The following is a 72089-nucleotide window of genomic DNA, read 5'->3' as shown; positions in this document are numbered from 1 at the left end:
CTGGAGATGGGGTATTTTCAAACAAATAACCAGCAGGCATGGGAAGGGTTAAGCAACCACCCACATATTCCCCCTATAGGAGAATCATCATGCCTGTTATCTAACTAGGGTAAAAGATACCTTTTAAATGGTAGTTCTCTTATACTGCACTTTGCATGAGAAGAACAAGTGTCCCAAGAGCAACAACTCCATATTTTCCCCTGGCTGTCTTCCGAAAATCGTTTTTTAAGATTGTGAAAACTTTTGTAACAAGAAACCATTTTCTCATTTATTTTGCTACGTAAACTCCTTTGTAAAGTTTGTTGTTGTTGTTGATGACGACGATGAAAAGCAGTATATAAATATTAACAATTATAATAAAAATTATCTTGACAAACGTGGGCTTGGAATCACACCATTGCCAAAACAACATCTAGTTGTTTGCATGGAACAAAACCAAACAAAAATTAATGGATTAGCAAATGTTTTATTACTCTAATTTGTTTGGCTTTTTAGCTACAACAAACAATCTTTTCGGCTATTTCTCCTGCTTCTATTTTACCTTGTTTATTCTGTGTAGGCATATAAACATCTGTTAAACAACAGCTTGTGGCAATATCTTACATGGGGTCTGGACATCCACATTTTCTGGAGTGACAAGAAAGACAAACAACTCATGCCTTCTATTTTTGCAATGTAAGATCCAAAATGGAATTTCGCTCCATAGTGTCTTGACTCTTCCCCCCAAGGCATAATATGCAGAAGGCTGACGCCCAACAGACTGAGGCAAAGAGGCAAAGAAGGAAGGCCCGTAGCCAGGGAGACACACCAGGGACAGACTACACTTGCTCCCAGTGTGGAAGGGATTGTCACTCCCGAATAGGCCTTTTCAGCCACACTAGACGCTGTTCCAGAACCACTTTTCATAGCGTGATACCATAGTCTTCCGAGACTGAAGGATGCCAATGATGATGCCGTAAGTCCCTTAGGGAACACAGTAATAGCCCAATTCTGAGCTGCCCGGAGCATGGGGCTGCCATGGTATCCTGAACGCACTGGGCAGTCGGCAGTGGCTCCTCGGAGGAAGGGGACATTTGTCCTTTTCCCCTGAGTAAGTTAAGTAGCCCCTCAATGGGGTTACTTGACTCTGCATCAGCTATTTAGCAGGCGCAGAGTAAGGACGCCTCGTGTTGGGCTGCAAGGCCTGACATGGGGCTCTGAATCCAGTGCAGCTGAGCTCCACCAGTCCCACCCCCTCCCTCCCCCGCCACACCTTCTCTCACCCTCCACCCACCCCGGAATACCTCCTCCCCATCTTCCCCCCCCCCACTTACCTCTCCACCACCCAGTGATCTGAGCGAGCGGTGGACTGCTGGCCTCTGACCAGCACTGTCCCAGCATGGGTTCACACCAGGCCAGCATCGGCACTGGGCTGGCACTAATGCCCGCAAATGTGCCTTACAGTACATTTGAGACAGTGCGCACCAGCAGTGAGCTGGTGTGCACTGCTCTGGATTGGGCCCTAAGTCAAAAGTAAAGTTGTGAAGGACCAGAGTCTCCCTGAGAGTGAAAGCATGGCTCACTCCTCTGCTTCCCTCCAATGACCTTCAGCATCTCTATTATTAACTAATTTTTGAAATCTCCTATCCTTAGTGCAATGTTATTTGAAAAGTCCCTTCCTTTCAGTCCAAAGAACACTCTCCATGGGTCTCTCAAAAATCAGTTCAATCTACATAAAGCACCCATCATTAAAAGTGATGAAATATAAGTAATATATGAATACAAATAAAGAACCAGGGCAGCACCAGGATGAGCCCAAAGGGCAACACTCACTCAGCTCATTTTACATATAATAATTGCTCCAAGAATCGCATGATCTTACCAGTCAGGGATGCTCCTGTAAGGAAGGAATGTCAACATTACATACCATTTCAGTAATGACACCTGGAAAATCACCACTCCCATTGCTGTCGTGGAGCAGAGCTTGTGACATCAGAAGTTGGGCATGGACGGAGATTCCAAGTGCATCAGACAGCCCACCTGACAGGCTCCCCTGGAACCCTCAGTGCGAGTAGCAGTAAGAATACGGCATGGGGGGGCAAGAGGTGTCCAGGACTCCCAGCGACTTGGTGCCAGCACTGATTCAGAGACATCTCTTCACCAAACCATGTCCATACGTTTTAGGCTTGGCAGGGATGTGTATGTGTGATTTATCCCTGCAGCACTGAGGCTGGAATTGCAATGCTATGGTACCACAAAGTCAGATGCAATGCACAAGGGGCAACTCTAGAAGAAAGCATTGCAGGTTTGCCGTCTGGCTTTCCAAATTGCTTCGTTCAGCTCCAAGCTGCTTCACTGAGGAGCAATCTTCAGGCAAACCTCTCAGGGGCCTATAAGAAGGAGGTAAGAGACAATACAACTCCCTTCACCTACTGTATGTTCCCCACCTACACTCTTCTGTTTGTACTTTGCAGCTGAACAAGCAATTACTGTAATGCATGAGAAACATTAATGCCTGTGCCACTTGGGACATATCCACAATGCCCAGCTAAACGGGCTTAAAAGTAATTTCCTCTTCCCAAGGAACCCTGGGAATTGTAGTTCTGTGAGGAGGTCTAGCAAACAAATTTCAGCGCTTCACCATATTGGGTTGTGTGTTTTTTTTGGACGAAGCCACAATATATCAAAGCTACATAAAATCAATACCGAGATTTGTAGAGTAGAGCCTAGGACTGTGGGGCATGAAATACTATTTTCACTAGCCACAGTCAGTACACAGCAAAGAATTGTACAGAGAAGTCAACTTACTTTCATTGTTTCCAGTGGCTGACTGTACAGCTTATAATAAATACAATTCTTTAAATACAGTTGTGGAGAGTGTAATGACATATATGTGCATCACAGATTATGCTGTTCTTCATAGTCAACAGAATTCATATTCATGAACTCCCCCTTTCCCCCTCCCCCTGAAAGTCAACAAACGACATAAGAGAGTTTCCTTAATCCCGGCTAGCTTTATAAACTGCCAAGGTGCGACATCCATTGTTTCTTGAGAGTGACTCCGATTTAATTTCAAAAAGCCAATAACTATGATGTAAGAAATCTTTCTGGATTTAATAGTCTCATCCAGCACCACTTTTAAATTCTCTTTCTCATGCTTGGTTTGACATACACTCCTTTTTCTACAGCTCTTCCGTGCTTTCCAAATTGATTACATCAGTATGAATGATGGCAAAGGAGCCAAGTGCAAGACACTGGCATTAGTTATGCCGGGTAAAATACACCCAAGGAAGACTCGGTGACAAACGAGATGCTTCCAGCATGCGATGCATAGTAAATCGTGGTGTCAGTTAAAGTTTTAATGTTGTACTTCTCAAAATTACATTCCAAACACCCATTTTCTGATTGCCTAGAGAAGCTAGGTGCACTCGAAAGCAATTAACGTTGCAAAAGATACAAGTGGCTTTAAGAGAAAAAATGTCCCCAGTGGCATTTCCGTGTAAAATTCCCACCGATTACAGCATATGTACAATCTGGGGGCCATGCTCTGAGGCGGGCTGTGCTGAAAAATTGCTGCATTTTGTGTTTGCAGAGAGCTATGCTGGCAGCCATAATTGTCACTGCAAGCTCAGTTACAACTATGGAGAAGCAACTGAAGTTTTATTAGACACTTACTCTTGTTCTCCAAGTAATAAAATTCAAACGCCTGAGAATTATCATTGGACTATTCTCTAATCCAAACTGATTATGAAAGCGAAGTGCTAGCTACCGCCTCTTGATGGCACCATTCAGAATAGCAAGAAATTGCAGAGAGATGGAGCCAGTGACTACTTGCTTTTGTGGGGTACTCCGGAGGTCCAAGAAAGCCTGAAAATGACCAGATTTTAAGCAGGGAAACACCAGTGTCATTGACTTGCACATTCAGTTCCCTCACTATTTTGCCTGAGCAGAATAAATAGTTTCACCTGATACCACAAGGAAAAGGACCAGGTAAGCTCTGTTGGGGAGGTTGTTCCAAAGTCAGGGGGCCATGATCAGGAAGGCCCTGTTCTCTGCCACCAAATCCCTCTTCTGTAGCAGTGGGGGACACAAAAAAAACTGCCCCTGAGGAGGATCCCCATATCCAGGCAGGTTCGTGCTTCCACTTGACTCTGCTTGTATATTTGTAAATTAAGCAAAAGACACCACAGGTCTCCACTGATTTCTCTTCCAAAGCAAACCATATAGCATGTCCCTCAACTTTTTTCACCACTGGTGAAAATGAAGGGTCCAGATTGGATGCTGCCTTAAATCATGCAATTGGGTCTTGTGTGTTTGTGTGCATTTAAGTAAACAACACAACAGGGGGCCTGATCTGGGCAAGGAGCGTGGTGTGAATCTAATTTGGCCTTTGAAGTTTACCTTTGGCTAGACCAGTGGTTCTCAAACTTTGAGGGGGAGGGAGTGAGGGCAGAGATGCGATCCCCAGGATCGTGTCGCTAACGGGGTAGAAGGGAGGTGCTATTACTTACAGGATGTTTCAGGAGGTGCAAGGAGCCCCACATAGTCCTCCGCAGAGCTCCCCGATACTTAGAACGTTAAAAAGGGGGGTACAAAGCACTTCCTAATTGTGAACGCAAAGAAGTGCTTTGCGCCCACTTTTTTTCAACGTTCTAAACATCGGGGAGCCCTGCAGAAGGCTGTGTGGGGCTTCCCACACCTCCTGCAACATCCTGCAGCCACCTGTAAGTAAAAGCAACCCCCTTCCACCTCTGTTAGTCTCCTCCCCTTGCCTTTACATAAACTGGTGGGTTTAAGAACCACTGGGCCAGACTTGGTCCAGTCTTGGACCTGAGAACCCTACCCTACAGGTAAAATTGAAGTTCAGCCATGGGTTCACTAAATGACCTTTGGCAAATCTTCACTTCATTTCTCATCATGCATAAAATGAAACTATAGCAACATACCTTATTAGGATATTGACCTAATAAAAGAAATAGGAAAATATTATCTGACTTGCGTTTTAGGCACAGAAAAGATGACTGGTGTATTTCATATGAAAAGTCAATAGAGTTCAGCCCAGTTGTGGAGACCTTTAAGAGTAGTCTTCTAACCTAGACTGTGATGACAGCATATATGGAACACACCCTCACACACATGCCCCACAGCCTGCAGCTGATGAGATCGTGGCTGCAATTTAGGAAATGCTGCAAAAGAAATACCTTCACTAGGGACAAAAAGTAGTTGAATTCAGTGCTATCTGGATTATCCTGTCTGAGTAAACTACAGAACAGAACATATATTTCAAATGGCAGACAAGCTGAAATTTCACACTTCCTTGACCTATCCTTGAGCGAAAGCTCAGAGCTTTCACCAAGAGAGTGCACTGTTCTTCACATTGGTAAAAGAGATGGTAATATTTTCCCTGTAGTCCAGTGTTTCTCAAACGGTGGGTCAGGACCCACTAGGTGGGTCACAAGCTGATTTCAAGTGGGTTCCCATTCATTTCAATATTTTATTTTTAATATGGTTGATGCTACCATGGCATGTGACTGCACTGGGGAAATGTTACAGATCTGTAGTTTTAACAGGCTACTCTGTATATGCTTTTAACAATAATAGTCAATGGGACTTTCTTCTGGATAAGTGTGGGTAGGATTGCAACCTAGGATTGTTAAAAAAAATTCTGCTTGATGTCACTTCTGGTCATGACATTACTTCCAGTGTGTTCTGACAGATTTTCATTCTAAAAAGCAGGTACTGATGCTATAAGTTTGAGAACCACTGCCCTAGTCTATAAGGCAAAGACATTTCCTCTGCATTTTTAGAAGTCCTGTGATCCTATTTACAAAAATCTTGAGAATTCTGATGTATTGCATGAGAGATTACTCTGGTTCTAAGATATTGAACTAATGTCTTTTATATCATGGAATATTATGCCCACTTTGATCACACAGGGTTAGGAAATTGTGATGCAACATGTTGTTATGTTACCAACTGAAGCAAGAACAGCATGGTCAGCATAGTGTGGGAATGCAGAATACATAATTCAGGAACTGAGGTCAGTAATGGACTGGATAAAGGCCGGTACACTAACGTTCAAGCCTGGCAAGCTGCTGTTGTTGGGCAATTTGTCTGTTCAGGAAGGTGGTGTTCAGGATTACACCCTCCCCAAAGAATCTAGTTCAAACTCTGGAGGTACTTGGAGGCCCAACTTGTCTCTAGAGGCCCAAGTGATGCAGAATGAGCTCCTTTCATCAGATGAGGCCAGAGGCTGATGCACCAGCTGTGGTCACTCCTGGACAGAGAGAGTCGGTCATACTTACCTATGAACTCATAATCTCCAGATTAGATTACAACAATGCATCATATGTGCAACCGCCTTTGAAAACTGTTTGGAAACTGAGGTTAGTTTAAAACATACTGCTGGATATTAACTTGTACTGATAATTGGGAGTATATTACTGGTACCTAAGCAGCTGCACTGGCTCCCTGTCCATTTCTGAGCACAACTCAGGAGGCATGTGCTTATTTTATGTGATTTAGGAGGACCAAGTTACCTGAAGATATGTCCATTCCCATGTCCCACATGCCTGTGCACTGTGAATATCTTCTGAGGTTTTCTGTGGGTGTGCCCTGCAGATAAGGGAAGATGAATGGTGAGCAGAGAAAGGAATTTCTCAGCTGTGCTGCTTATAGAATTGTCTCCTAGGAAGGCTCTCCAGGCACTCGGATATCCTTTAGATGCCAGGAAGAGATTTTTGCCATTTTCCCAGGCCTTTTACCTTTGGAGAAGAATGTTTTTTATGCTACTAGTTTTTATATGCTTAAAATTCTGTTTTAAGGTGTTGTTTTTATTATCATTGTTATGGTCTGGAAATATTTTACTGAAGAGCAGTATATTAAAGTATGAAATTCTAACTACTTAATGAAGTGATTATCTTTGGCACAGAGGAGGAAGCAGGAGGATGTAAATGGTTTGATACACCATTTATATCTAGCCAGCCAGCAAACAGGACCAGCCCAAGACTTCCAGGTGCATGAGGAAGAATGCCAAATGACACCCTCCCCTTACCCACCAGTGTGCCTATTTATTTATTTATGTTTCACATTTTTATACCGACCTTCCTCCAAAGAGCTCAGGGTACACAGCTGCTCCCCTCCTTTTGTCCTCACAACAACCCTGAGAGCTAGGTGAGGCTGAGAGAAAGTGACTGGCCCGAGGTCACCCAGGAAGCTTCACGGCTGAAGGCGGATTTGAACCTGGATCTTCCCGGTCTAAGTGCACCTCCCAAACCACTACACCACCCTGACTCTCCCAGGGTCTATTGACAGCAGTGTCACTGCTCCCCCTCCTCTCACTCCCTTAATTTAAAAAGGAAGAGGGGAGTGGTGTGGAGATGTTCTAGTTTTCCTTCCTCATGACCTCTGCCTGCAAATTCTGAAATACCATTGCAGTCTTCTTTGCTTGCTTGTTTGCTTTTATTCTGCCAGTGCTTGTGTGTACAAGAATGTGCACAAGGCTCTTAACTAATCATTCTCAAGACAATTTGCAAAATCCTCACTCTTAGGAAAGCTTTTTTTTTTAAAAAAAAAAACCTCTCCGTGAATCAATATCAATTCTCTCCTCCTTAGAGGAGTGCAGCAATCAGTATTATGTTCGCCCATTCATTCATCCATCCATTCATAGTAAGCTTGGCTTGGCGAGAGATTGGGTTGGGGAATGCCAAGTTTGCAATAGGCTGGGTTTGCTTTGCGTGGTTTCTTGTCTACTTTATATTTTTATGGGTTAAGAAAACACTGACTGTCTAGACTGGCACACTTACATGAATACGCCTGGTTTGCCCTTTTCTGAACTACAGTCGGAAGAAAGACGCAGCTCTGGCCAGCATCCTAAGGGAGTACTTAATGGAGTCTGTAGCAGGCTTGACCATGCAGTATTGTCATGTCTGGATCCATATGAGATCATGTTTTGGCTCAACAGATTCACTAATTTGCGCAAACAGATGATTCTTTTGTGGCAGATGATTCTTGTTAAAAACACTGGAGATTAAGGCTGTTAAAGGTCTCGAGACGTCTGGTCAGACTGCTGGCATTGGTCAGCATAGAAGAGAAAACATCAGTCAAACAGCAACTATGGTAAATATGGGCGGCTTTTAATGGGGACAGGCAGTGTAGAAGTGAATGAGGGAGAATAAAGTTTTGAACTGGAACACTGCTACTGCAAATTGAGAACTTCCGCCTGGTAGGAGGCGCAAAGGGCAATCCCTGGACTTCTTCAGCTCTCATAAACAACAAACCATTTTATGGGTTGGAGAAAAGCCAGGAAATAGATCACTTAGGCTTGAGCGCCATCTAATGGCATCTTTTGTCACTGACTTGAAAACAGCCATTCTGCTAGCATGGTTGGAGAGGTTGCTGTGGCTGAGTTTGTTTTTAACCTATTTCTGCCCACCCCACAGGTGTACACATTTGATCCCTGTTGCATATATGCAACATTGGGCAGAAATGGTTTTTAACGTAGGAGGCATTTCTAGAAGAACAGCATGCTTAATATTCCTGTGGCCCAAGAGCTGGTCTGTGCATTTGGCATCTTAGACAAGATATTAAAACTACAGGTTATAACTGAATGAAAAATTCCCCCCAACTACATTAGTAACTTTGTGGCATTAAACTGTCATGTCAACTACCCTGTATCTGATAAAGTGAACCATCATCCATGAAAGCTTCTGCTGAAATAAAAAGGTCAATAAAAATTTCTTGCTAAGGATCCTGAAGGAAGGAGGCAGATTGTGTCTTGTGTATAAAATAACTTAGACCAGTGGTTCCCCGACTTTTTAGCACTGGGACCCACTTTTTAAAATGATACTCTATCAGGACCCACCTAGTTTTATGAGACTAAAAAAATGTTTCCCTCAAGCCTCTGTTTATACCACGGGTGCCCAAACCCCGGCCCTGGGGCCACTTGCGGCCCTCGAAGACTCTCAATGCGGCCTCTTTTATAGGCCTTGAGATATTGCAAGATCTTCATTCATTCATAGAAGTTCATCTTTAATATATTCATTTATGTAAACTTATGTAAATTTATTCAAATTTTAAATGTAAATTAATTATTTTTCTGCTGCCCCCCCCCCCACACAGTATCAGAGAGATGATGTGGCCCTCCTGCCAAAACTTTGGACACCCCTGGTTTATACCATGGAGGGGGGCACTTTCTGGAGCGTTTGTTGAGCTCCACATTCATCAGATCAGGACCATTCTGGTGGCCTAGTGCTCCCCTTTGCCTGGCCTTCCATAAGAGCCAAGTCACGGTCACCTACTCCCAAGTGTTGTGTGCATGTGGCTCAGTTTACCTTCTTGTAGTGCTCAATACATTTTCCTTGTCAGCTCTCAGCTGAGCTGGTTGGTCCTGACTTTTGAAAACAGTGACTTAAAAGGTTAGAGACAAACGCTTCTGCTCCAGAGAATGAAACCCTTGGTATTTTCTTTTTGCAATCTTTTTGATTGTAGAGTGTTGATAAACTACAATACTATTTACAGTCATACATAATAATAAACCAAAATGGCTTCAGAACACATAAATGAATTCAAGACCCATTTAGTGGAAGACATATGTAATGGAAATGCGCAAGATCCCTCCAGGAGATAGGATGTGGTGTCAGCAGTGGCCTCTTTAAGGGTTAAGGCCTTGGATTTCAGCAGAGGGTGTGCTGCACAGCTGCAGCCACTAGGGGCAATGAGGTTTCTAAGGAGCACCTGAGGAAGGGTTTGTAGGTAGTAGAAAAGAGAGAGATGCAAACAAAAGGATAGATGGGTGAATGGACTTTGGGGACTGGTGTGTGGCTGCTATGCCTAAGACCTGCTGAGGACCAAGGTGCTGCTGTAGTGGTGGGAGGAGCTGCTGGCAGGAGAGGGGAGGAAGGAGGACCTCTGCAGGTTGAACAGGTGAGTTACCCTGGTGGTGGGGTCCAGCAGTGCTGCAGGGCAGAACTAGGGCCATTGTTGGGGAACACAGGAGAGCTAATTTGCTGAAAGTAGGCATAGATTCTGTAGGTGGAGCTTGGCCTCAGAATCTGGCAAAGCAGCATATGGGTCTTGATTTCAGGTGGGCACTGAAGGTCAAAAGCATAGTCATTTCACCCTGAAAGGCAAGCTCCCTGCAAGCATTGGATACATACTGAAAAGCCAAGCTTTGAGAAGTGTTCTTTCCCTCGTTGGAGTCATCCAGAAACTATATCTGACGTAAAGGAGACTGGAGTTAGCAAGATGAGACAAAGGAAAGCAGCACTGGTCCAGCAGAAGTTATTTTTTAAGTTCAAGAAGATGCTTTTTAAAATTCATCCATAACAAATTATTCTGGTCAAAGCAATTGAGAGGATGTGAGGCTAGAAATCTTCTTGAACATACAGATGAAATAAAGATAAGAAAAGAATTAAATAGTCATCCAGAGAAGGTGGATGAAGCAGGCAATCTAAACTGCCTTCCATCCATTTAAAAGGTTTGGGACTAGACCCAGCTCATCAATGGGTAAAATTGCATCATGGGTGTTGTGTTTTTTTTTCTGGACACCAGATGTGGAAACTGTTCCTCAGCAGCACAATAATAATATTTCTCCATTATGAAACATGAAAAATTGGATCTGGTTGTGGAAAGGAGTGCAGCAGTTAAATAGCAAAGCTTTTAACTGTGAAATGGTGTGGCTGCATCAAAGACGCATCAGGAAATAAGGATTAGGATATTTCCAGAAATGACCAAAATATAATTTGGTGACTCAGAATTCTTTTTTAATGGCTGATGAATCACTTTTACTGTGTTAGCGGCTGCCCGGCTAGAAACATACATGATGAAACAGTCTCTTTCATTTAGGGATCCTGGTAATCAGAGCCTGGTCCACAAATTCCATTTAGTGTGTCCTGCACTTCCTAGCTTGGCAGTGACCAAACCAACATCTGCCATCACTGACCTGGATCCACAACTGCGGAGGAACATAAGAAGAGCCTTGCTGAATCAGGCCAAAGGCCCATCTAGTCCTGCTTCCTGTATCTCACAGTTACCTCCAGATGCCTCGGGGAGCACACAAGACAACAAGAGACCTGCATCCCAGTGCCATCCCTTGCATCTGGCATTCTGAGGGAACCCACTTCTGAAATTGAGAGGTTGCACATATACATCATGGCTTGTAACCTGTGATGGACTTTTCCTCCAAAAATTTGTCCAATCCCCTTTTAAAGGCATCCAGGCCAGATGCCATCACCACATCCTGTGGCAAGAAGTCCCACAGACTAATTACATGAATCAGAGCAGGAACTGGAAGTGCTGTGAAGATGCTGAGTGCATGTTGTTCCTGGATTCCATTCATGGAGAGCCACAAGAGCAGTGGAAAACTGTGTGTTCACTGCTGCCCTCTGGAGTATACATATCTAGACTGAGTCCTGGTACACTTACGCAGCAGCATGAGGTGGGAGAAGCCTGTGGAGGTGGAATGGAACATGCCACTTCAGACTATGTGTGGGGGGGATCACAGTCCTGAATGTTCCTTTATGTAGCAAAATGCCCCACAAGTAAAAAACTCACACAACAGAGAGCAGACTGGGATAGAACTTCACTATCTGATGGTACTAGTTCATTATTTGCAGGGAGTTTGGGAAGTACTAATATATATAATCTCTGCCAATACAGTATTAGCTGGCTCCTTGTCAACTAAGGATTGTAAGTACTTACAAACAGGAACTTCTTTACATGACCTCGTAAGAATCAGAGCTGAAGTAAGACTATGGAGGGAGGACCAGCAATGTAGTTAAAAGTGGGGGGGGGGGGGTGTGAGGTGGAGTGGAATGCCAAGACTTGCCCTAAAGCAGAAGGGATGATATCATTAGCAGAAGCTGCAAATCAGAACTTTCTGGGTTTAAATTCTGCCTCTTTCAAGAATTCATGAAGGGCCTAATCCTGTCCAACTTTCCAGCACAGATGCAGCTGTGCCAACAGGGCATGTGGGCATTCTGGCGGTGTGGGACCAGTCATGGAGGCTTCCTCAAGGTCAGGGAATGTTTGTTCCCTTGCCTTGTGGCTGCATTGCAGCTGCATCAGTGCTGGAAAGTTGGTAGGATTGGGGCCTAAGTTGTCTTAGGCAGGCTTCTTTCACTAAATAGTCTGAGGCAGGTGTGCATCTCTCTCTCTCAGCTCCCTAGCTGCAATAGGAGCAGGGGCAGCCCATCCAAGAGGCCGGGTGATACAGGATTGGGAGGGTGAGAGGATGGTGGATTCAGAGTGCCTTTCATCCTGTCTGCTACCACCTCCCTCCAGTGTCACAGATGCAAGAGGAAAGCACATCATCCATCTGCTTACCATGCTCCTCATGCTGTTTCTTCAAATATGGAAGGACTTCCTGTTTGATTACAGGGTCCGCAAGCATAAGGAGCACCATCTTTTGTGCAGTCCCTTTAACTAAAACAGGAAGTCCCACACTTCTGCATTTAGAGAAACAGCCTGAGAAGCATGGCAGGAGGCTTCCTTTTGTATAGTGCAGAGGCAGGTGGCAGCTGACCCCAGATGGCATCGGGTGGCATTCTGGGTCACACTGGGCCTGAATAAGGGGGACACTAACACTCACCTTACAGCATTGTTGAAGGGAGAGCATCACGCTTGTATGCACAAAGTGCGGTGGCAGTGAAGAAGGCCAATTCTATGCTTGGGATCATTAGGAAGGGTATTGAGAACAAAACGGCTGGTATTATAATGCCGTTGTACAAATCTATGGTAAGGCCACACCTGGAGTATTGTGTCCAGTTCTGGTCGCCGCATCTCAAAAAAGACATAGTGGAAATGGAAAAGGTGCAAAAGAGAGCGACTAAGATGATTACGGGGCTGGGGCACCTTCCTTATGAGGAAAGGCTACGGCGTTTGGGCCTCTTCAGCCTAGAAAAGAGACGCTTGAGGGGGGACATGATTGAGACATACAAAATTATGCAGGGGATGGACAGAGTGGATAGGGAGATGCTCTTTACACTCTCACATAATACCAGAACCAGGGGACATCCACTAAAATTGAGTGTTGGGCGGGTTAGGACAGACAAAAGAAAATATTTCTTTACTCAGCGTGTGGTCGGTCTGTGGAACTCCTTGCCACAGGATGTGGTGCTGGCGTCTAGCCTAGACGCCTTTAAAAGGGGATTGGACGAGTTTCTGGAGGAAAAATCCATTATGGGGTACAAGCCATGATGTGTATGCGCAACCTCCTGATTTTAGGAATGGGTTAAGTCAGAATGCCAGATGTAGGGGAGAGCACCAGGATGAGGTCTCTTGTTATCTGGTGTGCTCCCTGGGGCATTTGGTGGGCCGCTGTGAGATACAGGAAGCTGGACTAGATGGGCCTATGGCCTGATCCAGTGGGGCTGTTCTTATGTTCTTATGTTCTTATGCTTTGCACACTTATCTCACTATTAAAATATAAACCCATAAAACATAGCAAACATTTTAAGAGTTGCTCCCAAGTGAACACTAGCCCAGTGCAGATGCAACATGGACGCTCCTCTCCAACAACCTCCCCAATCTTTGTTGCTTACCGATCTTCAGGAGCAGCCTGTTCTGTACTCTATTCATCACAAAGCCGTTTCCTAGTCAACACAAAAGAACTCCTTGGAATGTTTCTAAAACATTGTGGCAGGTAATATTGGGAGGCTAGAGTACTCAAGGTGACTGGCAGGCGGAGTGAGGAGGAGCAGCTCGCCAAGGACAAGCTGTTATAGAACCACTACGTGATATAAAGACAAATTCTAATCAGCTAAGGGAAGGAACCTTGAAACATTCAGGCGAGAGTGTATGGGAATGAAATGGCTACATTGTACATGGGAAGCTCTTCAGTAAATTATATAAGTTATTGTGGAAAGCAGAAAGTCTGAACTGAACTCAGATGCCCCCAGCTAGTGAGCATGTTTTATGTAGGATTCTACTTGCATGTTTCTAGCACTGCCTGTGCTGAAGCCAGCTGCATGATGGGAAAAAGGAACCTGGACATGCAGACCTACATGTGTTGTTATGATGGACTTATTAGACATGCAAGCACGCAGGCACACACAACCTGTTGCAAGCGCTGTGAATCCCAAACCACCTAGCACACTACCCCATCTTTCACTGTGTCTCTGGTTAGTGCTTGGATGGGAGACTGCTTGGGAATACCAGGTGCTGTAGGCTTATATCATAGTCTTTTGAGACTGAAGGTTGCCTACCAACCAACCAACTTTTTTCAAATTGAAATGGAATATAATTAAATTGGCGTTAATATGTATTAGCTGCTTTACCATTTACCTATGACAGAGATTAATCTTACTATGTGCCCTCATTTGGCCTTCTATTTGTGTGCACTGCATATTATTTATAACTTCAAGGCAGAAAGAAAATGTCCTGATGGAGGTGGTCCATACAGAAATACTTGCAAATCAGTGCATGAGGCCAGTGGGGTGGGGTGGCCTCCTTAGTGTTTGTGACAGTTCTCACAAAGCTATGGGGTGTGTGATTTTGCTAAGACGGGAAGCAGAGGTTGCTGGGGCTTGTGGGTTTCTTTAAGGGGCCCTTGTCTTTCTGCCAACAATTTGATGACTATCCAATAAGCTGGGAAGGCTACTGGGAGAACAGCAGCACTTGGGGAATGGAAGTCAACAGGAGGACAGGTAACCATAATATGAAATGCTTTACAGTACCATTCTATGGATGTCTCCTCAGAAGTGAGTCCCATTCAGTGACACTTACTCCTGGGTAAATGTGTATTAGGATTGCAGCCTTGATCTTTATTACTTTCATTTATGGTCAGGTCCAGGGGCTCCAGCAATCACCCAGGGTTTGTATCTGTAATCAGAAAACTCTCCTGCTGGCACATACTTTGGTCGGGATCCAAACGAGATGCAAGATCAGTCCTGCATGCTCAAAGGTCTTTCAGTTATTGTTTCTCAACTAGCGGCTCCCTCCCTTCATGCCACACAACAAGGGGATTTTCTTGTGGGTCTGATATGGAAAGAAAAAAGGTTTTGAAATCTCATGAGGATTGCCCAACTCCTTAGAGAAGCTTAATGTAGGATGCCTGCACTTAAAAATGGAGAGTATGCAGTTTGGTGAGTGATTTTTCCTTATGCTAGAACTGATGGCAAATCATCCCTCCAGACTGCTGAATTCTGCTCGCCTTTCCAAGCTGCATTTCTCAGCTGCACCTCTCTGCTTATTATGGCACCCAATTCCTAATACACTTCAAAGTGACTGATTTTGGGCACGATCCTAACCAGGTCTACTCAGAAGAAAGTCCTGTTTTGTTCAATGGAGCTTACTCTCAGGAAAGTGTGGTTAGGATTGCAGCCTTCAGCTACTGAGGAAGAGCCAGTGTGGTGAGGATGAAAGAGATTTGAGTTCAAGTCTCTCAGCCTAAGTTGCCTTTCGAGGTAGTTGAGGGTATAAGATCAGAGAAGCCATATGTGATTCCTGAGCTCCTTAGGGAAAGACAGCATCCAAATGAGATGCATATATTAAAATTGACTTCCAAGCAAATACATTTAGGATCAGAACAATTCCTGTGAAGAGTAGTGCTGGGATGCAAAGCACAATTTCTACCTGTGAGTCACAATTTATGGTTTCCCCCCCCCCATTACATTTGACTCTTCCTCCCAGAGGTGTAGAGCATCACAGCAACCCTCTGAGAAAGGTGAGACTGAGCAGGGACTTGGCCATGGTCATTATGAGGTGAGTTTATTAGGCAAGCGGGCATTTGAGTCTCCCTTTACCACATTCAAGCCAACCATATTCGCCACTGCACATGTCAGGAAGCCTTCCCACTTTTCCCCATATGTGTATGGAAGCAAGACAGATCAAACGACTTTCTGGTTCTGAAGTGATGTGTCTCATGCTGTTACCTGGTGATGTGCCAGTCACTGCTTCCTCCACTGCCAGGACTGGAAAAGAAAGGGTGTGGAGTGGAAGAGGAAGTGTGAAGGAGAGTGCTGGGTCATGTAGCTTTGGAGATACTCTAGCCCACCACCCTCTTCCACACTTCCTCTTTCATCCTGTTTTCCAACCTTGGGAGTGGGACAAGTAGTGGGAGTGAGTGGAGGTGACTCACCCTCCCCCCATCAATATGCTGCCTGAGGTAATGGTTTCAGTCAGTTTCATGGATGGGCTGGTCATGTGTGGAACTTTCTGAGTCTCCTCAGGGATGAGGAAAAAGCACTTTGCATATGTGCAGAGATATGCTTATTATTTCACATGTCATCAACTTTTCCAGCCTTATTACTAGAAATGGGTTCTGGAGCCAAACACTGTACCATTTAAGCCCTTCTATATGGAGTGTAGCTTTAAGGATCATAGTTCAGTGATAAGTGTTCAAGGTTCTTTATGCTGAGCACTCTGCCTGTAGCATCTCCAGGTAAGGCTAGGAAAGTTCCCTTTCTGGAGCCCTGCAGAGTCATTGCCTGTCAGTGCTGACAACACTGAGCCAGGTGGACCAATAGAGTCTGCATAAGGAATATATTCATATATACACTCTCAGTTAAATGAAAAGAGCACATTCAAGGGCTACCAAATAAAAGATCTGCTAGAAACAACCTTTTTCTCTTAGGAGAAAAAAACAGGAACTAAAATTCAGAAACCGTGGTTTCCAAGTAACCAGTGTGGCTGGAGCAAGATGTTCAAAGACACATCCTCCCACAAGAACATGTTGCTATTCAGCAGAACAGCCTTGATACCCCCATTGATATTATGCTTGCTTAACCTCCCCTGGAATGCACTTCAACAGGCACTTCTGTGTCTTCCAGACATGGGCAACCTGTCGCTTGCATGTCACCTTTCCACGTGATGCTCTAGGACAGGGGTCTCTAAACTTTTTGGCCAAAGGGCCACATCAAATATCTGGCAGTGTCGAGCGCTGGAAAAAAATTAAATATAAAATTTAAATAAATAGATTGGAGGTGGAACTTGGATGAATGAATAAATGAATGAACTGACACAAATTCCCAGGATTTCTCCAAGCACCAACACAGCCCAAGCACACACCTAAATGGATCCCCATTACCCCACCTCACAAGCACAACTCCAGTTGTGTTTGGTCAGCTGGGCCAGAAGCTCTCAGGGGATCAGAGGCTGGCAGCAGGCCAGATAGAGACCACGGGCTGCATCTGGCCCCCGGGCCTGCTCTAGGATCCACTGAGCAGGAACACTGACACCAGTCATTTGTATCTTACTGAGAAAGGGGGCAAGTGGCCTCCTGGTCTTGCACTTTACTTATCTGTCACCACCAAGGCTGGTGTTGCTGTGGTCCCAGTTGGGAGCATCCTACAAGTGCTAGCTTACACAACAAGCAGAACATCACCTTACAGGGCCCCCGGCCTTCCTTTCTTGTTTCACCCTGCCTTTGGTAACTGTTTTAGAAGGCTGCAGGACATACAGACATGTGTACAGAGTAGAAATGATGTGGCTAAAATTGAAGGGAGTTGGAACAGGGCTTGTGGATTTCTTTAAAGGCCCCTCTCCTTCCCCCATAATTCAAGGACAACAGTAAATAACAATCTGGTAGGACACACTGTCCAGCTTTGGCCCTCTTCTATGAGCTACTGTCACAGCAACATATAGGATAGGCTTGAACAGCACAATAACGGATATTGACTCAGAAGCAAGGCTCACTGTGGTCAGTGGGGCTTATTCCCAGGAAAGTGGGTGCATGATTGCAGCCTCAGGGCTAAGCTTGATGTTGGTGGGAATGTTTTGTTAAGAGGCATGCTCTCAATATGAAGCAGCTTTTTTTTTTCACCCAAACAGCCATGGGGCCCAATTTCTGCAACAAAAGTGGTTGCCTCAGGCAGCAGACTGGTGGTGGTGCCCATCTCTGTCTGCCTACTTGCCTGCACTGCTCCTCCTCTTCCTTCTACTTCCTGAATGGGAAAAAGAAAAGAGGAACAGAGAGAAAGAGGAAATATGGAAGGGAGGAAAGCGCTGAGTTAAATAGAACATTGGCGAGTGGGAGGGGCAGAGGCTGGCACTTCATTGGGTAAGGGGAGCAGTAATTGGCATGCTGCCTCAGGAGTCAAGAGGGCCCAACACTGATTAGCCCTGCTGAAGACAGGGTGAATAGTGCAAGCCTGTCCTTGTCTATTCAGAGGTCAGTTGTATTGAGTTTCCTGGGTGACTCCCAAGAAAATGTGTATAAGGCTGTGGTTGCAATCCTATCCACACTTACCAGGGAGTATGCCCCATTGACTATAATGGGACTTACCTCTGAGTAGACATGCATTGGACTGGGCTCTGCAGCCTTAAACTTTGCCCTCTTGCCATTACCTGCCAAAAATCCTCTTCCCCACCCCCAGCGTGAAATTTGCCCCCCTACTTCCAGTTTGACTCATGTCCCTAAATGGCTCTTTCCTGTAAATGTCTCATTGGCTGTACGAGTTCCAAACATCAATACAGTACATTGGTTCTAGGATCTAACAGACCCTTCTCCTCCCATCACTATAGAAGCCACTAAGTGGCAAGCAAAGGTAGTAGTCTGTGGTCTGTTTGGGCAGCCTGGATTGTGACTCTTTGACAGATTTCCAGCTCTGTATTTGCCAAAGTGAAGCTTCTTTCTTGCTCCGTAAGATAGCAGAATTGTTCTCAGTTTCATTCTTTGCATGTGAGTGTGCATGCAAGAAAAACAGATCTCTGTAATACAGGGCTTCCCAAACTTTTTAGTGCTGGAACTCACTTTTTAAAGTGACAGTCTATTGTGACTCACATTGCTTTACTAGACAAAAAGTTATCTAGAAATAAATGTTGTTGTTGTTGTTGATCGGGATCCAAAGGTTGATCAGAATCCTAGAGACTTTACATATAGTTTTTGTAGCCATTTGCTAGACTCTCCCTAGAAACTGAGTTCAAGGACTGTTCCCCTACCTTTACTATCATTCCAGGGTACTGAGAAGGTTGAACTGGAGAGCAAGATGTGCAGTTAGGGGCTTCCAGGTCAGACAAAGGCTGAAAAGTGCTCCACAGCATGCCTACTAGAGAAAATTGGAAAATGTGGCGTTTTAATTTGGAGGTATGACAATTACTTCACACAACGGGTTAGCATTCCAGCCGCAAGAGCAGTCTCTCCATCCAGACTGCCCACTGCTGCAATTTTCTTCTGCAAACTAGGCAATAGTGCTTGCAAAGTTGTTTTTTTTTAAAAAAATACTTCAGAAACTTTTTGCAACCCACCAAAAATCAGCTCATGACCCACGGTGGGTCCCAACCCAGTTTGGGAAACACTGCTGCAAAAGTCATGAATTTAACTTTATATGAACATGCTCTTCAGTACTGCAACCACTAGAGGGCATGCAAGTGTCATAGGTCCCCGTCTATCTGCATTATTGGATCTTTTCATAGAGGATGCCTGTCTCTCAGGGTACTCAGGATTCTAGGAGCCTGGGAATTGGCTGGATAGCCATTTGATATCCTACCAGGGCTCCAGTTGTGGGCTGACAGAAGGGAACGCCAATAGGAGCAAGCGGGTTTAAAGGGGACAACCCACTTACCACTATACGTAGTATCCCCAATTCTTGTTTTTGATTTGACCTTGGTTTTTTAACCTGATAAACCTTGATTTAATTATGGAATTTGGCTGGGGAAAGCCTCAGTAAAAACTTTGGACACTATATAGTCACACAGAATAAACCTGTGAACACTTTGTCCCCAGTGAAAAGGGGAATGTGCATTTACTGCTTCTTGCAAACAAGATTACCTCTGTATGCTGGAATACTTTCTTCCAAAGACCTCACATCCAAACTATGGTTCCCCAGTGATGCACGTGTGTGTGTGTGTGTGAGAGAGAGAGAGAGAGAGAGAAAGAGGAACATGAACTCCTCATTCTTGCTATTGATCCAGGAAGAGCCTGCGCAGATCTGCCACCTGACTTGGGCAGATCTGCTCCCCCCCCCCCCAGTATACAGCCTTCCAGACAAGTTACATGGCATTCAATCTTACAGTCACATTAAAGTATGATACCACCATGGTTAGTGTGTGCCCCACCACTGTCGATGCCCTTCTCGCCACCCAGCACCTTAGGCAAGCAGCTGGGTGGGTAAAGAGGGGAGGGTCAGGTGATCCTCCCCCTGACGTGACCTTCAGCTCCTGTGCTACCCCCTTCCTCCATGAGGTCCTGCTTGAACGGCTCCAGCACCAAAGCTGAAGCCCAGGGGATGGGGGGCAGGCTCCACGTGGCCACATTCGGCCTCTCTTTGCCTACCAAAGGGAGGAGGGTGGGGAGGGGCTGGCGGTGCCCTCTCTGACGGTGCTGGGAGAGGAGCAGGGCTGCTGCCTGCGCCCGATCTCCTCCCGCTCCGTTTCCACGCACTCCCGCAGTCTGGTTTGCACGAGGAAGCGCCGGCGAAGCGAGAGACCCGCGGCCACGCCCCCGCACCTCGCCACTTGGGTCTCTGCCCCGCAGCTGCTCTTCAGCCTCCGCATTCATGGCTGGGGACCAGCAGGCTGTCATTGTGCTGGACTCCGACAGCGACGCAGAGGAGATCTCCAGCCCGCCGGAGGCAGCAGGAGGTGGGTGAGAGGGACCCAAGCCAGTAGGTGCCCAGAAGGAGCGAGGAAGCCACCCACGGCCCCTCGGATCTGGTGCCACTCGGGCACCGGCACCATCCAGACCCCAGAATGACAGTATCGCTGCCAGGGCTCCACCAGTGAACACTTCTTATCAGTGGCACTTCTTATCTACAGGCACCCTTGGCGCAAAGCCTGTTGAAGGCAATGGGACTGCTTCTTAGTCAAGCTGCATGGAGCACATGGGGGGGACGGGACACTGATTTGAGAAATTCAACTACCCTTGACCACCAGAGCAGTTCTAGAACTGTGCCACAATTGGGCCGGTTCTGTAGGGTGCCATAAGTTTGGTCTGCACTGCACATCACCTTCTCCGTGCAGGAGGCTCCTCGCCAGCTGCAGGTGTGCATCAAGGGGCTGTTCGCTAGCAAGGAACATCTCAGGAGGATCAGGAGGTTCTTCCCAGATGTTACAGGCCAACCAGGGACTGAGGGCCCAGTCCTAGCCAACTTTCCAGCACCGATGGAGCCACAATGCAGCCCCAAGATAAGGGAACACACATTCCCTTACCTTGAGGAGGCCTCTGTGACTGCCCCCCCCCCCAATTGCAGGATGCAGTGCACGCCCCATTGGCACAGCTGCATCAGCACTGGAAAATTGGTTAGGATTGGGCCCACTTATGATCAGTTCTCCAAGCAAATACAGTAATGAGGCTTATAAGACCTCCTCTTAAAAGCAGAGTCCTCCACCACCTTTTCTGGACCATGGCAAGTTTCAGCATGCAGCCTGAATTGCCCAAAAGTAGCTATGGTGCTTTGCTCCTATTTGTGTATGTGTATGGAAAACAGGGCCTTTTGATGTGGAAAGCCCCAGTGTGACGCTACCTTCACTCCTTGTTGCCGAGTCAGCCTCCCTCAAAAGCTTCTGTCTTGTGAAGAGACATTGCTAGTGTGATGGAAACACCCAGTGGCATAGCTAAGGGTGCCACACCTTGAAGGGGTGCCAGCCCACACCCTGACAGCAGGTCCAGAGCAGATCCAGTCTTTTTACTGAGTTTCAACAGTGCATCACTCTGGTCATGTCTATCTCTATGCTTTTATGTCACTATCATCCCCCCCCCCCAGCTCTACCTAAACAACAGGAAGTTGCAGGCAGCTGCTTTGCTTCTTATGCAAAGAAAAGAGTGGTCCAGAGTAGATATGGAGGAAAGGCTGTTACCCATGCAGCAAATCCCCCCTCTCCACATTGCTGAAATGGTCCAGTGGAAAGACAGAGGCCAATACGGTTGGTTCCAGCGGCGTCACAGGAGTTGCCAGAACGTGACTGGGTTCAGCCACGAACTGCCTCGGGGACTTCAGTTCCGGATTTTGCCTCGAGGTTGACTCCTGAAGCCTTTTCCATAACTGGATGTAGCCACAAGGCAGTGGAGGTTTGGGATCAGAGTTTTCCTTCTCTCAGATGAGCTGCCTTCCAGGCCTATTCCTATCCCCAGCCCCCAGGGGACATTCCTTCACATAATGTCCTGATATATGTGCATTTGCCATTTTCTCAGGTCTGTCCTTCAGAGGTCGAAATTCTTCTGATATCATATCTATCAGGACTACTGAAGGAGCCCCTTCTACAACTTCCCTAAGACTAAACACAGGTAATAGTGTTTTCCTAGAAAAATGTAAACATTATGTTGGCAACTGCATCATAGCTTGGATCAAGTGACCTCTGTGAGCTCTTTGGCAGAGAGTATCTGGAACAGAATAAGTCTTCTTGGACTCCTTCCACCCCAGCATTCCAAGCTGCGGGCCTGTGCCGAGACATAGCTGCTTGTTGCAATTTTGCCATACAACAAATTATACAGGGCCAGCCTAGCCATGAAGCTGACGGAAGTGCTGACTTGGAGCAGTGAGTCGAAGGGGAGCAGTGAACTGGGATATCTGCCTGCCACCCCTCCCTGGCCACTGCTTATTACTGAGCCACTTTAATTGGCTCTCCAATCCACTCCCTGCTAGCTGGGTGTGAGTGGGAGAAGACTGTGTGGCAGCAGCCCATCTCCTCTTCCGGCACTGCCAGAGGAGAAAAAAAAGGCGAAGAAGCTGCCAATGCCATCCCCTCTCCAACGTCTTCCTCCTCCTCCCCCTCACTTAGGAAAGCACCCTGGTGGGCAAAGAGGGGAAGGATGTGGCCCTGTGAGACCTGCCTCATCCCCTTTTCTTCAGCTTTGGTGCTGTCAGTGCTGAAGTGTTTCAAGCAGGACCTCCTGGGAAAAGGAGGCAGCACAGGAGCTGAAGGTCAAGTCAGGGGAAGGATCACTTGACCCCCCACCTTCTCTTTGCCTGCCCAGCTGCTTTCCTAAGAGGCTGGGTGGAAGAAGGGAGACACAGCAACCATGGTGGGGTACACACTATGATGGTGGTGGGGAATTCATACTTTAATGTGAGTGCAAGGTTGGATTTCATGTAATTTATTTGGGAGGGTGAATACTAGCAAGGACAGCAGATTTGCCCCAGTTCAGATGGCAGGTCTATTCCTGGATCTATAGCAAAAATGAAGGGTTCATGTTCTTATTTCTCATTCTCTTTTTTCTTTCTTTCTTTGTCTCTTTCTCCACTCACTCATATACATGCCCAGGTGCATCAGTGGGGAACCATAGTCTGGATGTGATCTCTGTGAGCTCTTTGGAAGAAAGTATTCCATCAAACAGAGGTAATCTTATTTTTAGGAGGAATTAAATGTACCTTCTCCTTTTGACTGGCGGCAATATATCCAAAGATTTGTTCTGTTTGACTATAGATTGTGATTGCTACAGGCAGTAACCATTGACTTTTTTACACACACACACACACACACTCCTCTTTTAGCAAGAGATGCTGGAGTGTATAACCTTCCCCAGGCTCATCCTGGCCTTCTGCCACTTATAGAACTAGAGCCAGAAACTCACCCCCAGACTCCACTACCTGTGGAGCCTGCATGTCGAAGGATTATGTGAACCAGTCCTGAGATAACATTTATGGATTTTGTTTTGTTAAGTACTGCAGTTTCACTGAAACAGGTTTCTTGAGTAGCTTTATATAAAGAAATAAATAACAATAATTTTAGCACACATATTACAAAAATATTTGTGAATATCCTTGGTCTTTGGGAAGGAAGTGATATTTAACAGATTTCAACTGTTACCCTGCACATGCCCGATCTCGTCTGATCTCGTCAGCTAAGCAGTGTCAGGCCTGGTTAGTACTTGGATGGGAGACTGCCTGGGAATACCGGGTGCTGTAGGCTTATACCATAGACTTTTGAAACTGAAGGTTGCCAACCAAATTCAGCCCCCAGTGTCTGGTGAGCTGTACATAAGAACTGCAATAATAAATTCCAAGGAAGTACTTAAGTGTCTGTAAGGCAGGTATTATTCCCATCCCTCCTCAGATAAGGATGTATCATACTTGGAGAGACTGTTTCTACCCAGCCTTGGGCCCCTTCTTCTGCCTGCTCCTCATATGCTCCTAGGGTATGTGTGCAATTAGTATGCACACTCCATCTATTTCTTGGCACTCGTCTGATCAGAGTCAGGCCTGGTTAGTACTTGGATGGGAGACTGCTTGGGAATACCAGGTGCTGTAGGCTTATACCATAGTCTTTCGAGACTGAAGGTTGCCAACCACCACCACCATAGGCCTTTTCACTTAATCGTGGATGGAACCAAAAGTGAGGGAAGGCTGCATGCTAACAGAGCATGCATAGTGCAAATACACAAAATAGGGTCGATTTGGTTAGTATCATCTGAACTAGCCCACTGAAAAGAACTCTTGAACCCAACTGGTGCTATGTGTGAATAATGTCAGCATTAGCAGAATATTATAAAAGAAATTGAACATTAGCCGTCAATATATTGGGTTTATGGACTTGTTTAGATCTTGCATCTGAAAAACGTCCGGATTCTTTTTTTTTTCGAGCAAACATCACAGATGAAGTAATCCATAAAGAAAGGAATATTGAAGGTGAGATATGAGTATTTCTTGCTCCAGTTACGAGTTTTGCTTTCACTACTACAGCAACCTGTTATTAAGACTGTCACTTTTAGAGTTAGATGAATTTACTAAAACTTTTGAATTGATCAAAAAGGTGCCCCAACTAGCTGGGCAGCAGATTTTGAAAAATAATCAACAGAAACTTACATCAAAAGGTGTCATTTCCCCTCTCCTGGGTTAGAATGGAGTTATCGTTGCATCAATTATCTTTGCATCATCTAAAAGCAATTGTCTTATTTTGTTCAGAATTATGATTTTATAGATTTGTAAATATGTGCAGATTATAATCTGCTGAACGCTTAAAAGTGATACGATTAATCATCCGGCAGTGCAGTCCTCACTTGCGTTGGAACAGGCAGGCCAGCAGGTCTGCACTGTATTCAGCGCAAGTTTGGGGCTGACTTCAGGCCAGCTCGGGGCAAGGGGAAATATTTCCCCTTATCCTGGGTAACACTGCAGCAGCCCCAATGGAGCTACTCGGATCCATGCCACCTAAATTGGTGGCACAAATCCAAGCAGCCCGGGGCTGGTTCAGGCTGCCCAGGAATGGGGCTAGGATCTGGCATAAGTGCCGGATCCTGGCCCTGCCTCCCGCTCCTTGTCCCACTACAAGCCTGGCCCCCACCCCAAAATGCCTCCTCCCTGCCCTCTCCACGGCTCCCCAGACCCCCGCATTGGACTTACCCTGCGCCGCACCTGTGGCAAAGGTCCATGATGCCCCCTGTGTGGTGCTGCCCCCCCATACTTACCCAGCGCACAGAGCCTCACATGACTCTAGGACCAACTAGGAAAGTGTTCTAAGGCTTTCCCAGAAGTACTGTTTCCAATCACGTAGGAAGCCTCCGAATGCTTCCCTCATGATCCTGGAGTTGCACAGGCTCAGCACCAAGGGGCATTTGCCCCATTGGCCCAGCACTAGGTCCAGTGCCGCTGTGCATACAGTTCTCTGCCCTGGGGCATCATTGTATCAAGTTTACTGTGAAGAAGCACTTCTTAGAATTCTTCTTAATGACTAAACTCTAAAATTCTTCTTTCTATCATCAAAACTTTAAATACAATTAATTTTTTTAAAAAAAGCTATTTTATAAACCTGACATAGCACTTTCTTCCAATGCTTAAGGCAATCAGTGTGGAGAAAAGTTAGCTTCATGAAAAGAGAACATTCCCTGGATCTACATTAAATGCTTTTTTATACATCTGATGTATTCTTAATAGTACACATTTTATTGTTTAATGTCTGAGACATTAATAAAAGAGAAAATGTTAAAACTACAGGAATCTTTGGGACACCGTGCTGTACATTAAATTAGATATTGTGTAAGGTCCTGCATTTGATGAAATGCTTTTGTGTTGTGGCAGAAATCTGCATATGCTGTGGAAGCCTGGAGGTCCACACTCAGCACCCTTTGTTTCACGGAGGAATGTGTGCCCCTTGCACAGTGAGCATCTAACAGGCTAAATCACGTTGATTATTTATTTGTTTTAACAATGTATAGGCCTCTTCTCTACCTTGAGGTCACCAAGGTGGCTTGTAATTTCAATAAAAACATTTTAAACAACCAAAGAAAACAGCATAGCAAACACAACAAAGAAGCCATATAAAATATAACAAATAGAAGTGGGCAAGTGGCACGAATGAAATAAAACCAAAAAAAGCAGAGTAATCAAACGAAAGCCAGACAAAATTAAAACACCTAAGGTGTCAGCTGGGCCTCACTGCAGAGGGAATTCCATAGCTAGGGAGCCACCACCAAAAGAGCCCTGCCCTGCATTTTTCCCTCAGTCAGTGGTGGAAACAGATGCAGTGTATGGGGCAGGCTCATGTGAAAGAATGCAGTCCTTTAGGAGCAGGCCAAAGTGTAGCTGGTCAGTTTCACACTCCGAGCAGCTTCTCTGCCTCTTCAGGCTGAATAAACTGGAAGGTATACATCAAGATAGGTCAACAAGATCACCTAGAAACATCATGGACTACTCTCGAAGTGGAGTCTAAACTGGACCAGATACAAGCAATTTTATCAGCAAAGTGTCTTGCAAATTGGCCACATTAAGCCACTGATGGTTCCTTATCACCATTATGGGGGCCTAGGTGCAGCAAGTTCTTCATTGTTCAGGAAAGCCCTGCTAATAACTCTGTGCTGACACTGGTGGAAGGAAAGTAAGGCTTTTGGCAGTTAACTTCCTGTTAGTGTAAATTAGGTTTTGTTTTGTTTTGTTTTTTCAAGCATTCAGGCTGCCAGGAGCCTGTCTAAGCATTGCTAGAAGCTTGAATGTTTACATTTTCAATCCAGTAAGCCTATCAACAACATTGCTTGACTTGACCTTGTGGATGGGCTGTCCCTAATCCCATTTAATCAAGTATTGTTGCTCCTCTCTGAGTTGCTACAGCAAGTGGTTAAGAGTGTGCACCTGGAAGTCCCTGGATCAAATCTAACCTCAAGTGTGATTTCACTAGAAATGACTTTAGTCTGCTTTCAGTCTCAGTCCCCCATCTGTAATATGAGGTTAATAAAAATAGCCTACTTTAAAAGATAGTTGTAAGAATAACTTAGAAACTGTTATATGCTTTGAACACTTGAAACATTAACTGTTAACTATTGTAAATGACTATTAACTATTGTTAATAATAAAATGTTAACTATTAACTATTATTTTTAGATTTTATATAAAAATGTTATATAACAGAAGTATTTATATAAAATATATAATATAAAAATATACAGTTTTTATATAAAAATTTTATATAAAAAGAAAAATATTAAAATAATGCTTAGCATTTTAAATAACTAGTATTTTAAAATTATTATTTAAATATAATCAAATTTAATATGAAAATATTAAATAGCATTAAGTATTATTAGTAAAGAACTACCATTTTCTGTTTTTTGAAAGGAAAAGTTTTTGGAGAGATTCTTCCTGTGTGACAGAGATGGTGCACAGGCTGACTGTGCAATCTGCTGCTGGGGTGAATCTCTTGTGATGTGTGATGAGCCAACATGCCATAGGTAACCGGTATCAAACTCCAATGCTTCAAGTGTGAATTCTAGATATTAGCAAGGTTGAGGCTGGGCGCGAAGAAATATTGCTGTACGAGGCTCAGAATCCATTCTACACTGCAATATGGCCCAGCTGAAAAGCAGAAGTAAAATGTGTCTATTGACAGCTCTATCAACCTCCTGCACTTGAATTGGTGGTGCATATGGCAAGATCTTCTGCATTAGGAACACAATTTTCTAGTTCACTTTGTGATTACTGCCACCCGGTTAATGCCTCTGGGGACCCAGACAATCTTACACAGACAATCTTGTACAACTGCCTCAGGGGGTGCTAGGAAGCAAGTTTTTGATACTGATATTTTCAAATTATTATTATTATTATTATTATTATTATTATTATTATTATTATTATTATTATTATTATTAACAGTATTTATATACCGCTTTTCAACTAAAAGTTCACAAAGCGGTTTACGGAGAAAAATCAAATAACTAAATGGCTCCCTGTCCCAAAAGGGCTCACAATCTAAAAAGATGCAAATGAATACCAGCAGACAGCCACTAGAACAGACACTGCTGGGGTGACTGCAGTGCTGGGGTGACTGTAGGAAGTTGCCTTCCTACAAGGATGCACTCAAAGCAGCTCCTAGTGGAATCAAAGAAAAATATAATGCAATAAATCAAAATACTGCTGATGCCCCAGGTCTAGGTGAACCAAGGCTGATAGGATCATTCAGCAATTCACAGGCTCATTGCTGTTCTTACTGCACACTAAGATTTGGATTCAAACTTTTAATCTCCCTCAGTTTTGCTTGACTGGGACTACAGTCTTATACAAGATTTCCTGGGAGTAAGCCTTGTTGAGTACAACGGGACTTACTTCTGAGTAGAAATGCCTAAGGGAGTCCTTCCCAAGGGAATATATAGATATTTCAGAGATGTAATAGGAAAGGAAGCACAAAGGGTGTGTCTTCCAATTCTTTGAAAAGCACACTGCTCACAAATGACATTACTACTGCTGCTGCTTTTTTTCGTAATTCTGGATAACATCTAAAGCAGAAACTCAGATCTCTTCCTGCATTGAAATGTGCGCGCTTTTCCCACAGTTGGACATGTGCATCTCTCCAAGAGAGGAATTCATGAGGGCCTGCTTCAGGAGTTATATCAGAAGCTTCCCCACTCCCCCGCCCTTATTGCATAATATACAAAGTTGCACAGAGTAGGGTATTTTATAACATAGCAGAGAATATTTGCATCCACTGTAACATTTTGGAAACTGAAATATGATTCATCTTTAATTTATTCAGATGTTTTTGCAAAGAATGTCTAGACATGCTTATCGGTCCTGGCACTGCCAAGGAAGTTGAAGAAACAAACCCCTGGGTATGTTTTATGTGTGCATCATTGGACACGCATGGATTATTGAAGCGGAAGACAAGGTGGCGCGCAGAACTGAAACACTTCTATGACCGGGAGTCTGTAAGGGGCCGTTTCACTGATATTTGCAGATGTTCAAAGGGTTTTGCTTATACCTGCATTAACTGCATGATTTTCTATCAGGATCTACTGCACGGAATAAGATTCTACATCCTCAAATATCTTGCTTTCCAGCTTTCTTGCTTTCCCATTTAAGTTGAACGAGGCAGTCAATGTTTCCCATCTCTGCTACTAGCTGAAGATAAAAGATTATAGTTTTAAAAAATCAACCTTAATTTAAAATACATTCTTTGTTTCCAGTAGGTGGCAGAAAAGCTCTCTCAGCTACAATATGTGGCACAGTCATTTGCAAAAGTGACACCTATGTATTTCAGCATTTCTCAACCAGTAGTACTCAGTACCATTGGTGGAACTTGAGGTGGTATCTGGTTGTACCCATGGGAACTCCAGACCCCTGCTGCCTGGCAGCGAAACCAACAATGCAATGCGACAAGCAGTGGTAGGAGGCTCGGTTTGGCAGGCAGGGCTTCAGTGTGTGCTTAGAAAAGTGCTCCCGTCCACCCTGAGCCCCTCCACCCTGAGTGTTACATTGCATCTGGTGTTCCAATCCAGAAGTAATTGGTGATGACATCACCACCAGTTATTTCCTGTGGTACTTCCAATAGGAGGAGGACAATGCTCAGTGGTACAGCAGGGGACAAATGTTGAGAAACACTAATGTATTTTCTTCCATCACCACTAATCCTGAAGACTCAATTACCCCTAGGAATTAGGACTGTATATCAAATATATAATAGTTTGCCTTCTCCAAACCTTAAATTGGAAGCTTTGATGATTCAGATACTCATTTAAAAGGCTAGACCTGGGAACCAAAGATTTGCAATTGCAGACCAAAAGTGAGCTCCAATTGGCTATCAGAGTTTACGGCAGCCACGCAGAAGCTCACAGAGGGGACTGTGACCCTAAAGGAGGCTTCAGGACCCCTCCCCCTCTGGTATGATAAAATGCCCCTGGGACCCCCTGATGCCACGATGGCTATGTGTTGGAGCCACACCACTGCACCAACTCCCAGGATTCCCAATTCCCTCAGAGGAGTTTGGGAATAGCTGCTCTAGCAAATTATTCATGTTTAAATCAGTTCAAAAATACAGTTGCAGAGGCTCAAAACTTCCCACACTTTAGAATTCTTAATATAGCTTGTTTACATGATATATTTCCTGGAGTTTTCTATATTTTGGTATGTTAAGTCATCACTAACTAATTCCCATCACTGTCCATGGGATTTAATCACGATACCATGTTCAGCTGTTTCAGAGCCTTGACTGGAATGTTCAAGCAGCTCATCACTCAACTAAAGGGAGGATATAATAATACAAGGGAAGCAAACTTTTCATAACATGGGTGTCAAACCCATTTCATACTGTGGGCCAAAAAACATTCATGGCACCTGCTGAGAGCCTGATGTGATGTCATTAAGGAGGAAGTGACATGATTAAGCAGATGAAGGCCAGAAATAAGCTCTTTGTTCTCATGTAGGAACTCACTAGCTGCTTATAACCAAAGAGAAAATGCTTAAATCTTGGTCATATTTTCAAGAGATGGGTGAGCCCAATTATCATATGGGCCATGCTTTCAGCAGTGCCACTTCTGCTGAGGTGTCATTTCTCAGCTCAGCAGCTGAGAGGTAGTCTGAGAATGATTACTGGGCTGGGACACCTCACTTATGAGGAGAGGCTACCGCATTTGGGGCTTTTCAGTCTAGAAAAGAGGCATCTGAGAGGGGACATGATCGAGACATACAAAATTATGCAGGGGATGGATAGAGTTGATAGAGAGAGACGCTCTTCTCCCTTTCACATAGCACCAGAACCAGGGGACATCTACTAAAGTTGAGTGTTGGGAGAGTTAGGACAGATAGAAGAAAATATTTCTTTACCCAGCATGTAATTAGTCTGTGGAACTCCTTGCCATAGGAAGTAGTGATGACATCTTGCCTAAATGCTTTTAAGAGGGGATTGGACAAATTTCTGGAGAAGATCATCATGGGTTACAAGTCATGGTAGGTATGTGAAAGCTCCTGGTTTTAGAGTTATGCTGCTTCTGATTGCCAGATGCAGTGGAGGGCACCAGGGCACAGATTGTGTCTGTTGTCTTGTGTGCTCCCTGGGGCATTTGGTGGGCCGCTGTGAGATACAGGAAGCTGGACTAGATGGGCCTTAGGCATGATCCATCGGGGCTCTTCTTATGTTCTTATGAAAAGTGATGCCTCAGCAGGAGCAGTGTTGCTATAAAGGTGGCCTGCGTAATACCTGGACCCTCCCAGGCTGTTGGCAGCATCTCCCTCTCTCACTCCTCTTGGTCTCCCCCTTCCCCTGTAGAATTCCTGAGGCCTCCTTTCATTTCTCCCTTCCAGAGAAGTGGCACTATTGAAAGGGCAGCTCTGGAAGAGTCCAATCATCGCATGGGCTGGCAAAGAGCTTCCGAGGGCCATATCCAGCCCACAGGCCTTATATTTGACACCCCTGGTTTACACTGTATCCTTAGAGTTTGACTGAATCAGTTATATATTACTAATCGTGTAGGCCTCTGCATGTTTACTAAGAGGTAAGTCCCACTGAGTTCAGTAGGATTTTCTCCCAGGTAAATGTGCATTGGGTTGCAGCCTGACAGACCAATCCTAACTAAGTCTGTGTGTGGCAATGCAGCTGCGCCAGCACGGTTTACTCTATAGCTGTATCCTGCAGGAGATTTTTGGCTGCTGGAGATCTTTGGGCATTTGTTACCTTCCCTCTGGGTGCCCCAGCAGCTACAATGGGTCAACTCGGACCTGCACCAGCTCAATCACCAAGTTGATCTGTAAAGGAATCTCAGCCCCAGGATGGGGGTGATGATGCAGCACATACCACCAGTGCTGAACCCCCTCCCCCCGGCCTGATCCATCCTCCTCCTTCCCTTGTCACTAGGGCAGGGGTGGATCTAGTGGCAATAACATCCACAGAATCTTATCCCCTTCTTTTAAAATCTCCCTGCTCCTTTCCTCTCCTCAGATGTATTCCGCCAAAATAGGGTCCCAAGAGACCCATTGCCGATTAGGCAGCCTACCAGGAGGTAAGTGCAAAATGTTTTCACCTACCTCTTATGGCTGTCCAATTATTGTCCCCCCCACTATAGAATGTAGTGTGTGCCTTTGTAGTACAACTGCATTGGTACTAGCTTTTGGTATGCTTTTTGGAGAGCTTTTTGGAGAGCTTTTGGTATGACATGTAATTGTTACTATTACTGGACTCATTTGGATATCAGCAAAAAAAAAATTACTTGTTAAAAAAATTTCAACTTTTTTCAGAACCATCTTTGGATCTATCAGCCACTGTGTCCCAGTGAACGAAAATCAATCCATGTGCTTTCCCTATTTGATGATATTACCCAAGGTAAGTCACAAGCAGTGCCTGCAAGCTCTTGCAGCTTGTCAAGACATACACACATTGCATCAATATTGTTCAACACTCTCTGGCATTATTAATGTAGTTCTGCTTTCTTCCTTTCCATTCTCCAGAACTGAAGAGCTTTGGGTTTCTAGGGAAAAGCATGGGCAATGGTAGATTAAAATATCTGGAAAACGTTACAAATATCGGAAGAAAACATGTAAGTACATTTCACTGAGATAACTTTGTATAACTTCACATTGTATCAAATATTCTTTCTACTCCTAATGTGTTTGCATGCTACTGCACCCCAAAACAAATTTGCTTTCAAGCAAAGAATGGCTTTGAATATACTAGAGAAGCTACAGGGTTGTTGAAAACATTGTTGATTATTCAAGTATGTGTCGCTTAATAACAGAGATATACTCTCTGAACTCTGTTGTTAAGTGAAGCAGTTGTTAAGCAAATTCTTACCTTTGTACTGGTGGTGCAGGTCCCAGAAACCTTTTCCAGGGTGGTGCCAGCTCTAATCCAGGCTCTATTGGCCTCTGCAGACCTCAGAATGGCTTACAAAAACCTCTAAAACAGGGGTGCTCACACTTTTTTGGCTCGAGAGCTACTTTGAAACCCAGCAAGGCCCGGAGATCTACCAGAGTTTTTTTACAATGTTCGCGCCATCATAACATATAACATTTATGTGGACAATGTATGTGGGTGTACCTTGAGCCCCACTGAGTAGAACAGGTCTTACTCCTGAGTAGGCATGCCTAGGATTAGGCTGTGAGGCTGCAATCCTAGCCACACTTACCTGGGAGTAAGCCCCATTGAGTACAATGGGCCTTACTCCCGGCATTTCCTTCCAGAGGCGCCTGAAGGGGGGGTCGGCACTCCGCGATCTACTCATTTTGCCTCGCAATCTACCAGTAGATCACGATCCACCTATTGAGCACCCCTGCTCTAAAAGCTGCTTCCATTCAGAAACTCCCAGTTTGCTTCTGAAAACTGGAAGTAGCTTTCAGAGGCTTCTGTGGGCCTTTCTGAAGCCCGCAGAGGCTGGTAGAGCCTGAATTAGAACCAGCATAATCCTGGAAGAGGCCTCTAGGACCTCCACCACCAACACAAATGTAACCAGTTAGTAAAGAAGAGTAAACCAATTCACCAACAACAAGACCATCATATATGCATTCTGTCATTGGTTGGAATGTCTCTAAGTGACACACACCTGTATTTCATTCAGGATAAGAAAACACATATTTCTATGCCAAATCTGAGGAAAAAATTTCTAGCATAAATTACTATTTGCAAAATAAAATTGCAAAAAATGCTGCAATCCAATATAGGCATCTGCTTAAGCCCACTGATGTCCGTAGGTTTCTGCACACCTCATTATGTGATGGACTGGGGCAATTAGGGATCAAGATTAAGTGATTGGTGACAGGCTTGAATGGCTTTGTAATAGTCACTGAAGTGCAGTCTGGCACAGAGTCAGGTGTACTTTTCATGCTATTTGTTTAAATGGGACCTGAGTTTGTTAACTGTTTTGGATTACACCAATGACAGTGTTTGTTTTTTTAAACTTCACAGGTCTGTGGATCCATCTGTTAATACTAATCTCATGGGGACCACCCTTTTTAAAATATTATTTTTGCATATGCTAGACTTCTGAGCTTTTAATCTTTTGTGATTGCTATTTTACCTCTACACAAAATGAATCTCTCCCATGAAAAGCAAGAGAGAACATGACTGATTTTGATGGGATATAGTCATGGCTCATTTGGGGTGAATCATGTTCCTTGTGGTTTTTAGTCTCTTGGCACCTATCTGATAACAGAAACAATATATGATTTGGGGTTTTTTAAAATTTTGGGTAGCTCATTAACTGGCATAAGTGACTGCTGAGTTCATAATAATAACTGTTTACACATACTTGAAAAAAATGAACAAAATAAGAATTCGTTCTTTTTACTAAGAAAAACGATGACCCAATCCTGTTGCCTAATAGTGCCAACAGAACGCATGTTCTACCAGTGCTTGTTGTCGCAAAAGCACCATCTCTCAATAGTAATCAACCTAATTACTGTAATCAATCCATCTCTCAACGTAATCTACCTCATGAGATTAAACCATGAACACTGCTCTGAGCTCCTTGGTGTAAGGATAAGGTATAAAATATGAGCGATAATGATTTCTTCAAAATTAGGCAAGTTGCTTGAGGTGCACACTGGGAGATATAGAATTGTCTTCTTTAATTTCAACAGAAAAATTAAACAGGCACCAGTACAAATAACACAGCATCTTATGGTACCTTAAAGATTAACACATCTATTTCAGCATAAGGTTTCATGAATTGTAGTCCATATACTTTAGGTATGTGGCATCCTGTTTTAGGAATTTGGACACTATCTATACTACATGTCAATGTAGCAGTCATTCCCTCTTCACCGAAAATCTTTGTTGTGTGAGGAGGCCTCTGGATGTCAAAGAGCTGGTGCAGATGTTTGTAATGGTCTGCTTGCATGAACATCTGAAGTAGGAACATAACACATATTGTAACCGCTACTTCAATGACTAGAAAAAAAGGCTGAATAATTTCATTATTTTGTCTTGACTGCTGCAGCCTTCTCCTTGCCGGTCTGCTGTTGACTCCTCTTAGTTCCCTCACCCCCATCCGCCATTATGCTACTAAGATCATTCATCTCTCAGTCACAGCATGACCCTCCTTAAATCTCTTCACTGGCTTCTTGTCTGCTCTCCAGATCCAACAGAAGCACCTTATCTTTAGATTCAAAGTGTTAGAACCAAAATTAAATGTTGTAAGGGTGTTTGGATGCCAATTCCTAAGCCCAGGGGGGAAGTCCCTCCTAGAAACATAGCAGATATTATCCCTTCTATGAGAAGGAGTTCAGGTCCAGCAAGTGATAAAGAATAGAAAGCACTTTATGAATTCACAGGAAAGAGACAGGCCGCCCTGCTAAGATTTTAAGCAAGCTAGGGAGTCCTGTGGGCTGGGCTGGTCTGAAAAGGAACTTTCCCATGGTATCAAAAGAAATGGCTTTCTGAGTCATCTTGCCTCTTCCCCATTTCCTGTTCCTGTGCAAGGTACCTACACTGCTAGGTGTACAATGAATGTGACAACATATACAAAGCCTTTGTCATCTTTCTGCAGTGCTCCTGGTGATTTGAGAACTGCATTTCTGACATAGCCAGATACACATACTTGAACATCCAGAGTGCAACAGTACCTCTTCATATAGTACATAAATCATCTGTGGAAGTCATTGACATAAGATGTGGTGATGGCTTGGGAAAGGAGTGTCATGGGTAAAGTGAAAGAATTGTCAGAAATACAGCTATGAGTTTCCCTCCAAAACCCTTAAGTTAAAAAAGAGCAGGAAAAGCCACTTTCTTTAAAATTTCCTTCAAAAGAACTAAAGGGGGGACAAGTTAAGCAGTCCTAAAGTGTACATAAGAACACATTCCTAGCCTATATTCCCTCCAAATTGTCCACACCTGTGTGTGAACCCCTTCTTCTGTTTATGTTGTGTCGCATCTGCCTGATGATGACACATTATTGCCAAAATTCTGGCCACGTGACCCTGCAGCTTATGGGAAAGATGCTCCTAGCCATTCTGTGTGGGGAGCTGGAGTTCAAAGGGAAAAATTAAACCACAGAGCTGCATTGCTGCTGGATCTCATGGTGGAACTGAGAGGAATATTGCTACCGAAGTGACTATTTAGTCCTTGTAAATAAACCTAGCTATGTTTAAAGAGCTGCCTTGACTCTGCTTGCACTATGCTCTGGCATAGCAATAGGTGACCAGAGTTGAGGACCCAGAAGGGAAGCTTCCCTACTCCCTCAAGGCCTCACAGCAAGTGGGGCCCTGGTAAGCAGTGAAATACTGACCAGAAAGTTGACCTGTCTTGGGGTCTGAGGTCAGGAGCTGTGAGAGCCCCACAAGGGGACTTGACAAATTCATGGAGGACAGGTCCAGCAGTGGCTACTTGTCATGATGATTATCTGCTACACCTAGTGGCAGCTGAATACCAATTGCAGGGGTGTTGCAGGGGTATTTCTGCAAACGCCAGAAAGCCAATTGTGGGAGAGAAGTGTGCCATTCTTTCTGGCTTTTGAATTTCCCAGAAGTTGCTGGGCCATTGTGGGAAACAGGATGCTGGACTGGATAGAGCATGGGTGTCAAACTCATTTCATGCAGAGGGCCGTATAGCACTGGCGTAGCTAGAGGGGGCGGCGCACTAAGTTTTGCAGGGAGCTTCCCTGCAGCGTGCAAGCAGCTCCTCCCCCTTCCCTTGGGAGCCATTCGCCTCTGTTTAGTCTCACCACAGTGTGCAAGCTACTCCTCCCCTCCCCTTTGGAGCCATGTGGGTGGGGAGGGGAAATGGAGGCGAATGAAGGGGAGGCAGGAGGAGCCACTTGCATGCTGCAGGGAGGCTCCCTGCAAAACTTAGTGCGCCGCCCCCCCTCTAGCTATGCCAATGCCATATAGCATTCATGATGCCTGTTTAGGGCCAGAAGTGTTATAATTAAGCAGGAAGTAATGTTATTAAGCAGGTCATGACAAAAAAAAGTACTTTTTCTCACCTAGGAACTCATTAGCTACAAATAGAAGAGAAAATATGCAAAGTTTGATCTTCCTTTCAAGGTATGAGAGAGCCCAATTATCATGTGGGCTGCACTTTCAGCTGTGACCCCTCAGCATAGCTTAGCAGCTGAGAGCAGCTGGTGGTGTTGCTCGGAGAGTCTGAGAGCTGGATAAAGCGCTTCCACGGGACACACCTGGCCTCCAGGCCTTATGTTTGATACCCCTGGGATAGACCCTTGGCCTGATGCAGCAGGACTTAAGTTTTGTTCTAGAGAAAGTCTAAGGGGCAATCCTAACCAACTTACTAGCACTGGCATAGCTGTGCCAGTGGGGTGTGTGCTGCATCCTGCAGTTGGGGGGCACTCACAGAGGCCTTCTCAAGGTAGGGCAATGTTTGTTCCCTTACCTTGGAGTTGCATTGTCCTTATGTCAGTGCTGGAAAGTTGGTTAGGGTTGTGGCCCAAATCTAATTTGTATAAAAGTATTTCCTGCTTTCTTTCCAGCTGTGTCCCTGGCTGTTCTTAGTAATAGATACTCACAAGTGGTTTGGGGTTTGTTTATTTTTTCTCTTGTTCTGGTTTTTCCTCTTTGTTCTTTGTGGTTAAAACTTCAGTAAACAAAATTTTTTTAAATGGAGATTTAGAGCAAATCAGCATCCTAATTTATTTGAACAGATGACTTGCAAATACTGCCAACTCTACGTTCTTCTTGACGAAGGAGGTGTACTGGATGTTGCTTCAGCCACAAAGATTTGTGGAGCAATCTTAGCAAAGCAACCCCACATCATACATTAAGAGCTGCTGCTGGAGGATTCAGATACTTATTCCACTTTTTCAGATCCACCAAAATCAGCAATAGCCTTTGTCTATTGAAATGGCTGCTGACCACTGAAGTTAAATGATAGCCTTTCCATGGACAAAAGTGGGCCAAAGTAGGGAGTCTAAGTACTGTATAAGCAATCCTTATACATTTCCAGATAATTGTTTCTGACTTTAAGTTCCATGGAGGGGGTTACAGTACCAAAAAGCTGTTACAAGCAGGGCTGGCCCTCAGGCTGCCCCTCTTGCCTGGTGATGTGCCCACTGTGTGTGTGTGTGTAGTATGCAAGGTGCAAGAAATCTGACACAGTGATTTAAGTTTAATGCTTAAATCATTAAATTAAATTAAATGCTTTAATTAATGCTTTAATGCTTTAATGCTTATATATCTGGACTTTCAGAAGGCGTTTGACACGGTCCCTCACCAAAGGCTACTGAAAAAACTCCACAGTCAGGGAATTAGAGGACAGGTCCTCTCCTGGATTGAGAATTGGTTGGAGGCCAGGAAGCAGAGAGTGGGTGTCAATGGGCAATTTTCACAATGGAGAGAGGTGAAAAGCGGTGTGCCCCAAGGATCTGTCCTGGGACTGGTGCTTTTCAACCTCTTCATAAATGACCTGGAGACAGGGTTGAGCAGTGAAGTGGCTAAGTTTGCAGATGACACCAAACTTTTCCGAGTGGTAAAGACCAGAAGTGATTGTGAGGAGCTCCAGAAGGATCTCTTCAGACTGGCAGAATGGGCAGCAAAATGGCAGATGCGCTTCAATGTCAGTAAGTGTAAAGTCATGCACATTGGGGCAAAAAATCAAAACTTTAGATATAGGCTGATGGGTTCTGAGCTGTCTGTGACAGATCAGGAGAGAGATCTTGGGGTGGTGGTGGACAGGTCGATGAAAGTGTCGACCCAATGTGCGGCGGCAGTGAAGAAGGCCAATTCTATGCTTGGGATCATTAGGAAGGGTATTGAGAACAAAACGGTTAGTATTATAATGCCGTTGTACAAATCTATGGTAAGGCCACACCTGGAGTATTGTGTCCGGTTCTGGTCGCCGCATCTCAAAAAAGACATAGTGGAAATGGAAAAGGTGCAAAAGAGAGCGACTAAGATGATTACGGGGCTGGGGCACCTTCCTTATGAGGAAAGGCTACGGCGTTTGGGCCTCTTCAGCCTAGAAAAGAGACGCTTGAGGGGGGACATGATTGAGACATACAAAATTATGCAGGGGATGGACAGAGTGGATAGGGAGATGCTCTTTACACTCTCACATAATACCAGAACCAGGGGACATCCACTAAAATTGAGTGTTGGGCGGGTTAGGACAGACAAAAGAAAATATTTCTTTACTCAGCGCGTGGTCGGTCTGTGGAACTCCTTGCCACAGGATGTGGTGCTGGCGTCTAGCCTAGACGCCTTTAAAAGGGGATTGGACGAGTTTCTGGAGGAAAAATCCATTATGGGGTACAAGCCATGATGTGTATGCGAAACCTCCTGATTTTAGGAATGGGTTAAGTCAGAATGCCAGATGTAGGGGAGAGCACCAGGATGAGGTCTCTTGTTATCTGGTGTGCTCCCTGGGGCATTTGGTGGGCCGCTGTGAGATACAGGAAGCTGGACTAGATGGGCCTATGGCCTGATCCAGTGGGGCTGTTCTTATGTTCTTATGTTCTTATGCTGGTTATGCTTAATTGGACAACTAAGTTGCAGGCCCAGCAAAAGCTGTGTGGCCTTCTAAAGCAAGGAGTGCTTCCTCAGCCTTGGCCATCCAGTTGCTTGACAAAGCAGTCAGGTAGGCAGGTAGAGCCGGAGTGTGATAATCCTGCCCCTCCCATCCCACTCTCTTATCGGCTGCCCCAGGACAGCCTCCTTTCCTCCATACTGGTCCGGTTTAAAATAAACAGGACAAAGTAGAGCAGGCAGGCTCTGCTTCTTCCTGCCTACCTAGCTGGTTTGCTATGCAGCTGAGCAGCAGTGACATGACATTGTGTTTTTCTCCCTTTTCTTTCTCCAGAAGCACTCATCTAGTTCACTCTTAGTGAGTGGGAATAGGATCGGAGAGCTGGCTGAAGCTGCTCAATGAGCAGCAAGCTGGAGGGAGGCAGTGGGCAGACACAAAGTGCATCTCTCATCCATTCACTGCTCCCCCCCAGCTCAACAGGAGCTTTTCAGCAAGCTTCACAGACAGGCCAGCCTCGCAATTTATCAGTTACACACTTGATCACAAAAACCTGATCTTGAACTAGAAGAGTTAGTAACAAGGTGGATAGACTTAACTTAGCAGCAGGTTCAGGCTTATTCAGTGACTGGGAAGTGATCATCATGCGCTTTACATTCAAAGGATTCTATGCAACATATGAATAATGCTCTTCTGAACCCCAAATTCTGAAATTGTGTTGTTCTTTTTACTTATTAGATTGAAGAATTGGGACCTTTTGATTTTATTTTTGGGTCAACTCCACCTGTTGGATACAGTCATCCCTCCGGTAAGGTGTACAATAACATTTGAAGCAAAGAGTTGCCAGCCATGAAAGCAGCTGTTCCTAGAATGGGGTGGGGTGGGCAGATCGGGCCTGGGAGAGAGCAGGATCTGCAGTGGTGGTGCATTCTATGTGCAAGCCCCCATCCTGGGCCAGATCCGCCTACACAGAGCAACATGGACATGTACCAGTTATATTGCAGGCACAGGTTAAGTTGCCACCTAGCTTGTTATGTTGATAGCTGAGCTGAGAGGTCTGAGAGGCTGATCTCTGAGCTGCCCTGATTGCCACTCCTAGTAGCTGAAGAAGGGGATGCCTGGGCCTCTGGAAGCTTCTGCATGAGTGAACGGGTCTTGGAGCAGAATGGTGGGTGGTCTAGCTTCCCATTCCACACATGGGAATTACTACAAATGTAGTTAAGATTTGGTACTCTGACACAGATTAAACATGTGAATGATGCGGATGGAGAAATGAAAAACTTGCCAAACCAAATTAGATGGCTGATTAAAAAAGCAGAAAAATCTGTTCCACTACAAGCTTTGTATGGTCTTGAGCAAGTGTACTCTTCAGAGAGAGATGTTTCAGTGTTTTGCTTTGCGTGTATTTAAAGAACTACAGACCTACGTGCTTTCCTGATGTCCTGTTTTCTTCCCCCCCCCCTTGCAAGCGAGATTTTTTTATGAATTTTATCGCATCCTTCAGTATGGGAAACCCCCAGCAATGTTCTGGATGTTTATCGACAATTTGGTTCTAGATGAAGAGATCAGAGATACAGCCTCTAGGTTTCTTGAGGTAAACCGCAAAACATAATGTTTTCAAGATGTTCATGAGAGTAGATTGTTTTCTTTTCTCTGTTTATGAACTTGAAATTTGGTACAGAGTTTTAGTGGAGCAATTTGCAGTTGCAACAGAGTGTCTAGAGTGCCTAGTGGAGCAGTGCCTAGGGGTGGTAGAGTATATGCTGTGCCTACCAGAAGGCCCCAGGTTCAATCCCTAGCACCTCCAGGTAAGGATGGGAAAGATCCCCACCTGAACCCCTGAAGAACCACTGCCAGTCAGTGTAGATTTGTGGTCTTCAACTGTTTGTGTGCCACAACTCCAATAAAGAAAGTGTGAGATTGGGAACCCCACCACCGATTCCACCTGCCTCCTGGGATCATATCCGCCGACCCGTCCCGATTACGCTTGCTCCCCACCCCGGTAAAGCCCTCCCAACACTGTTCACTATAACCAAGGAGATTTGGAGAGAACCAGTAATCTTATTAGAGCAAGCAGAGAAGTTACCATAAAGCCTGACACTAGTGAATGCTATTTAACACAATTGCTAAGAACCTGAGCAGGACAGGGACACAATCTCCTGGTACCTGAAGGGTACACCCGATGCCTCCCTCTTTATCTGGTGGTGCTCTAGTCCTGTGTTGTTCAACCTTTTTCATTCCTGTAAGTTGTTGCAACCCCACAACTGAGGCTTTGTGACCTCTTTGGAGTCATGACCCCATGATTGAAAACCACTGGGGTAGATAAAACTATTTTGCAGTGCCGGTGGCTCGGTACGGTATAAGACAGATTCTAACTATTACCATCAGTGTACAGATTCCATTTCATATTCTGTATAAGATGAATTATTTTGTGATGGGATGTGGAAATTCATAATGAAGAAGTAGCTGGGACATAGGTTAGTTAACGTACAAACCTATCCAAAAACAACCTTTACAAACCTCTTTCTGAGAATGCAAAGCACACAAACCATTTCAAAATATTATCTAAAAATCTAAACCATGAATCTAAAACCAGCAGGAGTTGATCTGACTGCCTTTCCTCTCTGTATTTGTCACGGTCTACTGGTACAAAACCAATGATCCAGGGAGCGAACAAAGACAAAGTATTGTCTCAGTGACACAAACTGTTTTGTTTAGTGCTTGTTTAGTGCCATTCATTTACAGGTGCTTGAGAAAGAATGAGAGGTCCCTGCCTGAGGGGCTCAGAATCAAGATATCAACACAAGTGAGGCGGAGGTGGGAAATGGGAGTAAGGTAAACAAGGGAGAAAACTGCAGTTATTTCAGTCACACTTTCTTAGCAACCCAATATGAGCTGCTGGAAGGAGTATTTGCAAATAGTGCTCCAACAGCATGTGAAACCACATGCTTCTGGAATGCTGCCAGAGAGGCCAGAGCACGATTGTGAATCGTGAGGCTTATGGAAGGGTAGGGGAAAATATTTTAGCTGTATAGCTGGTGCAGGTCTGAATAGACCCAGTCGGGTGGGGAAGGCTTACTCCCGGGCAAAGGATCAAATGGTTCCCTTACCCACAGGAGACTTCTGGAGCCTGAAACTATTCCCGCAGGGTACAGTGTGCACCCCAGTGGCACAACTGCAGTTACGTAGGGAAGTTACACAGCATTAGGCTGCCCGTTACGACATTAGTCCTTGGCTGTCAAAATGCACCCATCTACTACATAGGAAGAGCAAACTGTAGTGCCCATTAAAGTCTCCTGTCATTGAGATGTTTACTTACAACTTTTTGCTATCTGCAGACCTTATTGGCATTGTGTTGGAAGATGTAGTTCTATTGAGCTATATTATGTTCCAATTTCTTTCTTAAAAGATGGAAGGGGTACTGGCTCTGAGGTACAAGGAATGCGATGGCAAAATCCAGAATGCAGTACACATGTGGAGCAATATTCCATCTGTTAACAGGTAAATGGCTTGTTTTTCAGGAAAGTTTGCCATGGGGTGTCATCCTCTTTTTGAGCCGCGGCAAACTTTGTGTGTATTTCCCAGAAGTTTGATTTCAACATTTGAAAATCCGGAGGCCTTTAACTTTCTGTGGTCTCTCAACTGTCTTTCAGTTTGAGGTTAAAAATGGCTACATGCTTTCTTCTGCCAAATTAATCAGAGTTTAGGGTGCACGAACCCAAAACCTCTCTGGCTTCTCGTAAAGAATCAGGCTTTGACCATACCGTCAAAGGCAGTCCAAGATTGATCTTGGTGGCCTTCTTCAAAGACAGCATTCTGAGGTCATGTGCCATTTAATCTGGGTTACTTCCACACTAGTGGCCTTTAATGCTGTTGAGGCATTGTACATGCACAAGCCAATGGAAGTAAATTAAGATGGTAATTCCACTTTGCACTTAATGCTACACCATATATTCCCACAATGCCTTTCCCTATGACATGACCCAGATATATGTTTTCTCAGAAGTGTATCACATTCTCCCAGCTACCAACAATTGGTTGTTCCCTCCTTCCCTATCTGATGTATAGCTCCCACTTCTCTCTCCTGCTGGTTCTTCAGCCAACTTCCAGCTCTGATTATACTCTTTTATAATGATTATTGCCCACCCAACCCCATTCCTCTATGAGCCATTGTCAAAAAGCAAACACAGTTGATTGCATACAGGTAAGAACGATACAATAAGACTATGAGCTGGTTGGAACAATATTTACTGAACCAGCCTCTATTCATGGTTTTGATAAGAATATAAGCCCTGGTGGATCAGGCCAAAGGCCAATCTATCCAGCTTCCTGTATGTCAAAGTGGCCCACCAGACGCTTCAGGGAGCACACAACAAGCTACCTGCATTCTGTTGCCATTCCCTTGCACCTGGTATTCAGATAAAGGCTGCTTCTAAAATCCAGAGGTCGCATATACTGTAGCTTGTAACCTGCGATTGACTTTTCCTCCATAAATCTGTCCAGTCCCCTTTGAAAGGCATCCAGACCAGCTGCCATAACAAAATCCTGTGGCAAGGAGTTCCACAGATTAATTATGCACCTGGTAAAGAAATATTTCCTTTTGTCTGTTCTAACTCTTCCAGCAGTCCATTTTAGTGGATGTTCCCTGGTTCTGGTATTGTGTGAGAGGGCAAAGAACTTCCTTCTATCCCATGTATCCATCCCATGTATAATTTTATGTGTCTCATTCATGTCTCCTCTCAGAACCTTCTTTCTAGACTGAAGAGCCCTGAATGTTGTAAGGGGGGTGCCCCAGGCCACCAATCATTTTGGTTGCTCTCTTCTGCACCTTTTCCAGTTCCACTATATCCTTTCTGAGATGTGACAACCAGAACTGGACACAGTACTCCAGATGTGGCCTTACAACTGATTTGTACAATGGCATAATAATATTGGTAGTTTTATTCTCAGTCCCCTTTCTAATGATCACAGAGACGAGGCAATGATTTGGTAAGTATTATCAACGCCAACCCATGATAAGATCTCCCAAGGCAAAGGGAGAGAGGCCAATGTGCAGAACAGAAAAAGAATTTACATACATTCAGATTCAAACCTGATTATACCTTGATTGATGCATCAAAAGGAAAAAGAGAAATACAGCTATATCTATGAATGTTTACTTGAACTTGTTTCGACTTGTTTGAATTTGTGTACTTGGAACAAATTGTGTGTTGTTTTGGTTTGTTTTCCTCTCCAGCAAATATTCTGCTTCTTCTGTGAACATGGATTTGTTTTCGTTGGCAAAGAACATCTGCAGAAACAGAATTTTCACACAGCGTCCAGCAGCTGCGATTAAGGAATTTTTGGTTCCCTTGAAAGACTATTTTAGGGCTTTTCCATAAGGCAGGTTTCCTAATCCAGGTCAAATGGAAAGCAAAGTGGCCCACTTTGTATGCTGTTGCTGTGCATTTAACAGTTGCTTGCTGTGCAGATCGTGACAGGTGAAATAGATGATCTACATGCTAAAACATACACACAACACTTGACCTGCTGATTTAAACATATCAGGTTGCTTCTGGAAGAGTGAGCAGCCTGGGTCCTTTTTAGCTGAAAGTATTGCTAGTTGATGTAATTTCTGTGCCAGGTGAATTATGTAAGATTCTTTATTTGAATTTGGTTTAGACACCAACTATTCCTTTTTTTGGTAATATATACATATATTATTTTTCCATGTAAGCATGTAGGAGTCAAATTCTTTATTACTGGATGTCTTGTTGCATTTATTTTAGAGATTTCACTTATCTTCACTTACCTGATATTTGATAGCCACTTACATCATGTTGAGGTTTAAGTAACCTTACCTCTGCAGTTCAGCCCAGTGGAACAACTGGTTAAATTACTTCATCCTGCACTGCAAACCTGCACTGCAAACAAGATGTTTCTAGCATCTTGGTGAGAACAATTAAAATGGAGGGGAAAAAATAGCTGCAATGTTGGTTTGCTTTTTTTTTAATGCAGAACTAGAATCTAAACAGAAAGCTTTTAAGATGGAAAAAATATTTTTATACCTTATTTCTTATTGCTCTAGTAAGCTGTAGGAAAATCTTCTATCTAAGCTGTAATATACCAAACTTTTTTTTACCACTGTTGCACATATTTATAACAGCAAGTGTACTTTTAAATTTTTTCAGTGCCAGAAATATATGAATGCCATCTTGAGAGAAATGACACCACTTAACAGTTGCAAAGGATTCCATTAGGAATTAATGAAAAAAGGAGTAATGTGAAACAAGTAAAAAAAATTGTATTATATTACTAACATATAAAAATAGTTTTGTCAACAGAGGATTTGATTCAATGTGTTCATTCCCCCCCCCCCCAACCTGGGAAAGCAATAGTGTATAAAATGTGTACTTTCTTTGAGTGTGTATATTACATACATAGGTATTTATATACCACCTTTTTCTGTTTGTTTTTTTACAGAAATACAAGGTGGTTTACGTAGGCAGGCTGGTCTAAGCCACCATTTTCAACGGGCTTTTTACCATTCACAGTTTCCAGATGTAGCCTTCACAGTGTGCTTATCTCTTCTGCCTATGTGCCATCAAGGTTTAGCAGGAATCAGAAATCATAAGCCTGGACAGGTCCTCACGGTTGTTTCCATTCTTGCTGGCCTGCCTTCGCATATTCCCCTGCACTCTCACTGTGGTGATCAGCTCATTAGCTACTCCTCTTACCACAGCAGACAGAACAGCTTGTCACAGCTTGGCATTCTGTCTCCCATCCTGAAGCATGACCACAGATTCTCTTGCTTAGCTCTTCAGGCAGTACCAGCAGCTCAACCATCTGACCACACCTCCTGGTTTTCTGACCAAGTGACTGGCTGAAGTAACTGGGGGCACAATCCTAACTTGCACTGGAGCAGGTAGGCCGGCAGGCCTGTGCTGCATCCAGTGCAAGTTTGGGACCAGAATCAGTGCAACCCAAAGCAAGGGGAAAACTTTCCCCTTACCCCATGTTGCGCTGCACTGGCCTCAATGGGTTTACTTGGATCCGAGCCACCTCAGGAGGTGGTGCAAATCTGAGTAGAATGGGAGCAGCCAGAGGCTGCTCTGCACCACCCAGGATCGGGATCTGGCATAACCCCAAGATTCTGGCCCCACCTCCTACTCCCCACCTGCCCGTCCCCAGGAATGCTTGTCGCCCACCCTCCCCACACCCCGAAATGCCTCCTCCCTGCCCTCCCCATGCCCTCCCCCAGATCCCTGCTTTTGCCAAGCTCAGTCAACGCAAACGTACCCGCCGGGCCTGGATCCTGTGCAGGGAGGCCATCGCTACTCCTTTTGTTGGCCTTCCTGACTCTAAAGTTGGTACAAGTGACTTGTACTGGCCTAACGGGTTAGGACTGCATTGCAAAATACAGAAAAAGAAGCAGTCAGGCTTCTCCCCCCACCACAAGGCTCCCCTCTCCAGTAGAACAAGTTTATCAAACTTTCAGTGTTCAACTGTGATTAATGCCATAGTAGCAGTAAGGAGGAAATCACTCCAATTGCTCCAGAGAAATCTATTTTCCTGTTAATTCATGCATATTACACTGCTGTTTGAGACAGTCTCATTTTACTTTAGAATTGGATATTCTAGATTCAGAAATTTATCAAAAATAACTTCACAGTGATATGTTTTAACCTTGAAAAATGCCATCAGATCCAAACTATTTCAGATCATAGACTTTCACTTTGGGGGAAAAAGCAAATACTGCAAACTTAAACTGTGCCGGATCAGACCCTTACATGGCTAACAAAAACGATTGCAGTAAGTTTGGTCACTGAAGACATTTCTGCTTTTATTGCATAATGAGAACAGATCTACCAGCTAAATTAACAAAAACACATTTTTCAAAGTGATTTGCCTGTTTGGGGCCAATAAATGGACACAAACAATCTGCTGCTAACATTGACAGCACAAGAACTCATCCAGAATGTGCAAGCCAGAGTTCCTAGCCAAGATAGTTTTTAAAAAGTATTTCGTAACCTCGACTGTCAAAGATAAGATCACATTTGACTTGTTTTATAATCCTGTCTCTTTGAGATACGTTCCCACTTGGCAAGCTCCTAGTGGGAGTGGAGCACATCATTTTTCCTTACTTTAAACGCAGTAGAAAATGAATGTTGCAGCTTTCGTGAAAGGCAAAACTATCTAATGAGCACAACTTCATTCAAAATTATTTTCAGTCAAATGCTATTATGGAGGTTTACATTAGTCTAATTCAGGGGTGTCAAACATAAGGCCTACGGGCTGAATGCGACCCCCAGAGGCAATTTATCCAACCTCCAATTGGGCTGCAACGTATCTTGAAAATATGATCAAGATTTGCACATTTCCAGTCATTTCAAGCTAATGAGTTTCTATGTAAGAATGAAGTGCTTATTTCTGGCCATCATCTGCTCAAATGATATTTTCTGCTTAATGATGTCACTTCCAGTCTTCAGCAGGCACCATGAATGCTAACTTTAGCCCTGTGTATGAAACGAGTTTGACATCCCAAGGTTAATCAGCCAAAACGTAGCAATCAGTAGTTTAAGGATCATTGGTGGTTTGGTTTCCTCGTAACTTACCATTCTGTCTCTATAGACATAAGAACTAGCATGTATTATAGGTCAATCTTATCCTGGGCAGGCCCAGAGTGTGCAGGGGCACTGGTACAAGCTCCACTGCATGCTGTGGGTTGGCAGGGGACCAAACAGCTATGGGAAGGGGAGTAAAAAACTTTACTCATCTACTCTGCTACTGTCTTGTCCCCAAAGGGCCTATACAGATCTGTCTTGTCCCCAAAGGGCCTATACAGATCTATGCCAGCTCTGTGGCTGAGAAAAATTCAGCTGGGCCCAAGGGGATGTGTCGAGCCCAGACCAGAGGCATAGGCGATTGGCACCACCAATGCCAGCAATATCCACTCCTAGCCCATCCTCAACATGTCAATCTGACAATCTGATTACCTGACAATTACCTGACAATCAGGACAATCTGATTGAAGCTGACAATCTGATTACTTCTGGCAGGGCAGCACAGACTCCATCCTGTTCTTATCCAACAAACAGAAAATCACGCACACAGCAATGGCTGTAAATGTAAGGATCCAGCCCCAAGAACTGCATCTGTAACTCCTCTGGGGTGTACAGTTTGTGTGATCTTAGATTCTGATATAAATACAAGGGAACAAAGCAGAAAAACAGCACAGAATAGAAAGGTGAGATAGCATCTGAACAGTTTCTGGTCTGAGGAAGACAATCCTGAATACTTTGTGTGCCACAAACATTCCAAAGTCAGTATGATTGCATCACAGTTTGAAATCAATAAATGATTGATTGAATGGCATTGGAAGAAACAAATGTCTCAACAACCACCTCTCAGGTTTGAACAGGCAAGCAACTTGCTAAAATAAGTGAGGCTGGAGGAGGGAATCTTACAGCAATATAGATTTCTCTCTTGGGAAGGAGCTGGATCTTCCAGTGCTCAGATACTTATTAGTCTCCCAGCTCCATCTCAGCCAAAAGAACATAAGAAAAGCCCTGCTGGATTGGGCTAAAGGCCCACTAAGTCATAGCCATATAAAAACATTGTCATTTACTATTGAAATAAGTTTCCTATCTATGTTCTGGATGATAACTGCTTAAGGAAATGGTGAACTAGGGGACATCCAAAACTGACTGGCCTGAGAGTTAGAACAGACAAAAAGAAATGTTTTTTTTACCCAGTGCATAATTAAACTGTGGAACTTTTTGCCACAGATGTGGTGATGGCACTTGACCTGGATGCCTTTAAAAGGAAATTGGATGAATTTATGGAGGAAAAGTCCATCACAGGTTACAAGCCTTGATGACTATATGCAACCTCTGTGTTTGCGTGCCAGATGCAAGGGAGTGGCGAAAGGATACAGGGATCTTGTTGTCTTCAGTGCTCCCAGAGACATCTGGTGGGCCACTGTGAGTCATAGGAAGCTGGATTAGATGGGTCCTTGACCGGATCCAGCAGGGCTCTTCTTATGTTCTTAAGAAGCGTGCTGGGATAGGGGGATGAGCCTCCCATAACTTCTGAATAGGGTTTATAAGACAATATTGAGTGTTATTCATTTTTCAAACTTAGAATTACAGACTCAGACCAAGGAAACTGTTGCAAGGGATGCAGATCAAAGGAAATGCATGTGAACAGTTGGTGAGGCTGTCCCAAAATAAAATCATTTGGGGGGGGGGGGAATGATGTAGTTGATAGAAGTTATGCACTCACTGGGTACATGCTCCCAGAAGATCCCCAAACAATTTTGCAAGAATTAAGTCAAAGTGCAGTGAAAAGGGAAGAATCTGTCTGTTCAAAATCTCTTAGCAGCAACAAAGACATTGCATCATGTCCTCACTTCTTCTAATGGTGGGAAGTTCTAAGGGGGAAGAGCTACCCAGATTCTGGTTTCCTGTGGAGGAGAGATCACCAGACACTTGTGGTGCCTTTGTAACATTTGTAGACAAGTTGCATGTTAGATGGAAGCAAACAGCAGAGAACTCCTAGGAGGTCATCAGCTCAAGCTGCTTTTATCCGCTTCTGTCTCTGTTTCCCATTCAGTCAGTCTGCTCTCAAACTCAGTCTGTGTCTCTGCCTCACCCTGCTCAAGAGCCGTTTCTTTTGTTGTTCTTTACTCTCTTACATCATGCTACCAGCTTGTCACTTTCCAGGAAGATCTCCCATTAGGAAAACACTGTAGGCCAAGAATGAATGTTAAGACACCATCAGCTGACCTAGTGAATGATTAAACTCAGACTGCAATCCCTTGTACACTTTTCTGGGAGTACACCCATTGAACACAATGGGACTCACTTCTTAGTAGTAGTAGCAGCAGCAGCAGCAGCAGCAGTAACTTTATTGTCATTGTACTATAGCACAATGAAATTTATGCACCTCTGAGATACAAGCATAAATATATACTACAATTCCAACAATCACACTCTACACACTCACCCACACATTCTATACAACATGCATCATAATATAAAAACTGTATACAGACCATAATGCCCAGGAGCATGGTAACAACTATATTGCCTTATTCAACGTAATTATGGCTGTGGGATAAAAACTGTTCAGGAATTGTGTGGTGCATACTCTAATAGTTCTGTATCGTCTACCCAAAGGCAACAGTTCAAAGAACTTATGAGCCGGATGGAAGGGGTCTCTCAGAATACCATGTGACTTCTGCAGACATTGAGATGTATAGATGTCCTCCAAAGCTGGTAGATGAAGGTTGATGATGTGCTGCGCAATCTTAATAATTCTCTGCAGAGCTTTTTTGTCCCCTGCAGAGCAATTTCCGTACCACACCAAGATATCATAGGTTAGGACACTCTCAATGGTGCAACAATAGTAAAACACAAGCACCTGCTGTGACAGATTTAACCTCCCAAGCTTCCTCAGATAATATAATATACGATTATAATATAACCACTTTTGTGCCTTTTTTATCAACATGCTGGTGTTAATAGTCCATGAGAGGTCCTCTGTGATGTAAATTTGAAACTAGCAACCTTCTCCACCTACTCACCATTTATGTATAATGGTGCGTGTACATCCATCTTTTTCTGGAAGTCAATTATAAGTTCTTTGGTTTTTTTGATGTTAAGTGAGATATTATTTTCTTTGCACCACAATAACAACTCCTGTACCTCCTTCCTATAAACAGACTCATCATTCCCGCTAACAAGCCCCACCACTGTAGTATCATATGCAAATTTTATAATTTCATTGGTGTTATGTGCTAGGGTACAATCATGTGTATACAGGGAGTAGAGGAAGTTGGCTCAGCACACAGCCTTGTGGAGCTCTTGTATTTAATATCAGAGTGGAAGAATGATAAGAGCCCATCCTAACTGACTGTGGCCTATTTGTCAAAAAGTACTTTATCCACAGACAAATGTCTTGCTGTATGCCCAAATTAGTCATTTTAAAAAACAGCCTGCTAGGTAGAATGGTGTTAAAAGCATAACTATAATCCACAAATAACAGCTGTACATATGTACTCCCGTTGTTCCAAATGATGCAGGACTGTACGTAAAACAATAGAGATGGCATCATCAGTCGACCTATTACTCCTGTATGCAAATTTACAAGGATCCAAGGTGGGTAGAAGACCAGACTTAATATGTTTCAACACCAGCCTCTCAAAACACTTCATAATTACTGAAGTTAGAGCCACAGGTTGATAATCATTGAGAGAAGCAACTACTGTCTGCTTAGGAACTGGCACTATAATAGATGTCTTCAAGCAAGTAGGGACAGAGCACTGTGACAGAGATAAATTGAAAATATTTGTAAAAACTTCAGTCAGCTTTGCAGTGCAATCTAAGGAGCATGCATTGGATTGTGCTGTCATGGGCAGCCTTCATTCATGAGCCACAATGTAATGAAAGAATGCAACAACGCCACAGTGTAAAGTTCAGTAAAGTAGCTATGGGAAGGAGCAGTAACTGGGGGAAAAATGGTATCTTTGGTCAAAATGGGGGAAACTAGTGAACAAATTTTTTTACACTGGTATGGTTTTGTTTGCAGAAAGCACAATTTGCATAAAGTGGACTACGATGAGATTTCTGTACTGTGATTTGTGCTTTGTAAATTATACATTTTTCAGTGGAAAAAAATGAATTACAGTACAGTGCAATCTTATGCATGTCTATGCAATAGTGTACCCCACTGGCATACTCAGTGGCACCTGTGCCTGGGTAAGATTATACAGGATTGCAGCCTTACAATCACAATTTGTCACTCTCCTTCAATTATAAGATCTGAAAATGTCTCAAGGCGGCATGGACCAAAGGGTTTGGTATGCTAAAGACTCTGCAATTTAAGACTTAGTGCAGTCATCACATTAGTTGCTTTGTGATTTGGACAGCAATAAAATGGAAACATGACTCAGTTGAGACCATGGAAAATTTTAAAAAAGTTAAATAACTCTGTACCCTTAAAAAGCGTTTTACAGTAGCTTTCGGAGCAAAGTGAAATTTGACTTGGACCTAGAAGAGTCTAATGGAATTAAAAGTGCACAAAACCTCCTGGTCTCCACCTCAACCTTATGACAAACTGCAGGATGCAGGTTTTTCCCAGTATGGCCATCTCCTTTCTCCTTCCCCCTTATTTTGCTTACCATCCAGCCTGAAGCTTTGTGGAAAACACGTTCCCTACATTTTGTGACGTGTTAGTTAGTGCTAAGAAAAGTACTGCCCCCCCCATCTCAGCATGTTACTCAGAAGTAAAGCCCTGTAAGTGATCAGGACCCAAATGTGATAGAGGATGCAACTTTCCAGCGCTGGCGCAGCCCCTTGGAAAGGGAACAAGTGTTCCGGAGGCTTCTGGGGCTGCTTCCCTCCTGCAGGATGCAGCGCATGGCTTGATGGCACCACTGCGCCAGCGCTGGGAAGCCGGGGAGGATGGCAGCTTTAGGGGGGCACTCACAACCGAAGCCAGTCCCATCAAACGCCAGCCGTGCAGTGCAGTGCAGTGCTAACCTCTTCCCCAACCGCAGGCCTTTTGCCCCAACAGCAGCGGAAATTCTGCAGCACATGCGGTCAGAGAGAGCTGCACCTGCTGGGCTTCTGCCTGCAACGCAGGGGCTCTGCCGCTCCAGACACACCCGGCGCTGCAGCGCCACCCACAGTGCGGCCACCTTTGGGGGCTGTCCTTACCCCGTTTCCCAGGCAGGCGGAGGGAGGCGCCCGCTGCTGGAAGAGCGCTGTGCCGGCAGGCAGAGGCGGATCCTCCCTCCTCCTCCTCCCGCTGCCCAGGCTTCCGAACCGCGGCGCCCTGGGCAGCAGGTGCTGGCTGGAGGCTGGAAACCCCCGGGTAGGAGGAGGAGCCGCCGCCGCCGCCAGCAGAGCGCCCGGGATCCCCAGCTGGGGCTGGCTGGGGGCTGGCGGGCAGTCTCCTCCTGGGCGATCCAGCCGTGCACGCGCCCCTTCGCTCCCAGATGTGGCCCCGGCCAGCATGCAGACCCGAAGGTGAGTGGACGCCCCCGAGTCCAGGGGGAGCTGCGCTTCTGCTCGGGCTGTCTGTCTGTCTGTCTGTCTCTAGTGATGCGTTTGATTTCAACTGAATGGTCATCAAGAATTCTAAGCATGTAAAAAAAGTGACTTTCCTCCAAGCTGCCACACGAGTCCAAGAACGGGGGGGGGGGGGAGGCAGCAACAAGGGGCTCTTTGCCTGGGGTGGCATGTTGTCCCCCCCCCCACATGTTTATGAGACTTTGCTTGAGTTTATCTACCGTACAGTAGATCCTTGTGATCCTCTGATTCTGATCCTGCAAATTCACTCATCCGCTTCTGTAAAAGTGTGTAATCCATTTTGCCACATACAACACATGTGAGGGAGAACCCGAGTTCCTTGCGTCATGGACAAGCTACTTCTAGCTGAGATTCTGTACAGTCTTCTTGTTATCGTAGAAAAATGAGTCACCTTATTCTAGCAAAATGAACCACAAAGTGAAACTGCAGGACACGAGTTGTTTCTGCGTGCTTGAGACTCCCCAAATAGGTGGGAATAAACTATGTTTCTCAAACTGTAGGTCGCCAGCCCATTTCAGGTGGGTCCCCATTCATTTCAATATTTTAAAAAATATATTCGACTTGGTGCTACTATGGTGTGTGACTGCATTTGGGGAAATGTGACACACCTGTACTTTTAACAGGCTACTGTGTATATGCTTTTAACAATGATAGTCAATGGGACTTACTCCTGAGTAAGTGTGGGTAGGATTGCAGCCTAGGATTGTCAAAAATTTCCTGTGCGGTGATGTCCCTTCCAGTCATGACATCACTCCCAGTGGGTCCTGACCCAGTGCTAAAAAGTGGGACCCTGTGGTAAAAGTTTGAGATCCACTGAGCTTGTAACAGTGGTGTGTTTGTATTCCAATTTCCTTTTACCCACATACACCATACCTAATATTGTAAGTTCTAAACGGGTGAATTGCATTTCCTATTTCTGAACATATAATGGACCAGTTTGGATAGTACTATTCCTCTGGAGCTGGCCCTAAGTGAAAATGGATGTGTCTGCTTTCGCTATGCATGCAGAGGTCTGCTTTTCCCCTTGCGTTGCAGTTAATCCTATTAATCATGGGGGAGGGACACAGAAAAATTGCCCCCTTCTGATTAGGAAAGTTAATGAGGACATGAGGGGAGGGGGCAGGACATGCATACAGATCCGCTATTGTCCAGAATCATTTCAGGATTAAAACTATTGTTGAAATAGACCCAATCAAGCCATTTCTGTCCAACATTGCATATATGCAACAGGGACCAAATGTGTACACCTGTGGGCTGAGCAAAAATGGGCTAACAAAGCAGGAAGATGTGCATCTCTAACATGTGATGTGTGTGGGGGGGGGGGAGGCTGTTCATATGGTACCCAGGGACAACTGTCTGTGATGGGCACACATTTCCATGTGACTGAGTATACCTGGGTTCATTTTTACAGATTAACAATCTTTGTATGCTGTATATAGTTTGTACCAGCATGGAATGTGTGGCTAACTGTACCCAGATGTACATTAGCAGTGATTGTACCCAGCTCACAGATGTATGAGGTACAGCTCGATGTGAATGTATTCCCAGTGCAGATACCTATCCCAGTTCTTAGCCATTCATTCAGGTACAGCATATTGCATCTCTTCCTAGGGGAGGTCCTTGCTTTGGTCTTGAGCACTGTACATGCTGACTGAGGCTTCCTCTATTTGTACAGAATTAATGAGCGAAGGTGCTCTGAGTTTACAGTTCTGCCTGTTTGATGAGTTTGGAAAGGAACACAATTTGGCAGGAAAATGCAGCCCGATTAAATTTGTGCCTCAAGACCATGACACTGCTTTCACAAGTCTTGTACAGGTGGTTCATGAATAATATCAAAATTGAATGCCAGTAGAAAATGTCTTAAGGCAGATGTTTAGCACTGGGACCCACTTCTTTAGAATGAAAATCTCTTAGGACCCACCGGAAATGATGTCATGACCAGAGGTAACATCATCAAGCAGGAAAATTTTTAACGATCTTAGGCTGCAACCCTACCCATATATACCCAGGAGTAAGTCCCATTTACTATCAAAGCGTATACAGAGTTAAAAGTACAGATCTATAACACTTCCCCAAATGCAGTCACATACCATGGGAGCATCAAGTCTAATATATTACAAATAAAATATTGAAATGAATGGGGACCCACCTGAAATGGGCTCATGACCCACCTAGTGGGTCCCAACCCACAGTTTGAGAAACATTGGCTTAAGGAATAAGTATAGATCTAGCAAGCATTCCTAAAAAGTTTGGGAGGCTTTTGGAGAGGAATCTCTCACATTTGTTTTCAAAACCATACCAAGGAAAGTGTTTTTGTATGTTTTTTTAATGGAACTCCAAGAACATGTAATAAAAAGGAGAACAATTCAGAGACATGTACAGTATACCCTTTCTTTGCTGGCCCCACTCCTCCACCTTGTTTGTTGGCCTGGTTGGAAAAACTCAATTTTTCTATTTACCAAAAAACCTCAACAACATAAAAGTTGAATAATATTGTTTAGATAGGGATATTGGCATACGTATTTTGAATTATGCTTACTATTCACATAGGGTTATATTCTAAGAAAATTAGGATTCCGGAGCCCCACTGAAATTACTGGGATTTAGGTTAATCACAGCTAGCCTGCTCATTTAATTCTGATGGGGCTGAGTAATGGCCCAATCCTATTCAACTTTCCAGCACTGATGCAACTGTTCCCTTTACCTTGTCCCCTTACCTTGAGGAGATCTCCTACAGGATACAGCTCACACTCCCTTGGCACAGCTGCATCAGCACTGGAAAGTTGAATAGGATTGGGCCCTAAATTATTTAGGCAGCAATTCATCATATAAATGCTGTTTTCTGAATTGTTTTTAGGTGACACTACAAGGACACTGTGAGTCAATATCTCACAAACTACATAAAGGCTGAAACATAAGTGTAAAAAATATAAAAGATCTGGTGTAGTACACTGGTTAAGAGCATGAGCTATGAACAGAAAGGACTGGTTTAGACAATACTCTTCTCACCTGACCAGCAACATACCGTATTTTTTGCTCCATAAGACGCACCTGACCATAAGACGCACCTAGTTTTTAGAGGAGGAAAACAATGAAAAAATATTCTGAACCAAATAGTGTAATAAAATATTTAATAAACTATAACAGAACAACATTTGAACCATGTAAAGTGAACAGCAGTCAACAGTGGCATTAAGAACCATTATCACTGTCATTAACAAATGGAGAGACTTAAAGGTTTGAGTACTCTAGTTTTCTGGAAACCCCAAGAAAACATCATCGCTAGAGTCAGAATTTATGAAGCTCACAAAAGCAGATGCACACAAATAGGGGATCACATTATCTTTCTGCTACAATGATGTTCTGCCAAATTCCAAACCACTGGGCCTCGTGCCCGCTTAAGGCTGATCAGTCCCCCTTGTGCAACTCACCAGTGCAGCAAGCAAAAGTGAGTCCAGTTCCAGTCCACAGATGCCAAGTAAATCAGTCCCATCAATCAGAGTTACCAAATCAGAGTCTAGAGCCAATAAGCCAAATTACAGTCCAAGGTCAGGCAAATCCATCAGGGTATCCAAGTCCAGTCACAATCCACAGTCAGATTCCAAATTCAATAAACCCAGTCAGTCAGTCTCCTCTCCAACCTGCACTCCTTCAAAACCCACAAACCCTTTCTGCCTCTGGTACTCCTTATATCCCTGAGGGCCCTATTGCCTTCCAGTGGCTGCAGCTGTGCAGCACACTGCTGGATGCCTAGGCCTTACCCTTAAAGGGGCCACTGCTGACACCACATCTACCTCCTCACCAGATCTTCCTGGATTCCAATACAAGGGGGGAAATGAAATCTCTCATTTCGCCTGGAGATCGACTGGTAGCTCTCAATCGACATAATGAGCACCCCTGCTCTAGGGGCTTGCTCAGCAAGACTGCCACCCCACCCACGCTTTCCTGGGCGTGAGCCCCAGTGACTCTGAGACTTACTTCTGAGTAGACAGGAGGGCTTGCTCAGCAAGACTGCCACTCCACCCACGCTTTCCTGGGAGTGAGCCCCAGTGACTCTGAGACTTACTTCTGAGTAGACAGGAGGGCTTGCTCAGCAAGACTGCCACTCCACCCACGCTTTCCTGGGAGTGAGCCCCAGTGACTCTGAGACTTACTTCTGAGTAGACAGGAGGGCTTGCTCAGCAAGACTGCCACTCCACCCACGCTTTCCTGGGAGTGAGCCCCAGTGACTCTGAGACTTACTTCTGAGTAGACAAGAGGGCTTGCTCAGCAAGACTGCCTTCCCACCCACACTTTCCTGGGAAGGCGAGCAGAGCAGAGCGGGTAGGGGGCGGGGCCGGAGGTTTTTTTTTTTTTTGCAGTATTCGCTCCATAAGACGCACACACTTTTCCCTCCACTTTTTTGGGAGGAAAAAGTGCGTCTTATGGAGCGAAAAATACGGTACATAGAAGATATGTATGTGCATGCTCTGACCCTTCTTGAATCTGAATGAGTCGGGGCTAGATTCTTTAATCATGTGGGGAAGACATAGTTTGTCTGAACCACCACCACCCTGCGATTAAGCAACTCACCTAGACTTGGGGGGGTTCAACCAAGATGCACACACACACTATGACCAAATGCATCTTTTAATGCACAGGGCTCATCAGATGATAAAATTATAATCTGAATAGACCCACAACCCAATTCAAATCTTAGCCCTGCCATAAACACATCAACCGCTGTACTTTGCTTCAGTCCTCTCACTGTGTGTAATATAGGAATAAAAATACTGACCAAACTTTAGGTTTCTTGTGTGAGAAGATCTGCACAATGTTATACAAAGAGCTGTTTTGGGGGGAAATGTTATACTAATGCAAAAAGGATTGTTGCTATAAATGCTAGTTGTCTCCACTATCTGGTGGTTAACCAGCTGAGTTTTCCAAATTATGATTGATATATATAATTAGTAACAATTTGTGAAGACTCTGTCTCATAATCTGTATTGATTTTGTTTTAGCCTTGGATTCTTGGCCTTGTTTCTTTGGGTTCAGGGAACTGGTAAGTGATGATTATTGTTTATTAAACCCAATATAATGCACTCTTTAAAAGATGATGATAATACTAGTGATCAAAGCTGATGACAATACTAATCAAAGCAATATTGTCTTTTCCCTGAATGGACTGCAGAGATATAATTTAAAAAAAAACACTTAAAAATATTCAAATCCAATCCAATGCTTCCCAGTGCCCAGGGCTGCAGCCGCGCCAAAACGGCAACTGCTGCATCCAGCAGGGCTGGGAATCAGTGCCGGGTCTCCTTGGATAAGGGAACTTACGCTTCCTAACCCCGTGTAAGACTCAGGCAGCCCCAATAGGTCTCCTTGGTTCTGTGCAAGCTCTGGGCAGCTTGCAGTTGGCCTCCGCCTGGTGCTGGCTCAGTGGGGGCTCATGCGGCACCAGTGCCAGACCAGCAGTAAGTATTTTAGGCGCGCCTTATAGCACGTTTGCAATACTTGGTACCAGTGGTGGGCTGGCGCAGGCCGTAAATCAGAATTTCAAATGATATCCTTGTTTCTTGATCTACTGCCACACCCCTGGTGTGTAAATGGTGTGGCCCCAGAAAAGTGGCCATTCCATAAGCAATCTCCTTTATTCTAAATCTCACTTTATTCTAAAGTGAGTCCCACTATGTATGTTGAGGCTTTCTTTCAGGTAGGGACATTGCATAGGATTTCCGCCTGAATCTCCATGCTGGGAAGAGCTGTACCTGTTCATCTGCTTCCTGCACCAGCTCTCTGCTCACTCTGGCCTTAGAGATGAATCCTTGCAGAGACTCATCCACTCTACTCAAGCAGCATGTAAAACACTGTCAGTAAATGTGCATGTCAGACAGGGTTGCACTGCAAATCTAAATTCCTGTCCAGTGCAATTCTGTATTAGGTAAGGATGCCTGGTGGGTGTAGAGTCATAAGGTTACATTTGGAATATTGTGTCCAGAATGAATACAGCAGGGGTGCTCAATAGGTGGATTGCGATCTACCGGTAGATCGCAAGGCAAAATGAGTAGATCGCGGCGTTCCAACCCCCCCCCTTCAGGTGCCTCTGGGAGGAAACGCCCGGAGTAAGGCCCATTGTACTCAATGGGGCTTACTCCCAGGTAAGTGTGGCTAGGATTGCAGCCTCACAGCCTAATCCTAGGCATGTCTACTCAGGAGTAAGTCCTGTTATACTCAGTGGGGCTCAAGGTACACCAACATATATTGTACACATAAATGTTATATGTTATGATGGCGCGAACATTGTAATAAAAACTCTGGTAGATCTCCGGGCCTTGCTGGGTTTCAAAGTAGCTCTCGAGCCAAAAAAGTGTGAGCACCCCTGGAATACAGGATGTTCGTACAGGAAGAATAAATTTAAGTGGACTTGAATGGTAAAAACTGCTCATATTATTATAACGGGTACCTTGGCCGTTGGGCAGGATACTGAAAGACCTTCGCCTTGTTAACTGTCGTGTAAGGAGTTGTAAATATCAGCAGGAATTCCCCCAGTGAGATAAATGAAGTTCATAGTAAGCTGTTGCAAAACGACAATAGGCTTGCATGAAGTCAGCTAATCTGTCGGAAGTTTTTGTATATGTTTTGGACTTGATTTTGATGACCTGTAATCTGCACTGTGGTATTCAAGGTCCTCCTGATTCTTTCTAGTCCATATAACAGACTGGAAACAAGCAGGATCAGGATCAGGTCGCCACAGACTCCAAGGCCACTTTTCTTGTATATGTTCCTCTGCACAAATTCCTCTGTCTGTGTGACTCTTTTTTGCACCACCTGCATCCTTCTAGACAACCCTGTTTTTGGCTTTATTTCCATCAACTGTAAGCAACTGCTCATTAACCAAAGAAAGAAGGGGGAGGGGAACAGAGAAATGGGATCAGTAGAATTCTCTTTCAAGAGACAACTCTATGTATCCTCACAATCTTAAGATCAGTTACCAGTCCTTTTTCAAACATATCACCCCAGTGTTGATGGAAGACAAGGCCTACAGAAAGGTTAGTTGCCCCCACTCTCTGGAACCCGCTGCCTCCAAGGATTTGCCAATGCCCAGGCCTGAACTCCTCATGAAAAGTTAGCCACATGGTACCCACATAGCTATGACCAATCTACACATGATACAGAGTGAGGTGGTAGGCTGAGGCAGCAGAATTCAAAACTGTCAGAATGCCAGTGGGGAGTTGCTTTTGTTTGTCACATTTTTATATCGTTCCTCCTCTAAGGAGCTCAGGGTGGTATACATAGTTCCTTCCCTCTTTTGGTCCTCACAACAACCCTGCGAGGTCATTGAGACTATGAAATAGTAACTGGTCCAAGACCACTCAGAAAGCTTCAAGGCTGAGTGGGGATTTGAACCTGGATCTTCCAGGTCTAAGTCCAACTCCTAAACCACTACACTAGTGGTTCCCAAACTTTTTAGCACTTTTTGAAACAACCTAGATTGGGACATTGGGACCCACCTAGATTTACCAGACTTTAAAAAAAGGAGATTTAGAAAGAAATTATTTACTTGTAAATGTTATAACCAGAAAAAAATCCCTCAGACATTTATCTGCCTATATTTACACATGCTTACAAACTGCAGGAGCAATGCTCTTTGCAGGGTCATTAAGCAGCTCCAGTATCTGATTGAATAGCCTCAGGGCTTGAGGCAATTAGTTATCTGATCTTTCCATCACTCTTTGGTGACCCAACAAAAGTCAGGTCCGGACCCACCAGTGGGTCCCACAGTTTGGGAACTACTGCACTACACCATCCAATACTTCCCCATGCAAAAAGACAAAGAAAAACCCCAAACACCTCACTGCATGTAGTAAATGAGCACTTTGGATGAAAGGTGTAGCAGCCAGCTTTCCATGCTTCTCTGGGTTATTTCTCATTTAAATTCAGGGAGACTGAAAGGAAATGGTACCTTCATAAAAACTAGATGACTTGCAGAGAAGCATTGTAATGTTGTTTTTATAATGATCTTCTTTGTCTTTTAGTTAATGGAACTGAAGTCATGGGCATCATAGGAAGTGCTGTTGAACTAAGATGTTGCTATGAGAAAGAACTGCTTGTCACAGATGAGTTTAGAGTACAATGGCAAATAAAGGGAGAGCAGTCATGCCTTGTGGATGCCTATTTTCCTAATGAGAATCAAATAAAGAAGTGCCCACGATTCAGCAACAGGACTCGGCTGAGTGACAGACTGAAGCAGGGGGACTTTACTCTGCAGCTCTTCAATATCAGCCATAATGATGAACACACGTATACATGCCATGTACAGAAGAAGATAAATAGGATATTTACACACGTTCACGATAGCAGTACAACCCTCAAAGTGGCAGGTGAGCATCTCTCTCTCTCATTGCAAACCTTTGCCAATCAGTATTCATTGGACATTCAGTGGCCAACTGAACATTCCCTTGTAGGCTCTCCCCCCTTTTTTTCCTCAGAATTGTTTTGAGGCCAGATAATTGCATATATGAAGTGTGTTTGAAAATGTGTTTCCGAGTTACACAGAACTCTACATGAGAACAAAACAGCAAAAGCATTTGGAACCAAAGCCTTGTGCTAACTAACACATCAGCAACAGACCAGTCCAGTTTCTCCCTTCTACTGTGTGCATGCCTCCATCATGCACACATCATGCACACATGAGGCCTCTGCCATCAACTTCCTTTCCCCTGTCTGGTGCACTGAAACTTATTTTAACAGACGAGCTGCTCACTCCTAATTGCTTACATAGGGCAGGGGCTGGATTAGTCAAATAGTGATCACTTGAATATAATGCAAATGTACTGTTGCATTTTCCATTGGGTGTGTGTTCCATTTTTACTTTTCACTAAACCACTGGTTCTCAAACGTCCTCGGAGTTCAAGGATCAGGGTAAGTCTTTGTAGGGGCGTGGTGGAAAGCAGTAATGTGATTCCCAGGATTATGCTGCTGGGGGGGGGGGGAGAGGGGGCTTTTTTAAAATTAACTTACCTGCTGCTGGGGTCTGGGGGATGCGGGGAGTCCCACGGTAACCTCTGTAGGGCTCCCCATGGCTTGTAGCAAGTTAAAAAAAAAAGCTTTTTTACTTTCTACAAGCCACAGGAAATCCTGCAGAGGGCTCAGTGGGGCTCCGTGCACCCCCTGAACCCCAGCAGCAGGTAAGATGTTAAAAAGCCCCCTCTTCTCCCACAGCAGTGTAATTCTGGGGATCACATCGCTGCCTTCCCCCTGCCCCTGCTCCTGAAAGTGAAAGGAGCAATGGTTCTCCAGCAGGTGGGTCATGACCCACCAGTTTGAGAACCACTGCACTAAACTAACATTTGATGAATCAAAATCCCCATGCAGCTCATTGCCTTTGCAGAATAGGGTGAGGGGCATGTCTTGGAGCTAAAATGAACCCTCCCCCCCCCAAAAAAAAATATAATGAAATGCACAAGAGCACTTCAGGCATGCCCATTAGAAGTTTGCTGATTGTGCATATTGACTTTCCCTAAATTTAACCCTGACTTTGGGGCCATGCTATGCTGATCTCCCACAAACCCATAATGTAATAAATTAGGGCAGTGCTAAAAGACACACTGTTTAGTTCTCGAATTGGTACCATATCCCCTTGCTGCATTTGTGGGTTAAGACTGTGCTGCTTCGGTGGAGAGAGGATATCCATGCAAGCTACCCAGTACTCAGAATGACACTGAGCTGATTCCCTGCTGACCCTCTGGAACATTTTGTGGCAAACTATTGCAGACCATTGAACTGTGCTGAATGGTGAACTCGGATCAGATGGGCCAAATACCTGGCAGTCTAGTGGCTTCTTGCATTACTAGTTCTGCAGCAAGGCAGCAAACTAGTAACACAAGAGGCCCCAGTGCCAACAAATTGCAGGTCCCACCACGTGTGATGAGATAGTAAGAGGGCAGTGCAAGACACTGGAGGAAAGATGCAGGAATGGTTTTCTCTAGAAGTTTTGGAATTCCTCAGCCAAATGTATTTTCCCTCCAGCCCTATGTTGTTATACCCTGTGGTTGTTATACCCCCAGCCCTACCCAAGTGGCAGCTCAGTCTGTGTGAAACGTATAAAATTACAGGATCTTTACTTCTTTTTTTCCCAGCAAATTACAGCAAACCAGTCCTAACAGGTCCTGTGGAGTCTGGGGCAGAAGTGACGTTTACTTGCAATTCTAGCCACGGATACCCAAAGCCAAATGTGTATTGGATAAATCAAACAGACAACAGCCTCTTGAAAGCTGGGTCGACGGAGCTGACTCCGGAACCCAGTGGAACTTTCAGTGTCTCCAGTACACTCACGATTAAGGGTGCTTCGTCTGGTGGCAAAGTAGGATGTGTCATTGAAAATGAGCGACTGCACGAAAACCTAACTAGTAAGTGGATTTTCGGCCAGTAAGTGAATGTTCATATGCTCGCTTATCTACTCTTATCCATATGCAGTGAGATGTTTGTAATGAAGGACAAATGTGCTGGAGAGCAACGGCAGTGTCATGTTTAGCAAGTTGGACTTGAAGTAGGAGAATCATATTCAAGTCCCTTGTCAGGCATAAATTTCACTTTGGGCGCCTGGAGCTAATCCTTTCTAGAGCCTAGCCTATCTTATGGGGCTGTTGTGAGGAGGAAAAGATGGGGTGAACTAGAAGTGCTGCTCCTGAATGCCTTCCTGGAAGATGGGGCTAAAAATATAACAGTACTCATGAAAAAAAATTGATCCTAGCTACCAGCCTTAACCACATAATATTTTGGGGTTATTTTTTAAATCAGTTGCAATATCAATGAAATGTTGTAATCTTGCTTGAAACAGAGGTGGGAATTTTCATCATTAAATCTAATATCAAGAAGCAGTTGCAGGGTTGGTTAGTTCAAATTAGCCTGTGAAGTTCAGCGTGTGTTGACCTGCCTCTTGAGTCTCACTGCCAGGTCTGCCAAGACTGCCAAGTCCCAGTCATGCAGTGCCTTGACTTAGTTCCCTTTCCTATGAAACATTTACGTTTCCAGAGCAATGATTTTCAACCACTGTGTCGTGGCGTATTAGTGTGCCGTGAATGGTCTGCAGGTGTGCCCCAGCAGCTTGGGAGAGAGTCATTTATTAGTAGGGCCATTGGGGAATGTGAGCCTGCCACTGACAACACTGTGTGCCTTGTTAATTGTCAAAAAAGTGATAGTGTGCCTTGATCATTTTAGTGCCTTGTCGGTGCACCGTGAGATGAAAATATTGGAAATTGCTGTTCTAGAACCTTCCAGGGGCTACACCAGGCAATCATTTGCTTCCCTAGTTATCTGGATCACAGTCTCTGATCCTCAAAACTCCCTTGCCTCTCTTGGGCTTCTTGCTCATAGCACACAGTTCCTCTTGCACCTGTGTAAAACTTTGCCATAGCCTCTCTTTCTGCTCAGTTCTCCCCTTTTCAAGCTTCGTATCTTTTCCTCAGGACTCTGTGTTTTAGACCACTCTAACTTGGTTGCACTTCTATTTACCATCTTAACGGGGGGTAGCCTTCCTACATGCCTGCCTCATTCCCACCCATCCCCTCTAGAGGAGGGAGAGCATGCTGCCTCCAGCAGTGTGAAAGCATGCTGCCTCCAGCACTGTGCCCCTGTCCCCTCACATGTACCACATTTGTCTGCATAGACAAATATTGTAGCTGGAGAGTGATCATGAGCTCAACTGCTGGGCACATTTCTCTGTGGAGATGGGAGATGAGGGGGGAGGGGAGACTGAGAACCCATGGCACAGAGACAGAACGTCTTGCATGTTCCCACTTCCTCTGACACTGTGTGAACTTTTCATTGCCTGCATGATGATCTGAACAGGGCTACAGTTGCCAAGGAAACTTGCTTTCTCTACATTCCCCAAGCCCATCCAGCAACAATCATACCAGTAATTTTCCACTTCAACAAAAATGTTGGAATTGGATGCTATAGTACAAGAAGGACTGGGAATGGGGAGAAACCGGTCCCCAACATGATGGGTGAGAGGTAGCTACAGTTGGTTTCCTTCATCCATATACTAGAACAGAGAACAAGTTTGTAATGGGAAAATCCCCCAATTCCTGCACCCCACCCCCTGCAGGTTAAAGCCTTTCCAAACACCAGAGTTAGCTGCTCCCCATGACTCAGGCCTTCAAGAGAAGAAAGTGACTGTACAGGAGGTAGTAGTCAGAAAAGCAGTGTTTGAAGGTACGACTTGGAGAGCTGTTCCCTGGCCATCGGCGTCTGACTGTATCAGCCTGTAAGGTGTTTAGGCTTTTTCCAAAAGCACAAAGGAAATGGTGCCGCCTCCTCAGCCCTGCAGCACAGCAACTGGGAAGAGTTCCAAAGGCGGCTTCTGCAATCTGGCTGCCCTTATGGGAAGCTGCTGTTCAGGGGCAGAAAGTCAGAAGCTCTGCTGAGTGCATGCAACTTCTTAGACATGCTTAACTATTGCAGTGGCGACGGCTGTTTCCACTCTCGTACCTGTAGTTCATGCAACGAGACAATGATGGTTCATTTTGTTAATAAACAATCCTGAATTTATTTTGGGTGCTTGTAGTGACTTTGGTCACAAGTGTGATGAAAGCATACAGACATTCAGCTGTGCAGTTGTGTGTCTACAAACTAATTCTGATGGAGCCACAACATGACGAGATCTGTTTGTTTCCCCTGCTCCCCTTAATTGATCCAGATTCAGTTGTTGGAAACAATCTACCAAGCAGCTCTCCTTCTGCCCAACCGGAAACCCAAGCTGCTGTGCCACAAGCTGTTGCAGTGAGCATTGTAGTACTACCTCTTGCCATTCTTCTCGGCATCTGGTGGTGGTATAAAAGGAGGTGGTCTCTGCAACAAAAATATACTGGTAAGTAAACAGAACATCTGTTTTAACTCCAGTCTGCCAAGATGGTTAGCCTGATGTTTCCAAGGTAGCCATATTTAGTCTAGGCCAGGGGTGTCAAACTTATTTCATACCAAGGGCCAAATAGTATTAATGATGCCTGCTAAGGGTCAAAAGTGATGTCATTCGCCAGGAAGTGACATAATCAAACAGATCATAACCAAAAATAAGCACTTTTTCTCACTTAGGAACTCATTAGCTGCAAATGACAGAAAACACACAAATCTTGATCATATTTCAAGACCTGGGAGAGCCCAGTTTTCATGTGAGCTGCCCTTTCGGCAGTGCCACCTCAGCACTGCTCAGCAACTGAGAGCCCAAGGGCTGGATAAAAAGCTTCTGTGGGCCACATCTGGTTCCTGGGCCTTATGTTTGACACCCCTGGTCTAGGCAACTCAAGTCGCTTCTCATATGCAGAATAGACATGATCCCCTGTGGTGCTTCTTAGCCGCTCTCTTCCAGCTAGAAGACTTGCATATCAAGGGGGGGGGCCCTTTTCCAATTGCCTATAGAGTTGCTCTGCACTGTATTTGAAGAATAAGGGTGCAATCTTGTCCTCTTCCAGCGCTGGCACTGGAGTGCAAGCACATTTATGGCACCGAGAGAACAAGGAGCGCCAGTGCTGGGCACATCAGTTACACTCTTCCGGACCCACATCATCACGTTGAGGGGTGGAATGTCTGAATTGACCCTAGTCACACAGTTAAAACACACCTTTAAATGTAACTATAAATATATTATGCATGCTCTTCCTCACATGATGGATGACCAGAGATAGAAAGTAATGCGCAAGAGAGTAGTAACTGGAAAGAAGAGTCCATAGGTACCATACAAGTGATTCTCCATTAAGAACCAAGTCAAGATCACTTGATCTGAGAGAGGTGCACACAGAATATACATAATTTGACCAATAGGGCTCCTGTTCACTATTTCTGGAGCATGAAAATTGTTGCTGGCTAGAAATGTTTTCAGGCATCCTTTTATAAACATAAAAGTTAGTGTAGGACCACTTTGCTATCCATGCAGGACATCCGTAGCATATAATTGAGAGTGTTCACTGGACCTTAAGGATTTTATTGTAATACATAAAAATTTATAACCAGAGCAAATATCCAGATAGTTGTTTCAATAATCCCATGACTGACTTCATAGCAGTGTCCAAGGGAGGAAGCCAAATATGCATCATTCCCAGCCATGCTTCTGCTTTTTGTCAGCCTTGAACTTTCAGACTTCTAAAAGGGGCAAGGAGTTCTTTGATCAAGAATGTCACTTTAGCAAACAACATCCATATGAGTCTCTCCCAGCATTCGTGCTGACAGATTGATGGTGTTTATAGAGCTCCTTTCAGTTTACTTGTGGGGAAAGGACAGCTGTTGGGTACAAAAATGAATCTCTGGTTTAAGAGATGGTAGTGTCTTGGTTTTTAGAAAAAAGTAATGTTTCTGCTTTTGCTGTTAGCCATATCAACAAAATTGGCCATGGCAAGGCATATTCAAAACAGGGAGAAAACCACAAAATAAGCATTGATTCCAAAAAATGCAGAATTAGACCCACATTCACAAGACATTCTATTAATCAAGGAGGCCTTCTAAGACATGTTAATCCATGCACTTCAATGCTTGCTAACAGCCGCAAAGACAGTGAATCATGAGCCATTTTTTTGTAGATAGTGATAATGAGCTTGCTTCACTTTCATAAATTCTCCTTCCACATAGGTTGGTTGTTCTCCTTGTGCATTTTCATGTAACCCCTCAATTGTGTCTCAAACGTGTCATCACAGTGTTTTTAGCATAATAGACCCTTAATGCTCAACTATCAGTATTATTACTGTAATTTATAGGATAATTACTGGTCAAAAGTACAATCATAAATGAAACTTGTTAGTTTAGAAATATCAGTATGTATCAGGAGTAGTAATCCACTGTTTCAGGTTTATTCTTCGTAAAGGAGAACAATTTTGAAAGATATCCATATACGAGCCTGGATTCACATTTTAGCTAGCCCTAAGATGCAATGTACCAAAGTGCCTTTTTCCAGAAAGTGCCTCAAAAACAGATGCTGGAATGTGACAATTCAGCTCCAAAACATACAGAAGTTGATAAATTTGTTATCAACTTCTGTGTGTTCCATAACTGAACTATTTTCCCCTCTGAGTGAAACTGATTTCAGGCAGTTGAAAGGATATTTGGGATTTTTGAAGGGAAGTCTTCCCGTTTAAGGAAGTCTGTAAATATGTAGATTTCACTACAGCAGTGTGAAAACCCCCTAATGTAAATTTTGATGAAATCTTCTAAAAACCCAGATTTGGGAGAAACTGCTTGTCTATCAGTATTTTTTCACATTAGGAATATTCAGAGATTGATGTTCACCATAGCTGAAACCCCCATCCAGTGAGATTTGGTAAAAATCCATGAAAGGTAACAATATTCTGAAATCAAAGTGACGTACATGCTTTCCTTCCTCTGAATTGAAAATGCAGGGGTTTTGGACCACCTCCTATAGACAAACTATTAAATGTCCTACATTTCTGTCTCCTTAGCTTGTATAGAAATTAGAATAGAATTTACCTGTACCTATCTTTCTGTGTACATAAGAATCCGCAACATAGGTGTGGAGATAAAGCTTCAGAGAAGGGCAACGAACCTGGTGTCTGTCCCCATGCAGAATGACGTTTTGTAGTCTCTTTCCCAGGGTACATATTTTGATTCTGTCCCACTAAATGAATATCGGTATCAAGCAGTTCTCCTTCTGTTCGTATGTAAGTAAGAGATTTTTTAAATTTAATTTTTAAAGCTCCTGCTGAAATGACAGACTTCCCAAGACCTTGGACTGCTGGAGAGATACCAGGAGATACAGAAGCAGTACCTTAAAGCAAAAGAAGTGGCTTTGCCTAAGACGTTGGTGGCTGAATGTTTCTTTGTGTGTGCACATGTGTTTTCCCCTCACAGCAGAGTACAGAAGATTGGAGCAAAACACTGACAACTGGTCTTAAGGTCTGCCAGCAGCTAGCAACTGGTGAAAGGTGCAATTGTAGCCAGTGCATGACAGAAAGATAATGCCTTTTGTTTGAGAGTTTGTCTTATGAAAAGAAAAGGGGAAAAAGAAAACCAGAATGGCATGCTTTTTTGGACATAGGCCAAGACTGACACCACGGAAACACTGACTCTGACGCACCCAGTTGAACTATCCATGGAGTGCTTTAACTCTTTGAAAATCTTTTTTCTCAGAAGGAGCTTGTCTTTCACATCACAAACGCTGGGCCTGAACTCCCTTGGTAGGAAAAAAAGTGACCCACATATGTGGTTAGGGGTTTTAATCTGTAGCCTTCAGCAACTGAGTGGAAGAGAAGTACTGACTCTCACTTCATCTTTATGAAGGCCTCTAGCATGGTAATGCTGATGCAGAGGAATTGGGGCAGGGCCCCTGGATGAAGAATTTTCTGGAACCTCAAGTCCAAAGAAAGTGCTTCAGTGCAATGCAGAACTAATTTGTGGAAAATTGCTACTACACTTGGTGATGGACACAAGTTTGGATGGTTTTGCAAGGGAATTGGACACATTTGTGGTGGTCGAGTCTGCTGGTGGCTACTTGTCATGATTACTGTATGGCCTTCCTGTTCCTGCCACTGAGTACCAGTAGCTGGGGAGCAACAAAGAGCCACTAATACCAGCTTCCCAAAGACATCTGGTTGGTCACTGCAAAAAGTAGGATGTTGGATCTGATGGTCCTTTGGTCTGATCTAGCAGAGAGCATTTTGTGTTCTAAGGTTCTAAGGTGGTGGAGCCCAGCCTTCCAGTGGAGGAATACAGCATGGGAGATGCCTAGAAAGAAACAAAAAAATTGATTACTTACCTGAAAACTCTTCCAAGTAAGCACGTCTGAGAAGTGAGAATCTGTCTTTAAAACACTATTGCCTGTGCTCCTCAGTTACTGTACATATCCCTGTTCTTCAGACATGTCGCACATTAACAGAACAGATGTCCTTAAGCCATCTGATTTCTTTCAAAGTTACATCTGTGACAATTTAGTTTAACTGAACTGAGATGTGAATAATTCTGCAATATGAAAGATTGATGTTTTTCTGTCTTTGTCTTTTAGTCTCTCATTTTTAATATAACCAGCATGATGACCACAAAGAGTGTTTTGTCCCCTATGTCAGAATGGCAGGACGGATGTGAATGGTTGTCAGATGTGGGTCCCACAAAAGCAGTGTCAGGCAATTCTGACTCCCCGCCTACCGAATATAACCTGCAAAGCAGGACCCATGGCTCCCCAGTGATGACCTATAGAATTCATGCAAGTCCATGCGTTTGTGTGTTCCACTTCTTGCTGTAATGTGACAAGCAGGTTCCTATCTATCTTGCTCCCAGTGAGGTCACTCAATCCCAAGACTCAAATAAAACTTGTGGACCCTAGATCAGGGCTTGGCTGCCCTTGTAAAGACCTGTTTTGGATGTTGCTGTTTCTCTGACGATGTAGGCTTGTACCAGCCCTTCATTTTTTCTTGTAATGTACAAAGCTGCTCTGCTATAGCAAGATGTGGGGGTTCTAGTTGCATCTGAAAGTCACACCTAGTTCTACAAGTGCATAGACATGATGAGCCCTCGCATTGCCCAATACACAGAAAGCATAAAAAGAGTTGACTCATGTTGGTGATAGTAAACCCAGCCTAAATTGCTGGGTGAAAGATGAGGCCAGCTCAAGCACTGGGTTACATTCCCAAAGCATATGCCTCTGTTTTTCTGTTAAGCATAACTTCTTGTTCTTGTAATTGCAATTAATTCCAGCTGTTCCATTTTCTGAGCAGACATAACTTTGATAGCAGCGTTATTTTCTCTTCAAAGCAAAATCAAGCCAAATAAAAGAAAATTAAAACATGCAGGCTTTAGAAATGAACTTGAACTAGAATATAGAAGAAAAGGAAGATCTTTGTTGATGAACCACAGCTTGAAAGACTGAGCTACAACTTTGAGGTGAATGAAGAGAACCATGCGTGGCACTCTTCTTATTGATCACAATATGAATTTGGGCAAGATCTTTCCCTTCCAATGGACAATATAATACCAACAGTAAGAAAATGCATGTGTTGTGGTAGCATATGGTGTACATATAGTGGATGTAGCTCTGATGGCTTTAAGAGTCTGGGAACATAAACCTTCCCTCAAGAATAGACAGGAGGCCAGCTTTAGAAAGAAGAAAAACATTTCCCTGGAAAAGGGGCTTATATTGTTACCATTATTTAAATGGTAAGCATCTCAGTACCAAAGCTTCTTGCCAGGTGCAGACAGTTTAGGCTATATAAGCTCTAAGGGTTATGCTCTAACGGTTGAAGAGAGCTAGACAGCCACCCAATCAGAGTGTGTATTTCAGTTGATTGTTGTGTATCCCACAAAACTTCCTATTCCACCACAGCTATTGGTTAGTATTACCCTGAGAGTATGCATCTAGCAGGACCTCTGCCTTTCACCCAGCTAGACAGATCTACAGTACATGATTCTCTTCATTAAAAATAATCCCTGCTCTATCCTGCTGTCATTCATGGTGACAGACTAATCCAAGACATGACGGTTGTGAGCCTCTCTGACTCTCAGCCACTATACTCCTCTCCCTAAAGTTCCATTTCACTCCATTTTTCATCTACTCTTTTTCTTCCCCCTCACACTGGAACT

At 44.3% G+C, this 72089-nt stretch overlaps 2 protein-coding genes across 2 annotated transcripts; both read left to right on the top strand.

The window, feature by feature from the left end:
• Nucleotides 1-20414: 20414 nt before the first annotated feature.
• Nucleotides 20415-41068, top strand: DNMT3L (DNA methyltransferase 3 like). The gene is made up of 10 exons (XM_066621304.1): nt 20415-20499; nt 22049-22141; nt 23119-23193; nt 25872-25951; nt 27402-27514; nt 28813-28984; nt 32286-32370; nt 32496-32584; nt 40195-40264; nt 40926-41068. The coding sequence occupies exons 1-10, from the start codon at nt 20415-20417 to the stop codon at nt 41066-41068; spliced, it is 1005 nt and encodes a 334-aa protein (XP_066477401.1).
• Nucleotides 41069-53258: 12190 nt separating this feature from the next.
• ICOSLG (inducible T cell costimulator ligand) lies at nt 53259-71107 on the top strand. The gene is made up of 6 exons (XM_066619843.1): nt 53259-53468; nt 58532-58572; nt 61550-61894; nt 63653-63922; nt 66214-66384; nt 69214-71107. The coding sequence occupies exons 1-6, from the start codon at nt 53455-53457 to the stop codon at nt 69288-69290; spliced, it is 918 nt and encodes a 305-aa protein (XP_066475940.1). The 5' UTR covers nt 53259-53454; the 3' UTR covers nt 69291-71107.
• The last annotated feature ends 982 nt before the right edge of the window (nt 71108-72089 follow it).

This window comes from Tiliqua scincoides, chromosome 3, assembly GCF_035046505.1.
Source record: "Tiliqua scincoides isolate rTilSci1 chromosome 3, rTilSci1.hap2, whole genome shotgun sequence".
NCBI lineage: Eukaryota > Metazoa > Chordata > Lepidosauria > Squamata > Scincidae > Tiliqua > Tiliqua scincoides.
Note: the sequence above shows the minus strand (reverse complement) of the source record. Positions and strands in the feature narration are given on the sequence as shown.

Bases quoted from the DNA above. Each gene is read 5' to 3' on its own strand.
- ICOSLG (XM_066619843.1), top strand. The intron at 63,923-66,213 runs GTAAGTGGATTT...TAATTGATCCAG, and splicing joins ACTGCACGAAAACCTAACTA to ATTCAGTTGTTGGAAACAAT. The intron at 66,385-69,213 runs GTAAGTAAACAG...TAATTTTTAAAG, and splicing joins TCTGCAACAAAAATATACTG to CTCCTGCTGAAATGACAGAC.
- DNMT3L (XM_066621304.1), top strand. From the start codon at position 20,415: ATGGCTGGGGACCAGCAGGCTGTCATTGTGCTGGACTCCGACAGCGAC. The intron at 27,515-28,812 runs GTAACCGGTATC...TAATTTATTCAG, and splicing joins GATGAGCCAACATGCCATAG to ATGTTTTTGCAAAGAATGTC. The intron at 32,371-32,495 runs GTAAGTCACAAG...TCCATTCTCCAG, and splicing joins ATTTGATGATATTACCCAAG to AACTGAAGAGCTTTGGGTTT.